Source organism: Odontesthes bonariensis, chromosome 21 (assembly GCF_027942865.1).
Source record: "Odontesthes bonariensis isolate fOdoBon6 chromosome 21, fOdoBon6.hap1, whole genome shotgun sequence".
Classification (NCBI taxonomy): domain Eukaryota; kingdom Metazoa; phylum Chordata; class Actinopteri; order Atheriniformes; family Atherinopsidae; genus Odontesthes; species Odontesthes bonariensis.
In genome coordinates this window covers 22,109,378-22,164,370 of record NC_134526.1, presented here as the reverse complement: position 1 = coordinate 22,164,370, position 54,993 = coordinate 22,109,378, and the positions used below count along the sequence as shown (strand labels likewise).

General features: G+C 41.1%; 1 protein-coding gene across 2 annotated transcripts; it reads left to right on the top strand.

Annotated features, from left to right (window-relative positions):
- The first annotated feature begins 4,139 nt into the window (after positions 1 to 4,139).
- Positions 4,140 to 37,763, top strand: LOC142371663 (myocardin-related transcription factor A-like). Of its 2 annotated transcripts, none has more exons than XM_075454376.1 (19): positions 4,140 to 4,531; positions 10,256 to 10,321; positions 16,518 to 16,573; positions 16,957 to 17,032; positions 17,154 to 17,315; positions 24,722 to 24,885; positions 25,040 to 25,156; positions 26,518 to 26,586; positions 26,676 to 26,860; positions 27,021 to 27,192; positions 27,529 to 27,790; positions 27,987 to 28,102; positions 28,635 to 29,531; positions 29,783 to 29,980; positions 30,414 to 30,512; positions 35,009 to 35,158; positions 35,242 to 35,325; positions 35,589 to 35,637; positions 35,827 to 37,763. In XM_075454376.1, exons 1-19 carry the CDS (start codon positions 4,402 to 4,404, stop codon positions 36,363 to 36,365), a joined length of 3,591 nt encoding a protein of 1,196 aa, XP_075310491.1. In that variant the 5' UTR covers positions 4,140 to 4,401; the 3' UTR covers positions 36,366 to 37,763. The 2 variants fall into 2 exon arrangements, with proteins under 2 accessions (XP_075310491.1, XP_075310490.1); XM_075454375.1 differs by having other exon boundaries at positions 35,586 to 35,637.
- The last annotated feature ends 17,230 nt before the right edge of the window (positions 37,764 to 54,993 follow it).

The following is a 54,993-nucleotide window of genomic DNA, read 5'->3' as shown; positions in this document are numbered from 1 at the left end:
GGGAGATAAAAACAAAACTTGTCTTGACTTGTGAACTGTTACAGGGTGCGGTTTACGTGTCACTACTCCGATCTTTTCAGCCATATTTCCACCGTTTCTCCTGTCAAATTACTCACGCTTTGACAAAAAAAAAAAAACTGGGGAAAAAAACTGTTGCTGCTATCAACAGCTATCCTTCTCCCGGTCCCAGAAAAGTCTGAGAGGATTCAATGGCAGAATGAACAGCATCTGCGCTAGGGTACAAAATAGTACTGTCATCCAACCCAGTCTGATGCCCCCACAAAAGATTTTCATAGTTTTTTGGTGTATCTGGACACAAACATAACTACATGATCAAATATAGTGTCACTACATTCAGTAAAATAGTTAACATCACATTTAAGAGGCCACAAAGTCTACATCTGGCTCTTAAACTGGCTCGTCTTGATCAGAGGAGAAGCGACTCTTTCTGAGCCCCTCCTGGAAAACGAAGCTCTTCCTCACTCTATCCCTAAGGATCAGCACCAACGTCCTTCTGACGAAGCTCAGTTTGGCCTCTTGATCTCATTCTTCGTGCCAAAACCCAGCAGTTTATGACTATGAGTGCGGATTGGAACGTAACTCAAAAAGTGAACCGACGCCTTTGCATTTTGGCTCCGCTGCACGGCATCCGAATCAGTGTGGCAACACTGTGGCAACACTCTCAAATGATATTATGTACATGTGATATTATTATGGTCATTAACTCGTGTTTCCCTGTTCCAACAGATATCCTTTGAATGGTGTCACAATGGGTTTTTCCCCCTCTTTTCTGTCTTCTCAAACCCCAGCTGGTAGAGGCGTATGGCCACCCTTCCTGAGTCTGGTTCTGCCAGAGGTTTCTTCCTGTTTTTGAATTGGCTCTATATGAATGAATTGGATTATTTAATCAATAATTATGATTACAATGAATTGAATTCCAATTGGCTTGAATTGGACTTTATTATTTAAGTGCCTTGAGATGACATTTGTTGTATTTGGCGCTATATAAATAAAAATGAATTGAATTGAATTGAACTGTTTCCCAAACAGAGAGGGCAATACACCTTCTGCCAATTGAGGACCACAGTCTCACACTCGGAGGTGCACATTTTCATCCTGGCTGTTTCAAACTCTACCTCCTGGAGGTCTCTACTGGGACGACAACTGAGACATCAGTGGATTAAAACAGGCTTACTAATAATCAGATTAACATCTGCCTCCGCTGAAACAGCAAGGCGGAGCTTTGTGTGTGGGAGCGAGGAGAGAGAGAAAATGCACGTACAGTTGACTCAGTTAGCTCTTTTTGAAGTGGCATTTATTACTGATCCATGGACACACGCCAGCTATTCTCTGACTGACTCTGGTGCACGTGAAAATGTGCAGACACTCTTTTAGATACAGTCTTTCAGATGAATTATACAGATATATTACATAGTGGAACACATTGCACATGCAGATGCTCTCTTAGAGGAATCAATCACACACACCCACACACAAGCGCACAAAGGCAAGCAGCACAGCAGGATTATCCCGGAGTTCTGGTTGGGGCCTTATCTGAGGGAATGGTGGATCAGAGTCCTGATTCGTTTCCCCTCTCTTGTCTGACTAAGGAGTTTTTTGCCTGGGGACCACCACTTCCTGCATATTAACTACAATGAGCCCACAGACCTATCATCCTGCATATTTAACACAAAGACTCCAGCCTGTAATTATCAGCGTGTTATCATGTGAATTCTTCCTTGCTGCCAAGGTCAGTGTTGTTCAAGCACTGCTGTCGGAGCCATTATAATCTTCACCGGCATAATGTGAACATGACAAGTGCCATCAGCTCCTTGTAAAACTAACTGACGGATGAGAATAAAGTGCTGAATTTTTTACCGTGAAAGGGCCCTCTCTCATCTTTTAATGCGATGTCATATATCAGGTGATGTCACTTGGGACAGAGCCTGAATAATAGAGAAGAGCGGAACTGTCGGTGGATGGAACAGGTGTTTTATACTGACAGGCGTGGAGAGAATGAGACAGTCATGCTGACGGGAAGTGAGAAAGGCAGCTTTAACCCATTAAGACCATTTTTAAAATAGCAGTCTAAAACCCTGAGAATCGTTGCAGACCGCAGAGTTTCCTGAAAAACACGACAGGCTTGTTCCCCAAATTCTTAATTTCTCAGCCTCTGAAGAAACTATCCACATGAAATCGAAACCCTTTGAGAGGCCTTGCTTTTGTTGTATGTATGTAAGTATTTTCATTGATATTTAAAAAAGAAAGAAAAAAATGTTCAAAAGAGTTCATGAGTCTCGTCACTGATGTTGTTTGAGAGGCAAGAGCACGCAAATGTTGTTCTAGGTAAAAACACTTTTTATGTTGTTGGTACTATGGAACCTCAGCCAAAATGGTCCCTGCTGGTGACTTCAAGGTCGTGGGAGACGTCACCATGGTAACCATGAAAAAGGAGGAGAAGCCTAACCCATATCAGGTAGTTCTGGAGCTCAAACCTGCCTGTACAATTCAATTCAATTTAAATATTCTAATTTTCTCATTTCTATAGCACCAAGTTATAACAAATGTCATCTCGAGGCACTTCAAAGATACAATCCAGTATTATTACAATTCATACATTAAAAAAAAGTAGCCTCACTAAGGAAACCTACAGATTCAATTCAATTCAATTCAAAAAATACTTTATTTATCCCAGAGGGAAATTAAATAAAATTGCACTGAATCAATCACCCGTCCTGAGCGTGCACGAGGCGAGAGAAAAAACTCAGAGTCAGAAAGGGTGGCCATGTGACAACAAACACCATAACACCAGGGATACCTGCTGAGATAGACAAAACACAAGTTAATGAACTTAATATCATATGTACATAGAGGAAAAAAGAAAATAGAGAGCGGAGAGGTGTATCATGGGAGGTCCCCCAGTAATCTAGGCCTATACCGGCATAACTATGTGCTGTTTCGGGGTCACCCCTAACTATAAGCTTTGTCAAAAAGGAAGGTTTTAAGCCTAATCTTAAAGGCAGAGAGGGTGTCTGCTTCCTGAACTCAAACTGCCAGCTGGTTCCACAGAGAGGGGCCTGATAACTGAAGGCTCTGCCTCCCATTCTACTTTTAGAAACTCTGGGAAGCACAAGTAGCCCTGCAATCTGAGAGCAAAGCGCTCTGTTTGAATAATACTGCGCTGCGAGGTCTTTAAGGTATGATGGAGCTTGGTCATTAAGAGGTTTAAGAGCTGCTGTATTTCTCTCCCAATCCTTAAAACTTAGAATATGGACCCGTCCATTTTTAAAAGAACTTACCCATCAAGAATACATGTAGATTGCTGCACTGTTGGAAAAATCCTGCTGAAGGACTCCAAGGGCTGCTAGCCAAACATTAATATGTGGCGAGCTGGGAGAATGTGTTTCAATATCTATCTTCTTTCATTGCTAAAATTGTAGCGATTGAGTTCCTTTCAGGTCGAGGATATCACATTGTACACAATCCATTTGACACTTAGTAAAGATCTCAGATTTAAGTCGGCTTAGCAATGACTGGCGCTACCCAGTTGTAATGATGGTGTTCTCCCACCTCCGCATTGTCACAGATAATTCCCTGTCTGACACGACTGTAATCATGGTTAACAGGGAAAGTAAAACACAGATGTGGGCAGAGAGGAAGCCAAAAGAATGCATAAATACAGAGGCAACATACTGATAAGCGTAGCTGCAGAGAGGGTTTTTTGTTTGGCCGTTTAATGATTTAGGCATTGAAGAAATCACGATAGGGCGGTACTCCCCCAGGTGCATATCACCGACAGCACTCTGAGCTCAGATCAGAAGTGCTAAGTGAGAGGAATTTAGTGAGAAGGACGTGTGTGTGCGTATCATGTGCGCCTGTCTGTGTCTGTCAATGACTGAATGACTGAGTACAGCAGCAGCTGTGACAGACTGCGCGATCACACCTTCGCTGACATTTGACACACATGAAGGCACACGCGTCTTAGTCAGTCTTGTAGCGACAGGCAAAGCTTTTCTAAAGCTGCACAGTAGCTCTGTTAGTTTGGATTTATATGCTCCTCTTGCTGACTATTACCAAGGATTTTTTTCTTCAAATAAGTAGGCAGAAATGGCTGCACTTCTTTCCTCAAATCTCTTTTGATAATCTCTGATAAGTGGAACTTTGCAGAAGACTTCCTCTGACATATTTCCACACTTTGAAGGATGTTCCTTTGTGTTTCACTCTTAACTGCAGTTTCCCACAGTTTAGCTCTGTAAGAGGATTGCATTGCTCTGTTTTGTGGATGTACAGACTTGTGACAGCCGCATGAATCCAGCACCTGAGCTTGAAGCCGCTTCTTGATCTCGTTATTCTTTTGCGGATGACGCACGCCGAGTAGTTCGAGCTTGATCACAGCCCGCCATGCTGGATCACCTGCAGCGTGTCAACATCAACCCTGCCCATTTCAGGCCTCAGCCAATCAGCAGCAGCATGGATGAGAGAGACATACGCTTTGAGTTAGAGCGCCAGGCCTGTCAGAGTCTCAGAAAAGGTGGGATACCTGTTGTGTGTCAAGCTTCCTGTTGCACAATATGCACATGAGTATTTACAGCCATGCTTTGCAGAAGGCAAGATATACCCTTTATTAGTTTAATGCTTTGACAGGATTGTACGCAGTCTTTTTGACCAAACACGCAGCTCTTTACCAGAATACACCCTCAGCATCCACATTAAAAAGTTCTCTGAATAGGTCTTCCTCCAGGTGCCATCCAGGCTTATTTTCTGCGCTGAAGTGTGAAGGGGGATCAGACGCTTTCCATGTGGCCGGGTTACAGTTGGGTTTTAGCCAGCCCGAGTGCCGCACACGCTGACTCGAGTGCATGAACTCTGCAACCTGTTGTGCAGCTCTAGAGGTGGTGGCCTTGAGCCATAGTAGCTGGTCAGAAAGGAGTTTGGATAGATCTGAGAAGGAGAAAACTCCAAAATACATACACACACACACACACACACAACCAAAAAAAAAAAATCAACAAAGACACATGTTTTATTGACCAAATGGAAATATGCTTGCATAAAAATGATAACAGATGAGCTGGCAAAGTCTGCAAAAAAGAAGCTAACGGCTGATGATAGGTTTATTTTTGATTTTTGAATTGACGCTTTTGAAATTCATCAACATTTAAAAATGAATAATATCTTATCTTATAATATCAAAGTTCTTAAAAAACATTAAAAATAGTGGATCCTTCATTTCTTTAAATTTGAAATGAAATGAATCAATCCAAATCAACCCCTTTTGCTTTCGCGCTTGTATTTCGGCTTTAGAGAGGGTTGAAAGAAACGGGAACTCCACAAAACTTAAAAGTTTTAAACTCAACATGTGCAAATCAAAAGCTTTAAAAGCCCGTCGTGTTTTCTCACACTTGCCTTTCAGTCAATGTTTCCTGTTTGGTGAGGTTGATAAGGCACTAAAAGTATTTGTTAAGAGTCTGTAAAAGATCATCGTTTGGGCTAAAATTGATCCATTTTGCAGCATATAGTCACAACAGCGCTGTGGTCTGTGTATTTTGAACGTGAATATTGACTGTGATACAGTCCGCATTGTGGTGAGGTGGTTAGAACTGTTGCCTCACGGACAAAATCTTCTGGGTCTGAACCTGCATCTTCTAATTTTACACCAGTAACCCCTCCACGACTCTCAGAAAGATAATGCGGATGTATAAAATGCTGGAACCTGGGTTTTCCATACTTTTCAGTACGACGTTTGTTCGTTTCTTACATTTCACACAAGGAATTCAAGTTTCCACAGAAAGTGTAACCTCACCCATGGTGAGCATTTTCCGGTCATTGGTCTGTTGTTGAGTAAATGTACACTTGCTGCTATGTGGTGGCATTTGAGCATCGAGCACGCTCTCCCAGAATAGATTCTGAATCGGCACATTGCATCGCTTGCCTGTCGTCTCACAAATCATTTTGGGTTGAAATCAAGTGTTTTGTGTGTGTGATTCTGCAGGTTTGGGTACATAATGTGCATGTGCAGAGGGCCTGCTCTCCTGACTGTGTGTTCACACTGTGCTGCTGTTTTTAGCAGAAGTGTCAAACTGTGCGTTCTTTATACGTGCACGTTTAATGCACGCCGCTGTGTTCGTTTCGAAAGATTATGCACGCTTGTCAACAGCTCATGTGATTGCTTGTTTTACCAGATCATGGTTGGGTGTAGGAGTCAGCTGAAACTTTCCTGCTGCCAAGTGGGAGACACTGTTATCCTGCGTCAGCCTCCTCTTCTTCTCAGAAATCAAAGGCATAGGAACGTCAGCCTACTGCTGGGCACTGTCTGCAGATTCTGGGGACAGAAGTCGGCGAGAATCAAGCACACACACACTTTTCTGCTCCTGCGAAAAATGTGCATTAACAAACAGGAATGTGGCGATTATAGATGTGACATAAAGATAAAGAAGAAGAGGCGATGCAAGGCAAAGATGTCAGAGTGAGATTTACGGGGCATGACAAAACATGGGTAAATATTGTAAGGGCTGGGCTGTTTGCAGTGAGGCACAGCCAAGAGAGAGAAGGCATACGAGTTTTGGTTTCTGAGGATTAATGTTGGTTTGTATTGAGATGCATACATCTCTACCCTAGCAAGCCAGACCCGTACAGCAAAAAGCTGTACAGGGGTCTATAGTGACGCTGGATAGCAGTGTGGGCGGGATAAACGGTTGTCTGTCAAGTTGCCTCTGCACTCAACGTCACGCAATAGGATGGCGCAACAACCAATCAGAGCGATGAAGAAGGATTACGTAGTCAGCGCGACGGACCAATGGAGCAAGCTGGTAAATTAAACTTTTACCGTACCCGGTGGGCAAAACTCCGAAAACGTCCTTTTAAAAAAGAAAACTTAAGTGCAGTTATCTGTTCATCTCGCAAAGAAAACTGTATATCTAAAATTTCTAGAGTCTCTGCCTAAGCCAAAGCGAAAGACTGTTCGCAGCCATTGTTTACCTCTCTCTGGAACTACACACTGAAACGTCGCACCTCTGTCGTCACTAGGTAGCCAGGCCTCCGACCCCGCTCCTCACGATTTGATTGGCCCGATTAAGTTTCGATTTGCAGCCTCGCAAAACGACCACAAGTGACTAGACTAGCCCCGGAGCAAATTCCATTTGCGGTCGCTAGGGGCGTCTAGATTTCTAGGCTAATACATCTCCATATATGATGGATCGTATGTTCAGGAGAATGCTCTTGAGGTGGGATTCATATTTAGGGAAGATTTGAGACTAGAGTGAAGCAAACCAGAACTTATTCAGCTCAACAGTTAGGGATGGGAATCGTGAACCACTCCCAGTAGTTTGATTCTGTGGAAATCGTTAATCCGCCTCTCTAACGATCCCGTTTATAGGTTCTGCTAACGTCTGACGCATTTGCGCGATGACGTCATGTGCACGATTCATATTTTGGCTCAGAATGTTTCCAACATGGCGTCGAGGCAGAAGCGCTCCAAAGTTTGGTTATATTTCACCAAAAAGGACAATACTAGGGCCAGTTGCAACACGTCCAGAGATTTTATCACATCAAAGGGGGGAAATACCTCAAACACGCTGCAACATTTGACCACACACAGCATGCAATTGCTTTGCACGAATGTAAAGTCTGCTAAGCTCGCATGCATTCAAAACTTGAGAGCCCTGTCTAAACATAAAGCTTCCAGGTCCTGTTGATTGTATTAATGTTAGCGACATACTGTATGAATAATGTCTGATAATAATCTGATATTAACATTTAGTTGACGAGGACTGCAAGAGTGAGGCAGACTCAGAGGCAGGATCATTGGCAGCACAGCTGGGAGGCGAAAATAGATAAAATGTTGGTGCGTACTTAAAATTAAAGTGTTACTGCAACCAAAGCCATTTGTACTATATATAACTGGATGAGAATCAATGAGAAAACCGATAAGGAACCAAATCAATAAGGGAACCGGAATTGCTAAATTCTTAACAATTCCCATCCCTATCTACAGTACGTTGTTATTGCATGCTGTTGATTGAAAATAGTTTTTTTTTTTAAGTGGTTTTGGTGATGTTCTGCTGTAATGTTACAATATTTTGTGATCTGCATTTGTATCTCTCCCTAATGAGATGATTCAATACGTTTCTAGATACGTGTGGTGTGTTGTGTTATGATTCAGGGACACATCATTTTTAAACATACATTTTGATCCAGTTCTTAACACTTCTTTAACACAGAGATTTATTTTCCGTTGTTAATGAGAACAAACCATCTCTGTAAATGTGGTGTTTGTTGGCTACCTTCAGTGTGATATTGGAGTAAAAATTAGGGCATCACAAGAGTTTTTGGTACTTCATTGGCAAGTCATTTGCCTGCTGAAATACTTTCTAGCCGGTGTCTTCTGCCACAGCGCTCATTCATGTACAGTCATTGTACATAAATGTACATCACTCTCAAACATACAAAGCCGTCAAAGCTGGTCATCAGTTATTTTATTAGTTTTTTTCCCTTGGAAGCAACCATTTTTGTGCATATGCTGCTTTCACTGCTCGATCTGAGTGGGGGATCTGGGCCTGCCAGATGTTAACGCGGGATGATGCATTTAATGCATTTAAATGATGTGCTAACAAGGACGAAGAACACCGTAACAACTGCGTGGACCCACACTCCAACATTTACTCTGATGAAGAATGATGGTAGAATTAAATAAAATATATATTTTTAATGTTTTACACCCACACATACACGTATATATCTATCTATTTAGATATATATAGATACACACATACACACAAAGAGAGAGAGGGGGAAATGATCACATTAGGCCTCGTCTGTTGTGATTTCAGCTCTCTGACTCACGAAGCAATTAACTTTTCTTTGTCCTTTATGTTAGCAGTGAACGTCGAGTCCTAATTTACCCTATAAAATAGTAATTAACTCAGCTGACGGTACCTAAACAACGTGCTCTTTAAGCAACACTAATCAGTATTTCTGAAGCACTCTTTAAATGTACGTGTCATGTGAAATGAGTCATTAATAGAGCTAAACTGAGTCAGAATTAAACCCTATTCTGTAGCTATTCTGTAAGTCCTGCCAACAGCATCTGTACGTCCACTGCTTTTCTTTCAAAGAAAGAACGTATCAATAGAACTTTTTATTCGTAGTTATCATACAACTGCTAATCAGCCTTTTTTTAAATAATGTAACTGGCATTCTTTTAGGTACATTCATGTGATACATGCATTTAATTTTGGTTTATGAACTTGACACTTGATCACAAAGGGGTCTGCTGGAGAAAGATGAGCTATAGTTTGAATGTCATAGGGGCGATCGACTGTAAAATTTGGCTTAATGGATTTGTCTTATGTATGGACCACTTAGTTGGGTTTTATGGGCTTTCAACAGAGGGGTAGCTTTATATACTTACAGTAATGGTGCATGCTTAGAAAATGAGGAATTGAAGGCTATCAGGTTAACAACATACACATGCTCCAGTGCAACGATCAGCTACAAGTGCAAGCTAATATTGAAACTGCACATGGAAAAATACCTCTCGGGCAAAAAGGTTTCCTGATACTCCCTTATATTATACCTTGGTGCACAAAGTTTGAACAGATAGTGCGCAGAAATCCTTTCCTGCTCATTCATGATTTCGTATAAATTTGGAAGTTTAGTCCTCAAAACATTTTGCAGATGTCTTGTCCTCTGAGGAACTCAGAAGCAGGCTCTGACCAGGTTTAGTAACTTTTCTGAGTCTTCGATCGAATAAAAATCTGGATCATGGGGAGGAAAACTGTTGCTTTCAAAATACGAGCCGTGGTGTCTTTAGTTTTTCTCACACTCACTGTTGTTCAATCAAACTTGAAACAGGAAACTGCTCGTATGCATGCTTGAGTGTGTGTTTGACTTCCCCTTGTAGTGTGTGAACTAACCTTTGCTGGTCTTGTCAGAGAGGACCACAAATTTCAACTGCAGCTAAACGGGGTAGTTGAAAAAAAAAAACCCTTCCTATTGCGCAGCTTTAATGCTGCACTTATTGCCTCGATAGATTATTTGCAGGCATTTTGTTTTAAAACCTGTGCCTACAATATGTAGCCCAATCAGTAATGTATCAGTAATGGGTTTGATCAGTAAGCGCTCTTGTTTTTTTGTGGGGCAGAAAACTGAGGCAGGAAGGATGCATAACCGACACGATGCTGCTTCCATTCATTTCACAGTCACTGATTTTTGTGTCCTCTTTTTTTTTTGTGTGTGTCGGTGTATTGGTGTCTAGTGCTCCAGCTGAAGTTGCAACAGAGAAAAACCAGGGAAGAACTGGTCAGCCAGGGGATAATGCCACGTAAGTACATGCCAAGATTTGCAAATGCAAACTTTTTATAAGAAAATTGTGAAAAATGAATAGATACATAAAAATAAGTGTGTTGAGCTTAAGGTAGAATATGTGGGTGTAGTCCAAACAGCAATGAGCCGAAATGCTGAAACAAAAATGTTGAAAACACTATAAAAAGTTTTGCAATATCTTTAGGAGAGCTAAGCTATTGCTAGCATTTAAACCAGCCTCTTAGCTAACTCTTAGCTAACAAGCCTAATCTCGGTTTGGGTAGCTTAGCTGTAGAACAAAGTGTTAACGTAAGCCTTCAGTACTAAATTTACTACGGCTGCTGTAAAAGATTTCCCAGGTGATTGGGTGACCAACGTACTGCATGGAGGGAGTCCGTGGTTGTTCGGAAAAGAGGAATTTTGTGGAGGGAAGTTCCCTCAGCTGACATTCCCACAGCAGGTCTCAGGGTGTAAGGGAGTAATGTTAATGTACGCTTTAAAGCCTGTCAGTAAGCACTGCAATACCTCTGACTGTAGTCTATATCAATTTTGACCATTTTATTATTTTGTGGTTTTGTCCATATCACAACATATCACAAGATAGGGAAAAAAAATGCTCAAACTTATAAACTTAGATTGGACCTGTAACAAAAGTTAGACTAAAATTAGAATATTATGAAAGTTAAGCACAAAATGTCATATAAAACAAGAGTACATTACTTTACAAAGGGGCTGTTTGGCTAGTAGTAAACACCTCTTATTTCATTGCAATATAACTCATTATTTTCCATGGCATTTAAGCTGAATCAACACAACGACATTAACAACTTGGTGCGGTCTGTCGATTACACGGCATGTCGTAGTTTCTCTTTCCGTCAGCAGTCTGAGAATCTGTCTTGCTCTTTTTAAGCGTAACCCTCTTTGCACCTCAATTGTCTCTGAAGTGCTTGAATTGTGGTTAGGACTGTGCCACTGCCTCCTGACAGACGGCAGTTTCAGTCCTCAAAGTGATGTGAATCAAAGTCACATTGCAACTGCCATCACGAACATCCATGAACAGCAGCATTTAAGCTGCTGCTCAGCACACCCGCCGTATCAAAATGAGTATTTGCGGCATACATTTCTGTATAAAAGAAAAAAAAACCTCTATGACCTATGATTACTTCCTGATATTTTATGCTAAGAGCAACTTATTTAAGTACATCATTTGATTTCATTTTATGAAAAATTGAGAAAATAGTTTGCCCCTAACAGCTGACCTTATTTCACATTACATTAATCCACATACTTTATAGTTGTGACAAAGGAAGTGTACAGTGTCTTATCTGTTAGCATTTCCTCTCGCTGTCTCTTTGTTAGGCAAATGCTGGAAATAGCAGCCTGAAAACTATGCATGTGGATTTTCTTGTTTATTCATCTAACTGGTACATATGCCATTCAACAGAATGTATTCTGCAGCACAAATACATGCATACGCAGTTCCTCCCTTGTTAGATTTTGCAGCTATAATACAAGTGCCAGTTCTTATCTTAGCTTGCAGACAGCAAGTAATAATAGGGGCTCACCCCTCATCTAGTTGGAGAGCTACTCGAGTATTAAATGTACAACATGTTATTTTTCCATTGTTGAGAATGAGAGGACAAATAGGCGGGTTGGGTCTTTTGTTGTCAGGGGAGTGAGCATGAACCACATTTTGGGGGTGGATGAATTGTGACAGAACCACAGTCAAGCTGTGATCCCACCGAGTACAACCACTGTTCGTGTTGTCACACTTCTTATCTATCTTGACAAACTTCCCCTTCTCTGCTTTATTCTAGGAAGTGGCTTGAGCAAAGATCGAAATGCTTTGCCGACATGGTTTCTCCGAATCAATCCATTTGTTTTCCATCCATCTTACCCGGAGCCTTGCTGCTAGTGTCAAGTCTCCTGCAATGTTCAGGGGAATTAAAGTTCAGAGAGTGTAGTAACCCACATTCTGACTCAGGCCCAATCACAGCTCTTACCCCTGGGCCTACCACTTGCCATACCTGTCCTTTACGACAGGGATGATTTGCCCTTTTTGTTAAGATATCAAGGAGTGGTGATTGTCTAGCTCTTCATTGGTAGCCATTCGGATGCCAAGATGACCATTACTTTAGGTTCTAGATTAGAAATAGTGTTCACCTCCACTTAGTTGTATTCCTACAGTATAATACTGTTGGACTCCTGATTGACCTTCAGTCTGTCAAGAGCCAGGTTTCTATCAATGTGTTTAAATGTGCATTTTAAAGGCTAATGGATCTAGCAAAATTCTGACAAATTTTCCAATGCTCACTTGGAGTGGTTTTAGCCTTGGATCAAAGGCTCAGTCTAAGGTTTAGATGAAGGTGGCTTTCTTTAATTCTTCTCGACATGTAAGAAAGACAAACTGGGATTCCGTGCTGACATTGTGGGGTAACCTGGTGAGAAATGATAAGTTCAATTGGGTATCATTGTTTTTCCTCATCATTTTGCCCCTTCAGCTACCTTCTATCATGTTTTAAAACAGGAATTGTGATTGTTAATGTTGCGTTTCTTCATTAGTTTTTTTTTATCACATGTTAACTTTTACAAAAACAGGCTACCAACTTTATACTGCTTGTGTGGGAGGGTTTCTGCAGGTGCAGGTCTAAGTGCTTGAATCTGTGGTGTGCGCTTAGGTTATTTTTACAGTGCATAATGAGTACAGAGTGAGATACATCACCTAAGTTGTTATTCTTACACCTCTCAGAAAAAAAAAAAACCTGTTCACACAGTTATATGTGATAATCTAAATTAAACCTTGATGAAGTTAAAAAAAGAGCAAGCTAATTGTTTACCCGCAAACAAGTGAGACTCACGTTGCTTTCAACAACAGATAGCAGATTTTGGAAATACCTGAAACTGCCAAATTCACACTCACAGGCAGAAGCGGAGAAGCGGAAAATCGGATATCGGTGGTCTGTTGTGTGTATTTTTTTGAGCTTTACAAAGATAGCAGACCGTTTCAAGAGCTGACCTGTAATGCAGAAGAGTAGAATATAGAGAAGCCTCAGTTAACACACAAACGAAAACAAACCACTTGTCAGCAGCGGACTGAACATGAAAAGACCATCAGTGCCAGAGGAAGTGCCTGATGTTGTCAAAGTTTAAAGACCAGCGATGTTGGTTGGTCACTCATGCACATGATGGGGACTTTTACCGCCGACCTCACCCCACCGCTCTCTCTTTGCGACTTTCTTTTGCCCGTTGGTCTGTTGTTCCATTTTTCTTCTATCTGCCTTTCCCCATGCATCCTCTCCTCACCAGTTTTACAGTTTTCCATCCTCTGTTTACACCTTTCCGCCTCTAAAACCCAACTCTGCACTCATTCGCCCATCCCCTCGTCGATACCACCACTCGTTTTCAGTGTCGCTGACTGATAGGTTCATACATCGTCAAGTAGGCCGCGTAACCCACTGGTGAATGGCTGAGAGGTCTGGGAGGGCTGATGTCTCGGGGGTGTGCATGAGTGAGTGTGCACCAGCGGTGTGACAGTGCTCAGCGATGTGAACTCAGGCTTGAGCAGGTACCAGCAGTCTTGCTCAGGGTTACTAATCCGGTCATACCATTGTGTGTGTGTGTGTGCGTACAAAGCAGTGAGATGGTATTAGAGCAGCAACCCATTTTTCTTTTGTGAGCTCCAGTGATTTGGATTTGACATTGTTCTGAGACGAGGAAATTAAAGTGCTGACTTGGAAACATCTCACTTGCCTTGCCAAGAGATAAGATATGTAATTATCATAATGGCGTGTACATCCACTTTGCTTTTTATATACTGATCTAATCCTAGCTCAGTGAAAAATCTGTCTCGCTTGAACTGTGCGTAGCATTCATGCGTTGTGCAATTAAAGTGTGGTGTCTGGTATTAGTAACTCCAATGAACTTGTCCTTTTGAAGGAGAGGGAGCTCTTGGGCCCAACCTCTTGCTCCCACAGCTACCTCTCAGACAAATCAAGGGTTCTGCGTCGGCTCGTGCGCAAGGCCCGTGTTTTGTACATTTAATCATCCACTCTAGTCCAAATGCAGCTGCCTACGTGTAGCGCAAATATGGGTAACCATGCACATTGCAAGTGCCAACTAAGCCTGCACCTGGATTAGTCTCTGTTCAGAAAACAACACATCAGACAAAGAAAACACATGGACCAAAAAAACCCCACAATATTGACTTTTGTTTTGTTTAAAGTGATAGTTCGCCTCTTTTGACATGAAGCTGTATGACATCCCATATTAGCAATATCATTTATGAACATTGACTTACCCCCCCGCTGCGTCCTGTGAGCCGAGTTCCAGCCGAGTTTTGGCGTTGACGAAGGTAGTCCGGCTAGTTTGCTGGGGTCCCGAAATTAAAGTGTTTGCTTCTCAAAACAATATGCGTTCAAAAGAGTAATACATTTGCATCACAAAATCGTCCCTCCAGAAAAAGTCAGACTTCACAATCGCTTGGCGCTATTTTTGCCTCCCTTCGTATCAATGCGTTCAGCCACCTGCCGACAGCCGCCCCTGTTGCAGTGTTTACTGCTCGGTCTGCACTTCGGTCTGCAAGGTTTACATAGCCCGTAGTGATACGAAGGTAGAGACTAGCCGGACTACCTTCGTCAACGCCAAAACGAGGCTGGAACTCGGCTCACAGTACGCAGCGGGGGGTAAGTCAATGTTCATAAATGATATTGCTAATATGGGATGTCATACAGCTTCATGTCAAAAGAGGCGAACTATCCCTTTAAAGACTTTGGAAGAGAACGGTCAGGATTAACACCTCTACAATGTGCTATAAACCAACTACAGGCCCATGCTTGGCAAACCAGGGTCCAACCGTGTGGGGGTCCCAATTTCTTTGTGAATAGCCTGCCATGGCCTTATCTCTCCGTTTTACACATTAACACAAGGGGCAAGGGTATCCCGATTCTTTACAGGACAGAGAGTTGGGGCTACATGGCCTTGCAAAATGAAATTTGTCATTCTCAAAACAAAAACATTTCCTGACTGTTCATCCATCATATGATCAACCCAAGAAAGTCACAGATGTTGTAAGATCTAACTAGCATGTGGCTAACAACAACAATCTTTGTTTGTAGTCCATCGTAGATATCACAAAGTCAACATTTTTATTTTCTTATATTTTCGTGCTACTCTCACCTTAAGATGTACTTGTCACGTATTAGCCGGTTGTTCTGGCGTTTCAAACAGGACGTTATGTGCTTCTTGAAGATTTGGCCTTCTTCATAGGTCATATCTAAACCACTGCACTTGTAACTCAGTTTCAAGAGCAAGGGGACACTTGAAATCAAGGGAATTGGGGTAACACATACACACTCATTCAGAGCAAAAAGTGGGATGGGTCTTTGGTTATCATTACCTGAAGCTGTCCACATGTAAGCCACTTTCTTTGTACCTTTTGAGGGGTTTCAAAAGCTATTTACCCTCTTGTCATTTGGCAGACTGACTGACCTTCACATTTTGAAGTAATAAGTGGCGTTTATGTGATGCTAGATTATCTTAAAAAATTCCGTAGCTCTACTTTGTATCATCAACCACTTGTTGTGTGTGTTCTCTGTGTCCAGTTATATCCAGTATCCTAGCTGCAGAAGTGCAGGAGTAAGGTATCTTTTCTGTTTTCAGAAGAAATCTACAACGTATGCACTGATACGCTGCGTTTAACTCAGCACTTTTCGGTATCATGACAACGTTTTTAGGCAAGAAGATTTGCATCATCACCAACCCTGAGGTTTTTGCACAATCATAGACCAACAGGACGTTATGCTGAAATTATTTCATAATGCTGAACAGTTGACAGAAAATTCAGCTGCTTTAGTTCTGCTTATTGGACTCTGCACACAATCCCATTAGATTTCTACTTTGGCATTGTGATTTTTTGGCCTTTTTTGCGCAGCTGCTCTTTGGACCACTACCCAGGCTGTCGTGCATTTTGTTCACGTGAGCCTGTAACAGTGAGCGCAGGCATTTACTACGTTGATATGGTAATCAGGAAAACTTTTGGCTATAAAAGAGCAATGATTGTCCCTGTCAATAAACCTATTGATAGTGAACTGAGGAGGAAAAGAGCCCCTTAAAGTTATTTTGCTCTCCTCAGTAGCATGAACAGAAACACTACTGTGTTAACGCCCTCTGTGTTTCTCTCCCAATTTTCTCTCTTTTTTTCTTTTTAATTCTTCCAGCGCTTAAAAGTTCAGCTGCCTTCCACGAGCAGAGACGGAGCTTGGAACGAGCGAGGGTGAGTGTGTCATCCTCAAAGCTTTCGCTGGAGTCTTTGCAACATGTGGTATCATCACTCTGTAACAATCCTCACTTGCAGAAAAGCTGGAAATAATCAGTAAGATCTGAAAAAATATCTGTAAATATAGTAGAAATAAGTAAAGTGTTGGATGAATGTAGAATAGCTCAAAATAATTCTGCATTCGCAAAGAAGTCAAATTAGTAGATTGACATAAAATGGCAGTTAGCTGAAAATGGAATTGTCAACTTCATCAGCAGCCCTGACAGAAAGTGGTGGGGTTGTAGACCTGACAAAAAAAAGGTTTGGAACCACTGTATAAAATGGTATATGATTAGATAATCAGATAAACTGATTGCAAAGTTTTCCCTTTCTCTTTCCAGACTGAAGACTATCTCAAGAGGAAGATCAGGAGTCGGCCAGAGAGAAATAAGCTGATCAGGATGCACATCTTGGAGGGTAAGTGCCTGTCTGTGCCTGTCCTGCCTATATGTAGCTTTGACACGTTTAGCAGTCAGTTTTTTTAGGATCTTCGCTTACTTGTGAAGAACTTCCTTGTATTGTCTGCACACGTTTCCAGAGACAGCGACAGAGCCGTTGCTTCAGGTCAAGCAGCTGCAGCTGAAGAGAGCTCGCCTTGCAGATGATTTAAATGATAAAATCGCCCACCGGCCAGGGCCCATGGAGCTGATCCAGAAAAATATTCTACCCGTTCACTCCAGAATCAAAGAAGCCATCATAGGTAAGCCAGGTCAGATTCAAAAGGGCAATTTTTTTAACTTTACATTTCATTCACAATTCACTCACAAATTCACAAATCAAGTGTTTCTTGAACTGATCTGATCTGATCCCAGCTCCAGCTGCACAACAATGAACTTGTTGTTCACAATTATTTCTGATCAAAAGTGTTGGTTTACATATAATTGGTTTATTTAACTTTGTATAACTTATTTCTGTTTCCATGGAGAGTAAACGCAACATGTCATGAACTAATAACCACAACCACTGGAGAGGAGAACCACTGGTGCCACAATAAGCAACCAAGTCCTGACAGGCTAACAAAATGCTTCTGGCTAGCTAAACATTAGACTGTCAAAACAAATTTTTATCTCTCCCCAAAAGGAAAAGGGATACTGTTACTTTATCTCTGTGTGCCTCCTTGTTACCTGTTTTTCCTGGAGCTATGATCCCAATGTGTGGCTCCAAATTAAATTAGATATTAGATATGCACAAAATGAATCCATTGAGCGTCCACTGACTAATTTCTCTTGAAAATATTTGTTCTCAGAGTAGGTGTACAGGACTCTGACCTCCACGGTGCACTGCTGGCTCTTCACAAATTAATCTAGGGTGTGTAACTCGAGTATGTGCCCATAACAACTGGTACAAGATCGTTAACTTGGCTCTACATTCCACAGAGCATAAATATAATTACCTGAGCTGGTTGTAACCCGTCATAAGTGCTGCATTTCTAGTTTGCTCTCTACGAAATGCATCCAGATCAACCTCACGCTAACATTCCTTTGCAATTTACATTAACAGCTGGAGTTCAGCAAATTCTGGCATCCAGATTTCTTTGATGAAGGCAGAACGGTTAGCTCGTTGTCATGGTTGGCTTGCCTGAGGCCAGTGCATTACAGTAGGCCTGTTTATAACATTACAGCATGGGGTCGGGACCGGCCTTTGGTCACCTTAAATATCCATTTCATTGTGTCACGGAGCTCTGATTTAGGCCAGACCTAAAAAATATTCACCAGAAAAATGATGACAACCTGTTTCAGTGATGCAACGTGTTTAAAGCAACTATTGTCTAACACACACTTCTATGTGAATCTCTGAATTTGCTTTACTGTGACTTTCACCTTATAAAGACCAATATCCAGCAGCACGATGAATGTCAGTTTTTTAATTCCTTCTGCTTAGTTGCTTATGGGAACTTAGCGTATCCTGCAACACTAATACTTTTGGGTGTTTTTCAGTTTCTTTGCGAAGAGGCAGGGGTCACAAGGACAGAATACAAACTCAAGGAGCAATTACTTGATTTCCTCTTAGGTGTTTGTGGGGCTTTGTGTGCTCTGTCTGTCTGTTTTTTTTTGTAAGATACCTTTCTGCTTTATCAAGGCCATCACAGCACAAAATCAATACCCACAACATCTAAATAAGCATCTAATCACTTGAAAACCCATTAGACACGGTAACTTCTTAAACTTTGACAGAGCGGCAATTCTTGTCCTGTTGCTTCTGTCGAGAAAAGTGAAAAAAAAATCAATAAGAGTTTGATTACAACGTAACATATCCTGTAAATATGGGGAAGGGGAGGTGAAGCATAAATCACAACACACTCTCACTTTTCGCCCTGACAGGATGCACCCCCAGGCCCCCTCTTCTCCAGCTACAAGCTAATATTGTCTCTCAGATGCCTCAGCTGCGCTTACCACACGCAGACACGCTCGCCCAGCAATAAACACACGAAACAAAGGCTCATATCCATTATGTCCACGTAGAGAAAGTCCCACCCCCTCAGTGTTCGTGCTTCAAACAGAAACCTCTGAAGGTTCAGAAAGGTTAAAGTGGAACGCTGTAAATCATTCATGCCCTCTCATCCTCAGCTGACAGACAGGAGGCGTAGACATCAGTTCCATTTCTGATGTCAGCTTTAAATAGCCTCTGTATTGTTGAATAAAATACAGCATTTTTTATTGGAAGTACCACATGCTACTTTATCAGCGAGTACTCTAAATTAATAAATGTGATCAGTCATGGATTTAATGAGCCAAGGCTTCTGAATTTTAAGTCAACATAAACAATAGATAGGGGTCAGTACTGTTTAAAGTGGGTGTTGCGGGCCCCTGGCCTACTTTGGCCTCTACTCTGTAGCCGCTTTCATGGACTTTGAGAATGCAGAGTCGACTGTGTAGTTGCCCGTTAAGGACTGGGTCCTTCTTTCTGGGTCTAACCCCCAACGCCTGGTTATTGTACCCTGATTGGGCCACCCTCAGCCTTCCCCAGCAATCTGAGGTCTGAGGACTCTTTTTCTAAGGCATTTGAACTGCTTGACTGAACATAAATCTGTTTGTTTTCCATTGGTGCCTCAGGAATGCTCATCTATATGTTATTTGCTGCCTTTTGGGAGCAGTCTCATTAATATGTGGAACAATCTGAGGCCTGCTCTTTGAATTGCCTTGTGTACGAATTGTGCTCTACAAATAAACTTGCCTTGCCCTGCCTCTTAGTTGTGTTAGCACACTTGTTGGTCCTTTAGCTTTGCTCTTCTGTGAGGAAGACAAGTCAAAGTGAACAAAGAGAACAAAGTGAACAAAGATAACAAAGTGAACAAAGATCTGCTTTTTTGCCATTTAGGATTTTTGGTTGCTTTGATCTTTGTGTAATGAAATGAAATGAATCATAGCATCACCTTCAAAGTACATGCATTGTTAACTTTTTTGGAGGACGGCATGTCTGTCCATCTGCGTTGAAAAAAAATGGCTACCTACGAGCGCTGCAGACGAAGACCTTTGTGAAGGTATAAATGGCACTTAGATGAAACACTCCTGTTTTTTCTTTTGTTAGATTCATTAAGAGCAGGGGTATCAACTAATGTACTCGTGTTCAACTTTTGATTTACTACTTTGCTTTTAGATTAGAATAATCTTTTGCTTTGTAACAATTGTGTTTTGCTGATTTCTATTTCAATTGCAGATTAGCTTTTGTTGTTGTACACTTAAACTTTCATCACAAATTACATTTACCTTCAACCAATAGGATCTGGTTCGATGCTACTTTCCCTTTCAATGGCTGAGCTGGGTCGTAACAGAGGGTTGCTTTAAGGCTTTTGCACGTTGCGTTATTTGTAAAACAACATTTTTTGTTTATCCCGTGTCCGCACTAGATGAGATCAAAGACAGTTGATCCACCAACTTGATTGATGTGCAGTAGGAATAGTGCAGAGATTCAATATCATACAATGCTGCTGGATTATCCATCTCTGTCACACCTACACAATAAACACAATTGCATTACTGCCACTTTCTGTAGAAGCTCTAAGATTTACACAGAGTTTACAAGCAAAGATATAACTACACAAAGCTTGGTGCGCACACACACACACAAGTGGGTCATCAAACTGTCGAGCAGTTGAAATCCTGTATGGAGAAAGTCACTTTCGAAACTACACCATCCATTCATTTGAGCACCTAAACGCTTCCAGGAAGTATGTTTAAGAGGTGCTGCAACACAGTGGTGAGCAAACGTGTGTAACAACACGTTTTTAAAAAAAAAACATTTTAACATTTTGAATAAAAGACAACATTTAGATGATTTGCAAATCATTGTATTCCTTATTTAATTTACATTTTACACAGTGTCCCAACATTTTGTCAAATTTATTTAAAAAAAACAAAAAAAAATAAAAAATGAATGATCATTATGAGACTGTTTACACAATGAGATGAAGCAGTGATGTGGTGTAATTACATTATATTTCACCGTTTTGGTAGTTTTGGTTAATTGATGTGCTTATGCCAAACTAATATTTTAATGACTAAGTGAGGTGGAAATGATTAGGGCTCATGGACTTTAGCACATCTGAAATGTGACAACGAGCCCAAACCACACACTGAGTTTAGGTAAGGAGTCAAAACATTGAGAATTACTAAATTAGTCTTTAGCAACCACTTGTTTCATATTGCCTTCCAGCATGTGATTGAAAAGCATGGAGGTGAAAATCTAAATTGTCACAAGAAGAAACAAAGAGGATGAACACAGTTCTGGAGTTAATGTCTGTATTATGTATGTGTGTGTGCCTGATCAACTGCAGGGTAGGAATTATTATTATTTTTTTTAAATGTACGGTTTGCTTGGAGGTTGTGTGTATTTTTGGGTTAGGAACATTATGTTTTGAATTTCCTGCCGCTCATCTGCATGCACGTACCCATCAGGGAGGCTCCTAAGCACACGAGCAGGGGAAGACTCCTAATCAAAGATTCATCGGCGATACTCATTAGGAGTAAGATTCTTTCATCTTGGAAACGCGTCACTTATTCTTAGGTTCACTTCTTCCTCATTGGCAACACAGAGGCCTGTTCATCTATCATACCTTTGGAGATAGAATCCAGCACGGAAGAACTCCACATCCATTTAAAACACTGCCTGCATTTTAATACGTTTCATTCAATTGATTCAATGATTTTACAGGCATTCTAAAAAAAAACATCCAGCCCCAAGTGGTCTTTCTTCAGCTTATGCATGTGGTTGTTATTAGCATATTAGCACTGGGTCAGGGTGCATATATACCCATAAATGATTCTCTTTCGTCCCTGTTTCAGTTTATCTTAATTAGGTGCAAAGGCATCTCACTGCTTAGCACATTTGTGTCCTTGAGAAAAATGAGGTCCTACTGGAACACGAGAAAGTCGTAGCTTTATTAATATGAAAATGATTGACTGGGATCCAGTCTGCCTGGAAATATGTTGGGAGATTAGATTATGCAGACTGAGCTTTAGTTGCTTTGGTCCTTAGAAATGTAAAAAGCCAATAAACAAGGCTGAATAATGTAGACCTCGTAAACCAACAGGCACCAAAATGTTTGGCTTCCACTTGCTGCTAGATAAGCTTGTAACACAAAACACCAGTGTGTTTTGTAATGTTATTTGCAGATATGCGTCTCCTGATTTGAATTGGATGTCTCCCCTGAAGTCTTTTTGTCCATGGGCGTGTAAGGTTGGTGCTCGGATTAAAAAATGAATAAATAAACAGATGCTCTCTATCAGAGTGTTCATCGTTTGTGCTCTGATTCAGCTTTCATGCAATATTAAGTGTAGATGTGCTCAAACAGTCACTGTCTTAGATTTAAAACGTTTTTTCCTCTACTTGGTTCTCCCCCCTGGGCAGTCTGAATGATCTGATTATGTATTCTGCAGTGATGTTCAACAGCACTATGGTCATAGTTCAGCAGTTCTGTAAACCAGTTTTAAAACATTTACACTCAATTTTTGTGAGTCTCTGGGAGTCTTTAGTCCGTGTCTGGGTCCAACAAATCCTCAGCAAAGGGTCATGATTTCTCAGAACTTGGGGAAAAAATTCTGTTTGTTTTTAAAAGATGCTGCGATGATGCACCTGAGGAGGAGCCATGGCAACCATGGAATCCCAGGGTTATATCCATAAAGTCTCTAAATAATCCTCTCAGAGAGCCCCTAACTTAGCCTGTTGCACCTTAAGAGTCATTATTTAGGACCAATCTCAGTGGAACTCAGAGCAAGGAAAAGACAAAAACTCTCATCTTAGTGAGGAGGCCGGGCTCACCTCATTCGTAGGTATGACAAAGGCTTTTCCTGGCCGTGATTTTTGTCCAAGAAAAACAAACACACTCGCATGTAAAAGCACTCAATTGATAGATCTTCAGGCTTTAGGTTACAGGCCTATTTTATCATAAAGACACACACCCAAGAGCAGAAACAGGTGGAAGCCATTTTGATGTGGAGGCCTCCTTCAAATGTAAATACGACACGTTAGGAGTGAACGTCATGACTTCCTGTTTGGGTTTGTAATCAACAAATTAGGGTTTGAGCTTGAAGATTAAAACTACTTGGTTAAGGTTAAAAAATTATTATGATTAGGCGTCAAATGCATTAATTTGAGAGGGTGACCACCTTATTTGTGTGGAGGATAGTCCCTGAAATTCATTTAAATTTAATTAAACGTATCCCATGTGGAACCTGAGGGAATCTGTCCTAAAAATAGCTTCATCAGCAGTATAAATGTATGATGGTAATAATTTATCAGTACAGGGGGAATAGAATTCCAGGAAAGAGCTTTCAATGTTTTAGTTTGTTTTTCAATTATGCTGCGATGATGCACCTGAAGAGGAACCATGACGACCATGAAATCCCAGAGCTGTATCCATAAAGCTTCTATGAGAGCACCTAACTTAGCCTAAACTAATTATTTGGGACCATTCTCAGAACAACTCTGAGTAATGGAAAAAACAAAAACTCTCATCTTAGTGACGAGGCCGGGCTCACACCATTAGTAGGTACGTAAAAGCCCTCCTAAATATGATTGATCTTAAGCCTTTAGTTTGAAATACCATTCCCTTTTTATCCTAAACACACACACACACACACACACTCACGCACACACACACATACCCACACACACAGAGAACAGCAGTTGGTAACTCATCACATTATTGGATCAGAGGATATTAAATCAGTCCCATGTTGTGTTTTCATCATCGCCTGCTGATGGTAAATTAATGTCCAGCAGTGTGTTCCACATAGCTTTCTTAGCTGCTCCTGTAATTGAATTATACACATCTATTGAAATAGATAAATAATTAAATAAAAATGTCTCTTTACCAGTCCAGGGGGTCGTAGCAGGCACCATTATTACCTAAATCCTGGCGAATACTTATAAGTCTGCATAATAATCACATGATGATATGATATTCGTGAGGGAAAAATTAGCACTGAGATCGTGGCTTAAATATATTGCCGTGCTGTAGGATGACTCAACCTTTCCGGTGCTGGTTAATACTGAAACATTTGTACTGTGTTCGATAAGTGCACTTTATATTACCTTACTTGATTTGTATGTCACTTTCTACTCTATTCACTTGTGATAATTTGCTGCTGAGAATAAAAATCAGTAAAGTGGATATTATTAGTGTCGGGCATAAAGAGGAGAACCCATCGCAGTTAAACAGTTAATGTATTGACTGCATAAATTGCCCAACTGATCATCTCGAATTTCTAGCATAATGCTGTACTTTGACAGGCGTCATCTGTCACATGAAAACTAGTATGAGTGTCCATCCTCATTTGGCTGTATGGAGGATGAATTTATTGTATCGGGGGGAAATCTTCTGCCTGACAGTTCTAGAGCGAACAGTGAAGAAACTTCAGGAGGCACTGGTGATAGTTTGTGGATGTTCACAGTCTATTAAGAAGGACAGTAGGTCCTGATTTGAAAGGAGGTATCTAAACACTTCCTGTGAAGCTTCCCGTTTTCAAGGTGTACGCAAGAAATACAGTTATAAACTCTCAAGCATATAGGTAGATACAGTCACCGGTTCTGACATTTGGTTCAACTTAGTTGGGTATGAATTATTTCCTTTGCATCTCTCTCCATAATCCTACCTTCCTCTCTCAGAGACACAGTTTCCAAAGGCCGCAGGGGAGAACTCGTCATGCGATGAGGACAGTAATGACAGCCTGTCTCCTGGACCGGTAAGCCTGGACTATCCTCTGGGCCCTGGAGCTGTGCGTTCCCCAACAGAGAAACTAGCTGGCAGCAGCATCCAATCCCCGACTCAGGTACAAACCCTCCAGGGAGTTGGGTTACACAGCTTTACTAACATGTAATGCATATAAAGCATGGATTTAATAGTGTAACCTTGAATGTCAGACTGAAGCACTTAGATTATGGTGTAACTATCGGTAATCACCGAGCTTCTATCTCTTAAACCAGGCTCCTCCACCAGCTCTTCATTTTCCATCGATAGCTGGATCCCTCACTGCACTGAAGCTGACCAATAGGACTGCGGCATCGTCTGCACAGAGGACAGGTGCTAACTCTGACATCAAGGTAAGTGACACCTGTCAGTAATCGTTTGTCTTCACCGAGAATGACAAATGTGCTTTCTGCGTGGATTCACTGGCGTTCACAGTAGCCGCTCTGTCTGGGCTTTCACGTAAAACTGATGTGACAGTGGCTGGTCATCACACTGAGCTATTTTGGTTGAGAACTCACGAAGCCATAAAGCCATGTTACTGTAAACTCCAGCAGACTGTCATACTGCTGATCCAAGAGAAAAGTGGAGTAGTTGGGCTGTAATTTCCAAACCATACTAAATGGATGTTATTCTTCTCTGCGCTACAGGTAAATCTGGGAATATACCACCTTTACTCCCAACATGAAGGATGTAAACTGAATTTGTCATGTTTTGGGGTAAACTTCAACTTTTATGATTCTCTGGATACGGCACACAGGCTGAATCCAAATTTATAACAACTGAAATGAAACTGAAATCTTTAATATTTACAGTTGTTGGTGCGGTATAAAGCAGTGTTGCCCAAACTTTTTTTCTGGGAACCCACTTTTTAAAGTTGATAAATCCTCGTGACCCAATTTACAATCGGGCTAGTTTCTTGAAAAGAGAATTTGTGCATTAACAAACATTTAGGACTGTTTCTATTGCCAGTTAAGCATCATCTTAATAGCCATTTAAAAGTGATAGACATTTCATAAATCACAACTTTTTTTATTCACCTATTCTTGATAAAATATACTTGAGTAAAATGCAGTGAGGTGAAATAAATGATAATAAATCTCAGAAGAGTTGATTGGGCATCTCATTTTTATGTTCTCACCAGTACAATTTATACTTAATGAAACAAAGTAAGTGCACAATAAGGCCGGTAATACTTAGTTTTTCTCCCTATCATCAATAAAAAAGAAAACAAACAAGAACATTTTTTTTTAATTTAAAAAAAACATAAAATTCCCCACAAACAACTTTGGGAATGAATGATATAAAAAAATGAAAGAGGGCTAAACATCTCGAGCTAAAGGTGCTATAAGGTTAGCCTGAGATATTCATGGCTAAATGAGAGTTAGACACTGTTGAAGTCACATCCAGTGCTCCCTGGGAAACTATTGTTTGGAAGATAAAGCACTTAAAAGATGAAGTTGCAGTTCCTTTTCAGTCTAAGTGTCATTGTACTGCTGTTAATGTTTTGTTTCTATGATATGTAGCTAACTTCAAACAGTAAGCAGCTAGCAACTTAGCAACTAGCTTGTGACGGACTGTTGCGTAGCATTTACAGGCTGTTTATCTTTTTTTCTCTGAGATGGTAGAGATCAAACTACTGCTAAAGTACAAAAAGAGTGACCACTGAACTTGTTTCTGACAGTGAAAAACATCTGTAACGTTTGTCTTTTTTCAGCCCCAGCCTAAACCAAACTCCGATCGCCTTTCCCTGAGACACAAAAAGACCAAGGACAACAAACCGAAGGTACATTTTTTAATTTTTCCCGTTTTTTTATTCATGTAAAGTCAGTTCTCATTGCTCATGCTGAAAGTTGTTAATGTGTTGCCTTGTAGATCAAGAAGTTGAAGTACCATCAGTACATCCCTCCTGACCAGAAGGGAGACAAAGAGCCTCCTCCACATCTGGACTCATCCTATGCCAAGATCCTCCAGCAGCAGCAGCTCTTCCTGCAACTCCAAATCCTCAGTCAGCAGCAACAGCACTACAACTACCACACCATCCTGCCTGCACCCCCCAAGTGAGTGGGGAGTTCATCTGGAAGCATGCGCTTTACCATTCTGGGATGTTGGAAGAGTTTGATAAAGGCTTTGTCTTGGTGGAACATGGGAGACAGGAACTTGACTGCTGTCGCTTTGTGTGAAGGTTTACTTTTGGTTTGACTTTCTTTCTCCAAACAGAGATCCGAAACCGTCTTCCTCTTCCAATTCCATGTCTACCTCGTCCCCGCCTCGACCTGCTGCTGCCCCGTCACCCGTCCTCTCTGACCAGCTTAACTACATCTGTCTGGGTTCTGCTCCTTTAGCCGGGACCAAAGCAGCGTCAGTGCATCCTAATCTGGATGGAATGAAGGTTAGTTGAACAGCAACATTGTAACCTCAAGGAAAACTGCGGTCATTCCAAACTGATAGGTGTTGGTGATGGCTGAACGCCAAGTGTTTAGCATAGAATAATTACAGTGTAAATACAGTGACGCTTGACACGTGTAAAACATGTTCTGCTTTCAAAGCTTTGTCAAAGAAAAGTGTCCCTGCCAGCTCCAAGCAGTTAAAAACAAACAGTGACAAATTATTCTTTCTTCTTGTTTTCCTCTCCTCTTTCTCCTTTGATGCTTTCCAATTTTCCATTCATATTTATCTTCATCATTTTCTCCGCCCTCCCATCTCAATTTGTCTTGCACTCCGCCAGGTTGCAGAGTTAAAGTCGGAATTGAAGCTGCGCAGTTTGCCCGTCTCTGGCACCAAAAACAACCTCATCGAGAGGCTGAAGACCTACCAGGAACTGAACCGAGGCGGCGACACTACCCCCTCTCCAACAGCAGGGGGTACCACAGGGCCAGGGCCCGAAGGAGGAGGCGGCAGATCCTCCAAAAAAGCTGAAACCGCCACCACCAATAACGGCGCATTACAAGAGGAGCAGTTTCAGCCCCGCCAGGCATCTTCTCGCATCGGTCTGTGACCTTATTAAGGGTCTTACATGCACATCTAATGTTTTCCTGCAGTAAAAGGGAGCGATAGAAGATTCTTTCTAAAGAAATTGCAATGTGCACATTGTGAATGTCTGATGTAGAGTCTAGTGTTAAAAGAATTTTAAAATATAACTGATGCAGGTAGCGTTTTTTTTTTTTTTTTTCATCAAAACTGCAGGAACTCCTGAGCGGCTCAAGAGATGCGTCGTCGGCAACATCAAACCGCGATCCAGCACACCGGCCCCCGTGAGCCCAAAAGGCATCCGCTTTAACAGCAACCTGCTGGGAGAACTGGTCAGACTCTTTTGTGGTTTGCTGCAGCACATCGATCAGACACCCGCCACCATTTAGACAAGCCATTCATCTGACACATATGTGAATAGGGCTTTAATTGCACCTCGTATCAGAACTCGTTTAGTCAAGATCAGCTGAAGTCATAACGTGTTAAAAGTATGAAAGAAGCAACATGGGAAAGGAAGTGATAACCTACAATAATCCAGATGCCCTGGGATGAAAGCGGGGTGATTTATACAGTATTTCACCAAATGAAAGACATGATTTAGTCTTGGCAATACTCCTTTGTTTTGGGTGCAAACACCACAGTCTAAAACTTGCACATCTCAAAGTCTAAATCACTAAAATCTAGTAAGTAAGCAAGTATTTTTAGGGTGTGTAACGTTTATTATTATTTCATTAATACATATATATATATATATATTTATATATATAACCAATTGAAGGAAAGGATCAAATATATCTTTACCTCTGTATGTCAACATCTTAATAAAACCCCTAATAGCACTAAAAAGGATTTCCTTTCTTTTAGATAAGTTCTCCTTTCACCGAGCTGAGCCTTCAGCCATCTTCAGTGGCTGTTCACGTTAAAGAAGAGCCCCCATGTTCCACCCAGGCACCTTGTCAGTTCTCTTTAAAGTCTGCCTCTCTACAGAAACACTGCTTTGCCTCTTCACCTGCCCCCTCCTCAACAACTGCAGCTTCTCTTGTGACTATTGACAAGGACAAAATGCTGCAGGAGAAAGATAAGCAGATTGCAGAGCTTACCAGGAGGCTGATGCAGAAGCAGAGGCTGGTGGAGGTGCTGAAGATGCAGCTAGAGCTCGGGACCAGAGAGGGACGAGCCCCAGAGCCGCTAATTCTTCGAAGAGTGAAAGAAGAACCTCCTGATCACGAGCCGTTTGCCCCGCAAGTATCATCCCTTTCAAGTGAAATGGATGCAAACGAGTTAACCGTCAAACAGGAAGCAGTTGAGATTGAGATAGGTGGATCTGAGCCATCTGTGCAATCGTCAGACGCTCACGGATTACTGCAGTCTTTCACCCAAAATCAGGTGGCGCAGGATCAGACGCATCTGCAACTCAAGCCAGAGCGGAAAGGTGTGCAGAAAAAACAAGAACTTGTTTGTCTCCACCAGCCGGCTCTGCAGCTGGCTCAGCAACAGGCCATTCAGAGACTCCTGCAGCGGCAGCACAACATTCAGAACCACATTCAGATGTCAGAGCCACAGCAGAAGCTGTGTCTGCAGAGACAAAAGAAATCGCAAAAAGCGCTGCCCAAACAACACGAGCAGCAGAAGCAGCGGTTGGCAGCGCAACAAAAGCAACAACAGTCGGGGCCGATGCAGCCAAAGCAATCCTGCAATGTGAGGCAATCCAAGCAGCAACAGATCCAGATACAGACCAAGATACATCTGAATCAACAACAGGTACTGTCACAGGAGAAATAATCAGGCCCAGGTCAGGAATGGATTCTGTATATACAGCCTATAATAGTGTCATATCTGCTGTCATATTTACTTATTATGCCAGAAATATTCTGTGGTTAAGTTTTCCTCAAAACAAAATCCTGTGGATCTGGTCAGATTTGAAAATTTAAAGGCCCAGCTGACTCGGGACGACTCATAGGAGAAGGGGAAATCTAAAAAACATCTAAAAAACGTGCTTTATCTTTGTACAGATGGCTCGAACCGACCTCGAACCGACCAGTCACTCAACTCCCTCCTTCCCACCGGAACTCCTAAAGAGTGACCTCCCCCCTGCTGCGGTCGGTGATGGCAACGACAACCGCTTCTTGATTTCACTGACCAATCACATTACAGGAGATGAAAGAGCTGACGCCTCAGAGGGGAAAGCAACAAATCACATTGCACTGCAGGTATTAAAACTTTTTGTAAATTGTTCTGGGAAATGTAGGTACTGCATACATAAATATATATATGTGTATCTGTTTGTGTGTGTGTGTATATAGCAAAGACCCTATTTTAAATGGTATCTCCAGGCACTTTGTTACTAAGGTCAATCCCAGCTCAGCTACTCAGCCAAAGGAGAATCTACACTGGGAGCCCTCGGGTGATTACTGCAGTTGGTCTTTGGGCTTTTCAAACGCATCAAGCAGCGGCGTAGCTTTCAGCTTACTGGTGCCAACAAGCCAAACCTAGAAGAATGAACAGATCCCTGGCTGCTGCCGCTGCTGCTGCACTGCGCCGAGCTTCCTGGAAATGGAGGAAAAGCTCAGAGGCTTTTCTTCATTTTCTGATGTAATTCATATTCAGCACGAACAACTGTTTGAATTCTTAATTTCTCCGCAGCGTCTCCACTCGACTCCAGCCGAGCTCCCCAGCATCTTTCCTGCTCAGGTTACCAGAAGCAAACAGCGTGCGGGATTTCTGAAGCAACTCGACTCAAAGGTGAGGTTGGAAGATTTTTCATCTGATTTCGCACCTCGTCTTAAAGCACGTGTCGCTCGTCGAGTGCAGGTGTTGCTGGAGCATGAGGCGTTTGGGGAAAATCCAGCCTAAAAAATGCCAGGATTCAGTGGAGCACCGTGTATGAAATAAACGTATCTTTATGTACGTTTATGCGTTTTTAAAAACTTCTTATCAGTTATGGAATTTAGAAGAAAACGAGCTAACCTTTCTAGATAAAGCCAGGTCTAACACATTAGGTTGCTATTTAAGGGTCCGAGGTTTGGTTATCTCCTGTTAGCTTGGTCATGGAGTTAACTCACTGTTGCTTCCGTATATGATCTGCCTCATGGTCGACATGGAATCTACAAAACCTCTAAAAGTTGTAAAATTTCCATCACTTCCTCCTGACCTCTTTAAAGCTGCTTTTTGCTGCCCTGGGCGCTGCCTGCAGGCTCTGGGGTTAGAAATGCCCTCATTGCTTCCGGTCTTTTCACATTCGCAGGCAGTTAACGGACCCTTTTATTCAAAGCAACTTAGATGTGAGGAACAACTTTCAAGATTTCACACAGAAGTGCTAAATCAGTTTTAAAGGGACACTATGTAATAAATTAAGTCATTTATTAGCTCAAATCAACATATTCATTCATAAATTAGTCCTCATTGGTGTAAAATTATCTCTGTCAAAAATGTCACTTATCCTCCTGAGTGAAGAATAACTTGTCTTTATCTACATAGAGCGGGTAAGCTCTATGGAGGCTGCAATGTCCTTCCGGTCTATGAAAAACGAAGAAGTACCGAGAGGGACATAAAGCACTTCGAATCGCGTTTTCCCCAACGCCAGGCCTGGAAGCGGAAATGACGTCATTTTGACGTCACGTCCGCCGAATGGCTTATTACTGGCGCTAATGGTAAATAGATTTTATCTCGTAAATTATCCCACTAATAATGCATTGATTGTTACCAAACTTCTGCCGTAGTACACATAGGCTCTTAACTCACAAAATGAAGCATTAGAAAGTTTATTTAAAAGAACACTTTCCAGATAGCAACTACACACTGCTGCTAACGCTACCGCTTCGTCGACGTCACTTCCGGTAACTCCCAGAATATGACTAATTGCATTGTTTGCACACCAAAGGCTATGTCAACTTATGTTATCTGACATGTTATCTGTCATCTGTATTTATAGTGTTGTTGTATGTGTGTTATGTAATCCTTTGTACTGTGTGTCTTGATGTCTTTTTGTTTGTATGGACCTTGAGTCTGAAGCTATAGCTTCTTGAATCTTGACACATACCACCTGCCGTAGTTCAAGAAGTTGCAACGCACATTTGAAAACGCGAGGCGCTAGAGAGCAAATTCATTCGACTTTGCAAAATAAAATTGCACCACTAGATGGGGGAAGAAAATACATAATGTCCCTTCAAGTTGTTTTAAGAAGAAGAGGCTGACAAAGACACCGTTAGAAGCCACCAAAAGCATCAAGCGGCGCAGTAAGTTTACGTTACAGGACCTAAGATGAATAAGACTGCATATTTTCATTTACTCTGATATTAGTGCTGAAGAAACACTCTCGCAAAAAGGCAAAAAAGTGCCATGTGTTGCAAGTTTGTAGAGAAACCTTGGAGAAGTTGCAAACTTCCAAGACTTTGATGGGAAATTTGTTAAACTTTACACGAGAAGAACATATTTGCATGTGTCATGGAAAAATTCTTCCCTTGCTTCCTAATACCTCTGATGAGAAATGAAATATAGAGATATCTGTCGTTTTTGCCGGCCGGCCACGTGTTTATTCTCTTCTGCAGAAGGGTCAGTCAACACCAGTCAGCGTTCATGGTGAAGAAAGACCCAGGACAAAGGAAATCAGATGCATTTATACAGGAGGAAGGGTTCTGTTTTTTCAGATGTGTATTCTTTAACCGTCCCCGTCCCCCCCCCCCGGGGACGGTCTCGCACTTTGGGGAGATGTAGAATCTGGTAACAATGGTCATTCAAATGATTATTGTCTCTGTGTTAATCAACAGACACATGGTCTGCAGACATTGGGTCTACAACAAGGTGTCATTTAAAAGACAAGTGGTTAGCAGACATCGAATTTACCACAACACATGCCAATCTGAAATGAGGCTGAGGTGACTGAGCTGTCATCCCTAACCCTAATGTGACCCACAGTAAAATATGAATAAATACAAACAATTCAATTATATGCATAAATAAGGTAAAATGGTTAAAATGTCACAATTGATTAAATAAGAGTAATTAAAAAAGGGTGCGATAATAATTTCATGGAAATGTTTAAAAATAGGCCTATATAAAATACCGTCCCTTTAAAGCTGCAGTCGGCAGGTTTTCAAAATTGCGAGTCTAAAGTCGGAAAATTCGAACTGATACAACTTTCAGGTCCCTCCCCCAACCTCTAACAAGCTCCGAATCGCCCCCCAAACCCCTCCCCCTCTGTGGACGAGGTTGTGCACGTGAGTTCACACCAGTGTGAGCGCACACAAGCTGGGGCAGACTCACGCTCAGCAGCGTGTGCACAAGCTGTGATTGACAGGTAGGATTCCTCCACCCTAACTTGATTGGTTAAAAACAGCCGGGAGCGCTCGGTTTTTGCAAGCACGATTACAGGCTTCAGAGGGAGCTACAGATTTCGTTATTTTTCCTAAACAGCCTATTTAATATTCTACTTCCAGAATCCCATGACAGTTCAAGCTAATATGACTAAAAGAAAGTTGCCGACCGCAACTTTAAGAGATCCATGGTCGTTTGCGCTGTAACAACACAAACGATAAGGTTATGACTTACATTTCAACCACTGTTAAAGGACATAACATGGATAAAAGGGCTGCTGTCATAATGTTGTGTATTTCCTGCCAGTCAAAGAAGTAAAGTTAACATCTGGAGCATATGAATATGTTTCATTAGCTTGATGATAGGAGTCTGAAGCCCCTTTCACACTGCCGAATAACCCGCGTTTAATCCGCAAATTTAGCGTGTCCGCTGTTGCGTTCACACTGACGACCCGGGCTGCCGCGTCAACTCGACTCGCCTTTCGACCCGCGTCGGACCCTAGTCTTTTTGTCAAGCCGAGTTTGATGTGAACGCAATCGACACGGGTCGGACGTGGGCGTGGCGTGTGGAGTTTAAAATACAGAATGGACAGCTGATTCAGAACAACAGCGACAGGTGAGGACAAGTTTCACTCTGTTTTAGTCTACATCAAGTTCGAGACATTTTTCAAAATGGGCAACTGGGGAGACAAGGAGGTCCGCGAGCTCCTCAGCCTCCGAGCAGAGGACGTTATTTACCGCCACATTTCGGGGATGGTGAAGGATGGACCTCTGCTGGAAGGGCTGGCGAGAAAGATGGGAGAGCGTGGTTTCCCACGCACCGTAAAGTAACATCTCCATGAACTGCATATACAATTGCATAAACGATATCTCAAGGTGTCCTGCCATCGTTTGTTTGAAAAATTTGATGCAGACAGGTGTATTTAATCCTACCTCCGACGCATGGCTTGTGTCTACGTCATTGTACACGCCCACCATTTTATGTGTTTCGTGTGATGCTCTGCCACTAGGCAACGCCCCCTGAACTCGGCTTCAGGCGACATGGGTCACCCCGACACGCCAAGCGTTAACATTGCTCGACGCGGGTCGAAGGTCCAATTTGGACCCGCTAAGGTAGCGGGTCGCAGTGTGAAAGGGGCTAAAGACGCCTAAATCTTCTCCGATTTATAATATGCACAGAGCAGAGGAAGAAACTATTGTAATATTTTTATCATACACATATGTAAGCAACTTTATTGACAGAGCCAATCCAAGCTGGCAATCAGCCATTACTCACCTAGCATCCTGTTTCTCTCCTCTGTGCTCTCTCCAGCACTAAAAGCCAGTGTGAAGTTTAATCTCACCCTGTCTCCTGCTCATACGTTCTCACATCCTCTCTTTTTTCTCTCTCACTTCCTTAATTATTGCCTCTCTTCTCTCACTTTATTACTCATGGCAAAAGTGTCTATTTTTCTTTTACTTCATTTATTGCGGTGAGGGTGTGACGTGTCATCGAGTTGCTGGTGCGTTGTGTGGTATCAGTGCAGGTTTAATGTCTAATGGAGCGGCACGTCCCCCTTATTGGGTTAATCAGGACTGTTATGCAGTCATCTCACTTAGACCGTGAATAATTACCGACATATTTTTAGGAATAAAGTACTTTTTCGGTCACGTTTTTTTTTCACGTGTGAACAATTCTTCTAGAACGCACAGTTATATATACAAATGAGGCATTATCTGATTGGATAGGCATTCATTTGCACCAATGCTCAGTAAACAAAATCCAGGAAAATCCAGCTTTTTGTAAACTGGCCGATATGCATATGTATATATGAGGAAATGTTATGGAAGCAATTTCAAAATGAGACAAAATAGATGATAAAAAAATGAAAAGAGTTTGCCTGCAGCCTCTCACCTAAAGGACAGTTTCACTTTATCTTCATGAAGATGCAGAACGGAGCACTTCAGCTGTCTGCACAGCAGCCACAGCAGGGGGCAGCTCACTGTTTGTCAGCACCACCCAGTCTGCATCCTTTCTTCAAGGACCAACAACCTGCGCCCACGAGACAAAATAGCTCGTCACCTCCCGCTCAGACTGTAAGTAACCGAAGAGTCCCACCAATGATCTTTTAAGTTGTCTTTGAAAAAAGGGGGACTGGAAACTTGTGTCCCTCCTGCAGGAGATGTGCGCTGACCTGGATGCCTTGTTGAGTCCTCCGTCCCCAGCTTCCGTCAGGACAGCGGCCTCACAGCCCGATGACAAAGTAAGATGCACTGCGAGTCTGATTGTGTCATTTTTACAAGCGAGAATTGTCACAGGCAAGGCAACACGCTGCTAATTTAATGGAACGTTCATGTTTTACAGTTTGGGGGGGGTTTGTTTATTAGATTTTACTTTAGCAGCCTCTACAATCGGCACTACATCATCCCAAGTCACGTAAAGCTGTCATGTAGTTCCCCCGTGTGTTATGTGAACGTGTCGTGTAGTGCTGAAGGATAATGTGTTTCTGTGTGTGTCTTTCAGCAGGATCCACAGAATCAAGATGATTTCATTGACATCATTTTACAAGCAGGAGGTAAGGTGCTCTAATAGTCTGGAATTAACAATTATATTTTCAAGTAGCTAAATAATCAAATTCTACTACTACCCTTTCAAATTTAATTGGCAGTTAAATGACTTTATAACTTGGGAATGAGGACCCACATGAGCATTACCGTCTCAAAAGTCACTGTTTTTAAGGTGGTCTTTCTTTTTTCTCTCTCAGGAATGTCCACCACCTTCGGGCCTGCTCCCGACCCTTCTCTGGACCATCTCAATCCAAACTCCTCTGCTTCTTCCCCTACTCCCTCACCACTCCATCTTTTGCTGTCTTCCCCCATTGCTGCCAGCGGCGACTTACCCCAGTCTGCCTGCTCTCCGCAGCACACCACAGACGAGAAACAACACCTCGGCATCTGCACAAACGGACGCCTGGAGGACTTCCTGGAAAGCACCACTGGGAAGCCTATCCTTGGGGTGGAGCCTGGTGGCCTGTTGACGTTGATCGATGACCTCCACAGCCAGCTGCTGTGCACTCCCAGCATCCTGGACCGCGCCCCGTCTCCCATGGATACCTTTGAAATGGCGGGAGAGGGAGGGCAAGGGTTGGACAGTACAGACTGGTTGGACCTCAACATGGGAGAAGAGAGGGACGAGGAAAGTCCCACGCTGGCCCCACTGGGCCCCCAAACACCTCTTAGTGTCTTTTCCACAGACTTCCTGGATAGCTCTGACCTGCACATACACTGGGGTTCCTGCCCCTAGCCTGTGGCAGTCAGAAAACTAAAATCCAAAATGCAGCTGTGTGCATTTTCACAGCGACAGCGCATACACAAAAGATGTGATTAGCAGCTGAAGTTTCAGTCTTTGATAACAGCACTGTGTCCATATTATCTCACACTCTAATATATTGAATCTTCAAGCACTTTGACTGTCATGTATTGTATTTGCACACTGCTGCATTGATCCCCTCATTAGGCAGGTCCTACGTCTGTTCTTGCTACTTCAACAAAGGTTTTGTTAACATACGAGAGGTCATTTTGTGCTTTTAATCAATACTCTTTACTTTGTACAAATACCTTGTTACAGTGCAAAGGTATATGTCTTGGAATGCAGAGTCATTATTAGCTGCCTTTTGTGGGTCCCCCATTGTAAAGGTCCCTTTACAGGTAATCAATAACCAAAGCTGAGGTGAAAGACAGTGAGTGGCGTGCCGATGCTACGTGTCTGAGGTGGCTGATGATGCAAGAACAAAAGGATTATTATGAAGGTTGCATCACTGAAATTGGCATCATACTGTTTTTTGTTGTTTGCTTTGGGTTTTTTTGGCAGAGATGTGCCACGTGTAAGCATCACTCCTACACGTGGATCATATAAACTTGGACTGACTGCACAGTACAGTCTCTTTTTGATGATATTCACAAACCAGCTTTGAGTTGAGTAAAGTGAAAATACAGTACATGTGAGGCCTCTCGCATCCTCTGAGTATTTAAGACTTTTCCCTGTGCCGTGTTCAAGAGTGCACCAGTGTTGTGATGTAGATACAAGTAATAACAATAAGATGAACTTAAATGGTCCACTATATGTGGTCGAATTTTAAGGCCAACATTAAACTGATTTTAAATGCAGTATTTAACAGTTTTGTTATGTTATTATGTACGCAGTCAAAACGTGTATTTTGTCCCATATGTTATTTGCGAATGTCCAATGCTGTTCCCTGAATTTATGTTGGGTCGTGTTTCGTTTTGATGAAACACCATCTTCTTGAAGACTTCTCGTTACTTTTTCCTCCGTCCTGTACTGTATCAGTACTTCTGCAGAGAGAGAAACACATTTTATTGAAATGTCTCGCCTCTTTAAGATCTCAGTGCGGTAATACGGTAAGACGTCGACGCTGAGCATGCACGATTGAGAGATATTTGTGTCTATCATGCTTTCTCTTGTGTTTTTATTGTGCTGTGTAACACTTGCTAATACAGCTTTGTGTGTACTGTGACTATTTCTTTATCCGACGAACAGGCGTGACCCCCGGAACCTCCCTTTGGGAGAAATCGGAGCGGTCGCCTCACCTTGTCAGTCACTTACACATTTTGAGCTTTTGATATGATTAAGACTTTTAAATGCTGCAAGTGAACATTTTGCAGTGATTTCACCTATTAAAGGTTATACGATTCAGTCTGTGGAACTGTGGTTATTTGAGGTTGTATTGCTTCTTTGTTGCTTACTCAATTTTCTGACTTTGCTCAGGGTGCAAAAAGGACCAAACTGTAATCATTCAAAACTGATGAAAACTTGTTTTTTCAGTTTTTAAAGGTTGTAGAAGTCAGATGAGATCTATCAAGATACTTTGACTAACTTTGACCTTTAAAGACATTTTTCTGAGTCCCATCATGCAAATGCATGAAGAAGTGAAGAAGTTTTGGGAAAAGTCTTAGAAAGTTTACAGCAAACTTGCCTCAGCCTTTTGTGCACCTTACAGTCAAATCTTCTTCTTCTTTTTCAGCCTCTCCCTTTAATCAGGGGTTGCCACAGAGTCGATCTCACATCATTGATTTGGCATGTTTTACGCCAGATGCCTTTCCTAACGCAACCCTCGCCAATGATCCAAGCACTAGAAATACACTGGCTTGTTAGCGTCACCAATTAACCTAACATGTACATTTTTGCGGGGTACCGGAGAGAACCTGAGTACCCGGAAAGAATCCATGAAAAAGTTAGAACATCTAAACTTCCCACAGAAAGTCCCCAGTTGGAAATTGAACCTGGAACCCACTTGCTGTGAGGTGACGGTGCTAACCATGACACCACCGTGCAGCCGTCACAGTCAATAAAATCCTTTTTCTAAAAAGGATAATTTGGAAATGAGAGGAAAATAAACCAACTTTATTTTTATAATAGAGAGGTTTCCACGAATGGATTTGGTGTGTTTGCTGCCTTATGTATTTACTGAACCACCTGTAAATTGAGAGTAGCTTATCAATATTTCATTAACACAAACTCCCCCTGTGTTACATTAGATTAAATCCTCTTTAATGCATACAGATTTGCTTCTCTCTGCACAAGCATGTCTTTCACACCTTGTTTGATCATATAATTTGGTCTATTACAATTAGTCACTGCAAAAGACGATTGTGGGAATTCCATTGTAAGTTACAAAAGAAGACTGAGGAACATTTGTGATGGCAAGACTTCATTTACAAGTTGTGTATAAATAATTCACTGACCTTAAATCCTGAAATGCTGCTCTCCTCATATATCAGAATTTAGTAATGATATTGATATTGATGATTGTGGCCCTGGTATAGCTTGACAGCTACATTTGTTTATAGTACTTTAGCTTAAACCACGAAGAAAATTAGTAACTGCATGCTTTTTTTTTCAAAGAGGATTCATTTGTTTGGCATCTGGTTTGTGCAAATTCCCCTGAAAAACCCCTGAGAGGCTGAATAATTTATAGCCTATTGCTAACTATAAACGCTGTAAGTGGTATTTAGTAGCTTACCTTTAGTTCTTTTTCATTATTGTAGTAAACAACTCACTGTGCAGTTTGCATAAGGAAGACTTTATTTGATATGTTAGACAACAATACCAGAGGATTTTATTGTCGAAACAAAACTTTTTTGTCCATGATGTCTTTGGCTAATTTCTGTTGTTGTTGTTTTGTTTTTTTCCTGTATATTATGTTATATTAGTGAAGCTAGTGACATTAGAAATAACTATTCATGCTTTGATAGCATTTGTGTGACAGTACACACACAAACACTAACCCTAAAATCAAGTCTCAAACATCAAAAAATGACTTTGTACTTGTGGGGACATGTAGTCCCCACATTTACAAATCGTCCCTCCAAGTTGGTGTGAAGTCTACTTTGGTCCCCATTATGACAGTAAAACACACACACACACAGACACACACACTAGCTAAAATAGTTCATGGATGGGCATCAATGTGAGGGAAGAGGAAGCAAAGTATGCTAGTGGGTATCCAACTGAAACCCTTAGCATGGTGGCTGGTCTCTTCACCATCACTCTAGTTAATTGATTTACTGTACCATGCAGTGAGTGCTTAGAAAAGTCTATAGACTGAATGAAAAGAATGATCGCTTAAAGAAAACTTCTGTTAATTTCTAGTTAAAAGCATAATCTATTCTGAATGTTGTCTCCTACCCTGGAAATGTTCAAGAGAGATGTTTTTTTTTTCAAACTCGGGTCCCAATAAACTGTCCTGCTGTCCAGTTTTCTCTCCCGAGCATAGCTGCATCTTTTGCATGTATCACGAGGAGGCGAGGTGCAGACACGGAGCGAGAGCCAGGAGGCAAAAATGAATTGAAAAAATTTATTTTAAAACAAATCGCGGCAAAGCCGGAAAAAACACAAAAACCAAACATGGAAAAACTAAATCAAAACGTTGAATTACTGGAACTAACAGACTGACCAAAACAGAGACAAGAAACTGAGAGTAGCACGAGGGGAAGTAGTGGTGAGGAGCTGGCAAATGCTATGAACAAACACGGCGACTAAATACTGTGGGGAGAATGATTGGTGAATGACTGCAACTGAAGATAAATGAACGCAGATGAAGGGAGTGGAGAGAGACTGATGAAGTGAGGTAGGAAACAACAGAACCCAAATAAGAAACAGAATGAAAACAAACTGCATCAAAAAAACATCAAAACAACACGGATCATGACGGCATATTAAGACCTCAGAGAGGTGTACACAATTGCAGACACACTTGTAAAGTCATGAACACACATTTCCACGCATGGACCCTTAAATCCAGCATTTTGATGTTGGAGGAAGCTTAGAGGAAATTTGCCAGCAGACAGCCCTCAGTGATTCTGCAGATGCTTTGGTGAATCTCAGCACTACAGCACGGGCTCCGCCTGCGATGTGGAAGTGCAATAACGCACAGAGTAACGCATCTATGCACGACTATACACAAAAGCACAAACGGGTTTATTCTGGAACACCGAAATATGCATATAAGTTGTTACAAAGCTAGCGCAAGAGGAAATAAATGGTTGGGGTACATACTGATGGTTAAGGAGTCGTTATTTTTTAGAACAGGACAGTATAATAAATTATACTGTATTTCAAAGTTACTGCACATTATAAGGAATGCTTATTCATGTAGGCTTATGGGAGAACTCCCTCTGTTGGTGAAGACCATGGGATAGTATGTGACATCATGTGGTAGCTCCATAACATCTATTACCTAGAACCTCGTAATTAGACCAACTGTTGTATAAAATAAAATGGCAAAGTATGATCTTGGTTTGTCCTCTCCTGCAGAAATGTTTTTTTTTTCGCTTTTCATCTGGAGCTAGCTCTGCTGAAAGTATTTTGTGATGACTGTAATTGGCAAATAATTTGAGTTAAAACTGTATTGGAGGCGGTAATGCAACCTTGTTTATCATGGATATCTTCTCACATAACATTCTGGTAAAGAAAGACTATGACAATGTCCAGGATGCAGCTACACTTCCCCACTTTCCCTTTTAACTCAATTTGATCTCATTAGTGTTCCAAGTGAACATTTAAATATCATATGTCTGTATTGTATTGTATATTGTTTGTCTGTAGAGGATTTGCTGTTTTTTTATCTATATGTAACCATCTAATATTGTTGCTGAGAAGCTAACATTAAACAACTGATTCCTTGACCACATATTGTATTCATCTACCAACTTAATTATGGCAAAATTAAACAATGTTTGGTTTTTATCCACCATGAAATTCAGAAGACGAAGAAATTCTATGAAGAATTTGACATAATTATGATACAACATTGCGTATCATCAAAGATTTCTGTATGAGTTCAAACAACACTTCAACACTTCTGGATGGGTTTCATTGAGGCAGTTGTGAGATACCGTGGTTTCATCCATAGCTCTGTATAGCACAGATTTATCACCGCTGTATAGACTACAAGTTTTTTACAGACACGTCACCATGCAATATCTGCATTCGTGCCCTAACATTCATCAAAACACTGAGAACAAGATAAAAATGGGTTACATGTGAAGGACAAGCTATATCCCCAGTCCTTAACTGTTCATAAATGCAGTCTTCCACTTGATGATGATTAAAAAAATGATTTGTTCAACATTCTATTTTTATGACAGTAGTTTGACAGCTTTTAAATTTTTTTTTTATATGTAACTGGCCAAAATTGATCTTTATTTTTATTTGAAATGACAAAAACATACATCGAATCTGACTTTTGTGATGCTATGCAAAATAGGCGTGAATTAATGCCTCGCCATAGAAAGCTTCTTTAAAATGTTAGCTTTGTATTGTTTCTTGGATTAGTTATGGGCAGGTTTTGATATCCATCTACATGCAACGTTACAACATTACCAATGTAATGTGATGTGGGTGGAGCTGGTTAGTCCACCTGCAGGTCACAGCCAGACATACTTGGGCAGGCCTCCTATTGCATATAAATCTTCAAAACCCTGCTATCAGCTTGTGAGATGCACTATCACACCAATGGTCTTATTCTAATTAAGAATAAAAAAGTAAGAGCACACATTCTTATCTGTGCCATGTTTAGAGACTTGGAACACAGATTAAGCAACAAGTCCTGTCCTTGAAACAATCATATCGTTGGCTTGTTCATACCCTTAAATACGACCAATAACAGTGTCCTGCAAAGTACCACCCCAACAGCGCCAAGGGGGACAAATGACTCACGTGAGCGTTTCTATATCAGGACAGACGTGTTTTATTTAAGATGTCACAAAATCCTAATAAGAAGATAGAACTAGGGTTGGATGATGCAGTAACATGCAGCGCTTTTAAACATTCATGCGTTCATAACACATGCACAGACTGACATGTGACAATGTGCTTTTTTTCAGTAAGTAACAAAACCTTTTACGTAGGCGATTTTGCCTTTTCTTAGTTGGATTAATGTAATTATCTTTACTTGGTTAGAATTAGACAAAAAAAACAACTAAGCTATTTAAAGCTAAATTACATTAATTTTGCATTTGACTATCAACCTCATGGATACCATTTTGCTACTTGCCTTGTCAACATGGAAACCCAACATATTACAACAACATTTTGCCACTTCCTGGTTGGGTTTAGCCAATAACTTCACCTGGTTAGCGTAAGAAATGATCTTACACTGTATAATGTGTTCTTTTTACAACGCAACTATTACTTTCATTGACACCATCTTTACAATTCACGTGCTGTTGCACTCATGACCACAAGAGGTCGCATATTCTTCAAATGTGAGTATAGGACTTTTCAGCTTGCACGAACAAATGCCCCATGGGGACGTATTTTGGTGGGGGACAGTCTTGTTCAAGACAAATATCGATGAAATTTAAAGTCTGGACAATCATTGACAGTGAAGAAGGGGTGTAGACTTTACACAATGGGACAACACATTAAATTAAAGACTCATTGTTCTGGCGGTTAATGAATCCTGCAAATTCCACAAGAAGATAAAAAGGGAAATAAAACTGCAAAGTGTGGCAAAGACCATTTGTGGAGGGACTTGCAGAGCCTATAGAGGGAACTTAAGGTCAATGGATGAGGCTGTTCATACTCAATTTAATTCATACTCACATTCAGTTTAATGGTATGCCTTACTCTGTTTTCATCAGTTGAGGTGTCAATCACTAATGTCAGCCATAATAAGGACTAACAGCAACATATCTGAAGACTGAAAACATACAATAATGCATGTTTTTATACAAAGACTGTTTTCACTCTTAAATTGTATTTCTATACATGGCCTCTATGTGTATTCCCACATTAAACTGACCAAACTTCTAATGTGCAAGCAGCAACAGTCACTAGGCAAAAAAGCCATTAGGCCGCCCATGAAGCTGCTTTTGTTCTGGAGTCCAGATTAAATGTGACAGTCCTTTGAAAGTTCAGGTTATTTCAGACCACACATCATGACACCTCCACGGTGGTAGATAGGAATGAAATTAACTCATGGCTAGCACCCAAGGTAAGAATGTCTGCCTATTGAAGCCCCATTCTTTCCAGCTGTAAAGGACAGACGTACACAGAGGTAGAAAATTAATGAATAGAAAAAATGGAAGGATGGAGAAGGAGAGGAAATCATGAGAGCAGAGAGCTGTACATCATGTATCCTCATGTAAGATCCTCAAGGTCAAAGCAGCTTCACTCCAGATGACAGAAAATATGCTAAATCTGGATCGCACAAAATGAAACCTGCTGTGATGACATGTTCATAATGTCACATGAAGACACGCACACATACTGAAGTGGCAGATTTCAGCTCCAGCTGCATGTACAGAGAAAAGTGCTCACACTGGCTGTCAGATACACATGCCAACGGGTGAAACATGCCATGGACACACACACACACACACACACACACACAAGCACACACATGCATTTTTATACTCATGGTACAAATGTGTTAACTAATGGTGTGGTGATGCAGTCCGGATGGATGAATATCTAGATAAGGCGGATGAAGTGATGAGTCCCGCAGTGGCTTGTGAAGCTGCATTTAGAAGAATGCCGCAGGTAACTTATTTAAAAAAAATATTTCATTGTCCTTGAATTCATTTTTTTTTAGAAAATTTCTACTTCAGTAATTTATAATTTCCCCTTTCAGGGGTTCATAAAGTATCATTCAATTCAATTTAGCTCCATACAGTTGAGTGCACTGGGGTCATAGTACCAATACAATATTTGACTGTTGCCACAAATCACTTCACATGGTGCTGATTCACACCTGCTAACTCACCCACCTTGTCTCTGCTTTAAAGAACAACTCTGACAGAATTATAAGACATTATAACGCCTTAAATGGATGCTTAATGACTCCTGAAGCTAACTGAAATGGCAAAACGTGGCTCTTAAAACCTGCAGAGGTAATAGAAAATAAGTTAAGAATAAACTATGCAGCATGTACTTTATAATGACACTGTAGGCTGTATAATGGCTGGTGATGTGTCCAATCCACTCTGGGCTCCATTGGCCTAAGGGCTGAAGGGTGTTCAAACCTTTGACTGTTACTGTACCTGCCCACCAAAAATGTTTAAGCTGAGGTGGCAGCACGTGTCACTGTCAGAACTAGATACAAAAAAACATCTTAAGCTCTAAGAGGGGTAGATTGGTGGTCTAGAAGCTCACTACGTCTGCTGGTGCTGTGTCAGCAGTGTTGTAAAATGGCTCCTTCGGTGATACACCAGTCTCACGATGAGACTAAAAACCCCGTCTCTGTCCCAGAGTCACAGTTCAACTGAAAATCCACCCTGTGATTTAAAAACCCAGCAAAAGTGCCACACCAACATTTTCAAATAAAGGCAGAGAAGCAGGACATTGAAGATGACCAGCCTGAAGCTAAGGCTCAGGCCGGTGTGTTTAATGTGAGTACAGCATCAGCAGATGTTACCGGTAAGCCCTCTGCTTCAAGCCCCTTGCAATCCAGACCTTTTGATATTACTATATATGTTGGTCTGGTGTTTATTTTTTTGTAACCGGGATGTATTCTATCTTTAGAATATAAAACAAGTCATTACAGCACTCCCTTCCTTGGTTAATAAAGAGGAGAGTTTACCAGGTAAAACACAACATAGCTCAAACTATTTTATTTAATAGTGGACTTTAAGGTGGACGGATATAACTAAATGTAGCAGGAGGAATGTTATATTCCTATCTGACTTCAGCTAACTGGTCCCTCTAATTGCATGACACTTACCAGCCTGTCACTCAAACGCAGCAGCCTATAAAAGCAGGCTCAAACGTACCCATTAGCAGATAACCACCCCTCGTCCTGGGCCTCAGCCACCTCTAAAATGGTGTTTTATGACGTTATTGTCCCAAGAAGAGACAAAATTTCTGTTGATTATATTCGTCAGTGGGGAGAATACAGGGTATAGTTTCATTATCTGGATATTACAAAGCTTGTTTTATTGTGATACTACAAATGTTTACCTTGACTCACCGTTTCTTGTTCGAATCTGTATAGATCATGAGAGCAATCTTGAAGGCTGAAATTTAGGGCAAATTAAAATGAATCAAATGTGCATTGTCACATTTTCCCTGATTATCATGTGATTGCCAGAAAAGGGCTCGTGTTGGATGATGGAGTGGCTTGTTTCAAGCTAACAAATGCCCATTTCTTAAAGTGGGAGAAATGGACCTGTGTGCGTTTTTCAGAAAGATGGCATCGGGATCTTAAGATGACTCCCCTCAAAGAGAATTGCAGGCAAAGCTATTTACATGTAACATTAATATAAAAATCCTTGTTTGTGTAAAGTTTTAACCAAAAGGTTTTTTTGTTTGTTTTTGTTTTTTTTGACACGCTGGCACTTTTAATTAAATATTTAAGTAAAATTCCTAAATCTATTTGGTGTAAATTCAGAAGAATGACTCAGAAATCAGGGGCTTTGGTTCATTTATCATGTTCCAATGCATTTTTTTTTTCAACACAACTTGCTGCCCATGTTGAAGCCTGCAGCATCCCCTCAGTTACTTTGACATGTGGACGTGTGTGTCATATTTTTAATATATATATATATATTTGTAGCCTGGTGTCTTTCTTTTCCCCTTTGCAGCACTGTGGAAAATGATTGAAAATGTTCATATTCCTGCGGGAAAGGCCAGCAATTTAACAAGCAGAAAGAGCAAAGGAAATGCACTTTAAGAAAAATGTAAAAGACACTTTCGGAGGCGAGTGATAAATGAGTGAAGAAAGAGGAGGCGTGCGAAGAGGAACGTGCAGACGGGCTTGTGTATCCATGTTTTTGTGTGTGTTCATAAACATTTCAGCTCCACCTTAACCAGAGTTGAGTGTTTGACAGTTGAGAAAATGTGTGAGCGGGAGCGACAGAGGAAGACGTCAGAGACGTGAGAAAAACCGAGTGGATAACAGAAATAGCTGTGGCCCATTATCATCACCTCTACCTGTCTGGCTGTCGCACCTCTAATTACTGCTGCAAATAGCACACAATGAGGATAGTGTGTGTGTGTGTGTGTGTGTTTGCGAGTTTGTCCTTGTGTAGTATTTGTGTACAGTATACGTCCATGTTTAAGAGGTTGTTGTTTTTGTTTTTTTTCCCAATTTTAGCCTGCCTTCACAAGACATTTTCAGAACTGTCTTGTAAAGGCTGCGTGTCAAGCCACTGTGTTTCAGTACTGGTAATTCTCTCTGTGTTCTACTCACTGTGTGTGTGTGTGTGTGTGTGTGTGTGTGTGTGTGTGTGTGTGTGTGTGTATGTTGTGTGTGTGTGGAGATTATAGTTCTGTTAACCACCTGGAAAGAGGCAGCCTGGTGAGAAAAGCTTAAAGAGAATCTAATCCTTGCCTTAATATGACAGCATTTCTGTGAAACTACCATCATTACTCAACTGTTGAGCCTTGTGTGTGTGTGTGTGTGTGTGTGGATTTAAGCTGAACATCTGACACACACACATGACAGCAGACGTTTTTTTGCAGGAGGATACGGTACGTGTGACTTCATGTGTCATCTTAAGCACACTGAACAGCCAATGTAGGTCAGAACGTATTGCAAACTGAGTCTCCTAGTTATGCTCGAAACCAAATGTTGCCAGAGGGATTATACTGAGACAGTGTCAGGCCGCCCACTCACCCAGCACACACACACACAGATACAAAGATGTGCACACAAACACACAAAGGGTCTGTTGAATCTAGGTCAGTGGAAAGGTGGAGATGATATTGACCTCAAGATATTACCTGACGAAAACTACAGGCATGGAGTAGAAACGCATGGAGATTAAGACAAATGAGCAGTCTCACTCAGGCCTGTGTGTTTTATGTCCACGTTAAAACCAATGTTTTTACAATTTAACGTGCTCTGGATGAACTCTTTATGTTTTCCGTGTCTTTGGCATTGATCTCGTAGTCGGCCTCCAAGTGCAAACTGCAGATGCAGCATCATGTGGCCCCTGACAGCTTCCATACTTTCTCCCTCTGCTCAACAAAACTGCTGAACCCTCGCCGGAGACGGAGTAGAGAGAGAAAGAGACAGGCAGCTCAGCCTCCAGTTTTCCCATCTGTTTACAGCGTCTCCGTCAGGTTCGTGTTTGATCTCATAAGTCTGTGTGTCCATCTTTCCTCCGACTGTGGAATTATTACCTTCAGCCACACGGGCTGCTCTGTGCTCTAATATGCCACTATCTATTTATGCCAAATTACTATTTCTCTGCTTTCTGTTGTGACTAAATGTTGGCACATTCCCCTTTAGAGCCTGAGTTTATAGAAGACAAAGGTAACTGACTGAAATACCATTCCTTTTGTGACGTGCAGTGTTGTTATTGTTCAATGTGTGACAGTAATTCACTGCCATTTCTATAAAAAGAGGCCTTTCAGAATCTCAAACTTTATAATTATGAGTCTGCAATTTATGTGTACTCATGGCGAACAAATTTTGATTATATCCATTTTTAGAGGAGGGTAAGACATGGTAAATTAACACATCAATAAAAACATGCATTGTCAAATTCTTTCTCCACTGAGGCTGTAGCTACATTTATATAATCCCTACAGGTACCGACATCACATCATAACATTTAAGTAGTGTTCGATAATAGAAACTTAAAGCACAGATTTTCCTGAATACAAACGTAGCGACATACCGATATCGCTGAATCACTGGAAGGCAGGTCTGGTCCAAACTCTAAACTTGTCAAACATGTCCCTTGACCTCTCATTTTCTCCATAGTTCCAGTTTGCCTACATGCCTAGTGGCTTGGGACCCCGGGGTTAATGCCTGAAACATCCAAATCAAAAGCTATACACCGAAGAATAGATTCTTCAGCATTGACACACATTATGCAGACCTGTGACTGTGACTACGATTTTAAACACATAAATGTCCCGATCTGCATCTTATGTTTTTGTCCCGTTTGTGTTTTTGTCTACCCAGTCTTGCAATTTCCTCAGTCTCTCTTCTGTCTAGTCATCAGCTCCACTTCTTTCATCTGTACTCACCTATCCTCAGCTGTACTCAGTCACCAATTGCCCTCCACAGTATTTAGTTCCCCCAGTTTGTCTTCAGCACTAATCTGGTCCACTCATGTTCTTGTTATTCTTGTCAAGTCAGGTTTGTTTGTTCTTGGGTTTTTGTTCGATCGTTTTTTGGTGCTCCGGCTCTGCTGCTATTTTTTGTTACAGTTTTTGAATGAATCAAGTTTTTACCTCCAATCTGCATCTGGGTCTGAATTCGGGTCCTCTCACCTCGTCGCTACGCCGACAACCCGTGAAAATAAATAAAGTGTCGTGAAATTGTTAAATTGTCAACACTAACGAGGAATGGCTATTTCAAGAAAAACATTCAGAAATGTGTTTGTAATTGATGCTATTTCAGCATATGTACAGATAACATTAGCACTCGAAGAAAAAAAGATAATTTGATCATAATCTTAATAATGGACCGTGAAAGATGCATATGCAACTTGCATTTAATTTCTGTGTTTATAAGAGAAATAATTTTATTCAGTGCATTTCATCTTTTGAGAGCCAGTGTATTCTCTCTACACTATATGTCATAAGATGACAGGTCAGCTGTAAGATGTATGACTCCAAAGCAGGTGTTACCTGACCTGCGTTTTTTTTTTAAGTGGAACACGTGGAGAACAACAGCAGAAGGAGAGAGCGACAAAAATACCATCAACGTACTACAGAGGACAAAGCTTCAGAGATGGAAAAGCATGCCTCACAGAAAGCAAAATGTAATGTTAGCATCGGTGATGGGCTGCTTTCTGTTTCTTTAAGGATCCCTTTCAAAAACGCAAATGTAACTTTGATCTGTTCTCGTTGCAACCGCGCCATATACTGTATTTCTGATTTTTCAGGAGCCCCTGACATCACAACTCAATCCGGAAGGTTGCCTTTAGTGTCAGATTTCAGAGTGTCATGGTCATGGTGTCATTATCAAGTAGTTTTTGTTCTTAAACTTTAACCAGGAACCTATGTTATCTTCATCTAAACAAGTAGTTGGAATGCCTAAACCTCACCAAAATGAGTGAGTGAAAACAGAAAGGAGATTCCAGATACTGCTGAACATGTGTCTATCTTCTAAGGTGCATTTCATGATGATACCTGAAGCATTTGTTGGCACAAAATGACAATTTTTGCATTATTAAGACAAAAAAAATAATAGTTAAGACTGTTTTTTTGCCTTGACAAAAAAACAGTCCAGGGAATCATTTTTTTTGCCCCCTTTGGCCAAACTGACTTATGAAATAAGACTTCCAGTGACTGCAGTTGACCCTAACCGACCAAGTTATCAATTCAGCAATTTGGCTCATATGTTGTTGACAATTTTTTATTTTTTTAAACCAAAGAAACATTCTATAAACATTCATTAGAAGCTAAAAACATTTTTTTTAAAATTTTTTTTTTTAAGTAGGATAAATGTGTTGTCATTTTAGCCTATTGTGGAGAATTGGTGACTTTAATGAAAAGATCATTTACAAAATACTTAGTTGATTAAACTCCTCTGTCAACATCTTCTCCGTTTCCCTTGAGTTAAATTAACAAAGAGGCACAAACACAATATGTCTGCCCACACTGTCTGAAAATCCTCTGGTGTGATCAATGAGTCAGTTGCTTTTCCCTTCTCTCTCTCTCACTCTCAGTAAAGCATATTAGGAAGCGTTTGTGATTCCTCCAAAGACTAAATATCAAGGCAGGAGGCTTATCATTCTCCTGCTCAGCAAACGCACATTTCCCATGACAACTGATTGAAGGTGGAGTTGAAATGTTATTATTCTTCCTCATGTCTCTTTTTGAGGCAAATGTTTTAAGTCTTACCTACAGTGCCTTTAGCTTTCACGGCTGCTTTCCTGCCGGTTTTTAGTATAATCATCTGCTTTTTCTCATGCAAACAGATAAATTATGCGAGTAAAATGTTGTTTAAATGTTGCACACTTACATAGCTAGCAGAAATACATATAGGAACACCAGTTGCATAGAATGCCTCAACCTTTCTGTCTTTTTCTGTGTAAGAGTGTTAACTTGTGCGAAAGTAGAGTTGTGCAGTTACTTCTATGTACATATAGTGCAGTATAAGGAGGCATGTCGTAAGTGTGCATTTTTTATTTGTGCTCTGAATTGTTCTATTTAAATTCTTTTCAAATTGGAACATGGAAAAGAAAAGATCAAGTAGAAAGGGACTCGGGTCAACCCCACAAACTGTAAACACACCCATTGAGCACATATTTTGGAGTGGCTGTACGTAGAAATGTGCACAGGACATTCGCGGTGACACGTGCAATAAAAATGGGCCATTATCACTTACTTGCACTTTTCTGTTGCCCCCAAAACTTTTCTCAGACATGTATTCAATCTCCTCAGACTTTCTCCTGAAGGACATTCTACAGCAACCTGTGTTACCATTTAATAGATAGACTGGATATGTATTTGAGATATCCATCATGCAATTTTTGCCTGTCAAAACATCACATTTGTCATTCCTGCGTATGAGCTTTTTCGATCCAGATATCATCACCCACTGGGTCAGTTGAGGATATCTGTCATGGTATCACAACTAGTCATATTTACAGTTCAAGTTGTTTTTATATCCTCCCAACTTGAGATATCTATCATCTACTGTTTATCATGAAATTGAAATAAATCCAGTAATAACTGGTTGAACTGAATCGCAGATATCTCAAACTGTTACCCTAGTTGAACTAAATTTAATTACTTGACAAGTGTGCAGGGGGGGGGGGGGCAAAACGATCACAGTTGTTTTCACACAAGAACACAAGAATTTGCAGACAATTTGGTCTGGACTGTTTCCACCTGCTGTTCACACATGTGCATCACAGTGGGAGGCTTTCTGTCGGAGATGCGCTCTCACAGCTGAAAATGCAAGGGTGCCGCGGAACATCTGTCTGGAACTCACAGGAGACCGGACGTGATGCAGGCATTAGACTGTGGAAATTATTATTTCATGACTACATATGGATGGCAGATAAGCCCACATTCCAGCCACCCTTTCTGAAAATAGGGACCACCACCACAGTCTGCCATTCCACAGGTATTGTCCCAGGTCTCCATGTGACGTAGAAGAGGCAAGTCAGCCCCACAAGGTCCAGAGCCTTTAGCATCTTGGGGCAAATCTCATCCACCCTCAGTACTTTTTTACTACCATGGCAACCTCTGCCAAGGCGATGGACGCATCTTCCCCTGAATTCTCAGGCTTAGCACCTACAATGCTCCTCAAGGCCTCTTTCCGTCGCTCAAAGATGTCCCCACTTTGCATCAGCAATCAGCATCTTGTCCCAGCTTCTAGAAGCTTCCTCTGCAGTGGACGTTCTGAACATGGCCTATTCAGATTCCATGTTCCCAGCCTCCTCTGGTACATATGAAAAACTCTCCAAGAGTTGTTTGTTTAAGAACTCATGGACAGGGACCAGACATTACCTTTACTACTCTTTTGGGTTTACCAGATCCATCCAACAGTCTTCTCTGCCACCAGATGCAACTCACCACCTGGTGGTAATCGGTTAACAGCTCTGCCGAGTGTCCAAGACAAATGGGAACAGGTTTGATGATACAACTACAAAAAAATAAATCGAAATCGTTGACCTTTGGCCTACATCAGGGAGACCATTCCTTCCAATCATACCCCTTTCAGGTCTCTACATCATTGCTGAAATGTGCATTTTATACATCTGAGATTATTTTAATTCCAGAGACACCTGCAATTTAAGAGCCTGAGGCAGGACAGGCTCTTGACGAAGAGGAGACAGATGAACAGCGGGAATGTTCATATCTGTCTCCTCAGAGTGAGCATATTACACCACACTGAGCAAGGCACCCAGCAGCAGATGTAGGAGCAGAAGCTGCAACTCAGTTGTCAATGAAAAGTCAGTGGATTCTATTATGAGTTCTTCTTGGCCAGTCTCATTAAAAAATGACTCTATGCTCATCTAGTTAAGTTTGACTCAAATGTAGAGTGCTACAAATAAAACGAAAGCCAAAATGAGCTTTCCACAAATAGTGGAGGTCCTAGAAAGCTCACCAGACGGTGACAGACCCACGACTTGTCCTGTTTTAGAGGGGTGGGAAGTTAGTCCCCCCCTATTTGCCTCTAATCATAGAATTAGCAAATGCATGAAACATAGCCACATGGCATCCTTGCTAGTAGCATGAGGACACTAAGCACATTCTAGTGATTTACCCAAAGATTGTATTTTTAAAATAAAAAAATGACAACTAAGATATAATTTAGGTAACAGGATAGTAGGTTGAGATTGACCTTCTCCGTGATAGTTAAAACATTATCATATATACAGAAAAGTAAATGAGAGAACTTACTTTTGGTCTTCCCATGGCTTTTAGAAGATCCAACTAACACGACTTCCAGTTGTGCATGTGACTCCCGGAATGTTCCAATTTTTTCAGATGGGGTAATATGTTTGGGAAACAGGACTGAGTGAAAACCCAGGGACAAGACTAAAATGTGTATTTTAACTAAAATATTGTAAATTTATTTTGGAACAAATATTTGTAAAACATAGATGGGATATGCAGTCAAACAAAAATGCAAAAAAAAAAACATTTCTTTAGGATTTTATTCATTATATTTCATTGTAAAGTGTAATGTTATAGAGTGAGGACGGGTGAGAAATGCTGTTTTTTTCAGTGTTCAAGTTAGTTTTTTATTAATCCTTAATATTATATATCTTAAATTTGCAATTAGATCAATGTGCAGGACACTTTTCATGTGTATTTATATAAATAATTTCCAGGGGACGGGAGTTGCACCCATTTGGTGGAATGACCCCATCCTGTTATGGGCCTGTGGGAGGGCCAAATTCAGAGAAAGATCCACATTATGAGAGATGTTGAGTTGATCGCTGTTAACAATTTATTTTAGCAATAAGGGTTTAAGTTACCTGAGTGGCAGTTTAGACTTCCCATCTGTCAGATATATATATAATATATAGAATTAACATTCTATAGATCATATATTAGCCACTAGACCGTTAAGTGTTGATGACTACCTTGACAGGTAATCAACGATTTATATTTTTGCTTTTTTAGAACATAGGTGGGTTTTACTGTGCTTCTGTAAAATATAGCTTGATTTAGATGCTTTTGTAGTAAAATACAAATTGCTTGGAAGTTAAAGTAAGTTTAGGGTTAACAATAAGTAATTAGAAAACAAATAACTTATGGCAGGCTGGGTTGTTCTGCAGCTGCCAAGGCACAGGCACTGATGAAAACACAGCCACAATCATATAAACTGCCCTCCTTTTGATTTGTTTGCATTCATATCCCTCTTAAAATTGACTTTACAGTCGAAAGTTCCCAGACGGACCAAAATGTTGGTCTTTGGTCACAGATCAACCACCACTCATCAGGTCTGCATTTCCCTTCCTAGCCCCTTGGTGTGTCAAATTGTCCTCGAGAGAGACACTAAACCCCACATTGCCCCCGATGCACTCATCAGTGCAAAAGCGTGCAAATGCCCCATGCAAGCACGCTAGTTCAACTGGTTGAGCAGGCATTCTGTAAACAGAGGCTGAAGCTCCTCGATGCAGCAGTATTGGTTTGAGTCCCAGTTCTGGGGCCCTTGCTGCATGCAAGTCATCATCATTAGTATGGGCCCAGCTTTCCTAGTTTATATAGAACCCAGTCGAGGTTAAAAGATGCCATGCAGCTGTGGACCAAAAAAATATTATACCAGTGGTGGCCATTTATTTGAACTTGTTCAAGCTTCCTGTTGTTCCTGTGCTGCCCTTGATATTTTTCTTAGTGATATGCCAGTCTTTGACTTTTGACAGTTTCATTACCCTGATGATAAAATGAGGCAATAAAATTGATTTAATTTAATGTACACAGTGCTCCTGGCTAATCGCGTGCCTAAAGGGAAGGAAAAGAAAAGATTAACAATCTAATGTGTAGCATATGGAGAAAAGAACATCCTTTACTATAATACATCATATACATATCCATCTATTACAATAATACAATGAGTCAGCAATGGTTATTACTGGAGCAGTATTTCCCTCGTCATTTGAAGCAAATAGAGACACTGTAAAGCCCCTCCACAATGCTGTCTGTATAGTTTGTCAGCATGGACGAAATTGATTTCCAATACATGTGTCAGCAGAGAGGGAGATTTGTGCGCCACCGCATGCTATTCAACTTTAGCAACGACAGTATCAGGCCTATAGCACAGATGCAGCCCAACAGGCAGTCACGGTGCAAATCAGCACACCACAGTGTTTAGTTTCAATTACCGTGAAGGAATGTAAAGCAAATGCTGCATGTTTTAGAGGTTTTGGAGCAAAAGTTGCGTTCTAATCGTCACCTTGGAGTGTCATCTGTCACCTGTACAATTAAACAGTTATTTTCTCATAGATTTCCCCTGCTTCCTTTATGCCGTTTGAAGTTTGAAGTA

Bases quoted from the DNA above. Each gene is read 5' to 3' on its own strand.
- LOC142371663 (XM_075454375.1), top strand. From the start codon at position 4,402: ATGCTGGATCACCTGCAGCGTGTCAACATCAACCCTGCCCATTTCAGG. The intron at 4,532-10,255 runs GTGGGATACCTG...ATTGGTGTCTAG, and splicing joins CTGTCAGAGTCTCAGAAAAG to TGCTCCAGCTGAAGTTGCAA. The intron at 17,316-24,721 runs GTAAGCCAGGTC...TTCCTCTCTCAG, and splicing joins AATCAAAGAAGCCATCATAG to AGACACAGTTTCCAAAGGCC.